Consider the following 72,089-nt stretch of genomic DNA (forward strand, 5'->3'; position numbering starts at 1 on the left):
GAGATTTACAGAGAGAGAGATAGAGAGAGAGAGAGAGACAGAGACAGAGAGAGAAAGAGAGAACAAAAGATATCTTCCATCTGCTGATTCATCTCCAAAATGGCCATAATAGCCAGGGCTGAAGCAGGCTGAAGCCAGGAGCCTGGAACTCTATCCAGGTCTCCCACAGGGTGGCAGGGCCCTATATTTGGCCTAGAAAGACTCACTTTAAATGGACATATGCTTCAATGGGGGGAGGTGGGGGGATCCTTCCCACTGAAGGGTACTTCAGTGCTTCTTTGGCTAAGCAGAAGTCCCAGTGCTTTCCCCCTTAAGAAGGAAAGTATGTGATGCTGGGTAGCTAATCCATGTTTGGAAGAAAAGGAGCAAAAACTGCACTCACCCTTGAAGCATCAAGTCTTTCAGACTAGGATAGTTCCTAACAGGTTGCTCAGCTGAAAAAGGAGAGGGAGCAGTAGACTTCCAACCTGAAGGACAAAGGGAGCGTGCAAAGATGGAATGGGGTCCATCCTCACCCCTAAGGGCAATGGTTTCTGAGGATCTGTGAACAGATGCCCTCTGAGCCCATCAGTCACCCTGGCCAAGAATCATCAGTTGACCCTGCACAGGCAAGCTACTCCCAAGGACCAGAAATAGAGGAGAAGGAAGAGCTAAGACTGATCAGGGGGCCCACAGCATGTGTGGATTTGCCTGGATGAGCTGCTGTTGCCTATTGTACTGCAAGTTGGAGGTCGGCTCTCTACGATCAAAGAAGAAGTCCCCATATGGAGCAGCAAACTGTCACTCCCATCCCATTCACTGGTTTACTCCCCAGATGCCCACGATGACCCTAGGCTAGGACCGGAACTTAATGTGGGTCTGCCATGTGTGGAGCAAACTCAACTACATGAGCCATCATCACAAGCCCCCTAGGATTTACCCTAGCCAGAAACTGGAGTCAGAACCCCGAGCCAGGTATGCAATCCAGACACCCACATATGGGATGAATCTTGACTGCTATGCCAAATACCTGGCCTCACTAATAGTTTTTTTTCTCTGAATTATCTGCTTATATATGTTACCTTTTTAAAAGTGTAGTCATTTTTTTTTAAAAAAATATTTATTTACTTGAGAAGTAGAGTTATAGACAGTGAGAGGGAGAAACAGAGAAAGGTCTTCCATCTGCTGGTTCACTCTCCAAACGGCCACAACAGCCGGAGCTGTGCTGATCAGAAGCCAGCAGCCTCCTCCAAGTCTCCCACATGGACACAGGGGCACAAGAACTTGGGCCATCTTTTATTGCTTTCCCAGGCCACAACAGAGAGCTGGATTGGAAGGCAGAGCAGCTGGGACTCGAACTGACACCCATATGGAATGCCGGTACCTGCTACGCCACAGCACCGGCCCAATGATTCTATATTAATATGGTTCAATAAGAAAGCCAACAGGATTTTCTTATTTCTCAGTCTTTAAAGACATGGCAAATGTTTGGGAGGTACAGAGAATTTTTACCTGCTACACCACAGGACTGGCCTTTAATTTTCAATTTTTAAATTTAAGTAACTGAATCAATTTATTTTCATGTAGTATATGAAATAAGTTTTCAGTTCTAGTTCCCCATTCAGTATCTGGTCATTATTTCAACACTATCTGTTGATAATCCATCTATGCCTCATGACTGAAATCACATGATTATTGTATATTGATTCTCTTATGTTTTTAGAGTATATATACATTGTTCCTAGTGTTTTTGGTATATTCACATGTTGTGCATCTACTAACAGAGACAGAGAAAGAGAGATATCACTTTCATCTGCTTGTTCACTTTGCAAATGATTACAACAGCCTTGGTTAGAACCTAGAGCTGGGAACTCAATCCAGGTTTCCCATGTGGATGGCAGGAACTCAATTGTTTGAATCATCATCTGCTACCTGCAAGAGCTTGGTATGGTACCCAGCTATTTCTTTCTTTTTTTTTAAAAAATATTTTGTTTATTTATTTGAGAGGTAGAGTTACAGACAGTGAGAAGGAGAGACAAAGAAAGGTCTTCCATGCGTTGGTTCACTCCCAAAATGGCTGCATTTATTTGAACTTTGCTGATCTGAGGCCAGGAGCCAGGTGCTTCTTCCCAGTCTCCCAAGTGGGTGCAGGGGCCCAAAAACTTGGGCCATCTTCTACTGTTTTCCCAGGCCATAGCAGAGAGCTGGATTGGAAGAGGAGCAACTGGGACTAGAACTAGTGCCCATATGGGGTGCCGGTGCCGCAAGTAGATTAACCTATTGCACCACAGTGAGGCCCCAGGACCCAGCTATTTCTTTTTCCTTTGTTTTTGGTTTTTTTTTTGGCAGGCAGAGTGGACAGTGAGAGAGAGAGAGACAGAGAGAAAGGTCTTCCTTTTGCCGTTGGTTCACCCTCCAGTGGCCGCCATGGCTGGCGCGCTGCAGCCGTCGCACCGCGCTGATCCAAAGGCAGGAGCCAGGTGCTTCTCCTAGTCTCCCATGGGGTGCAGGGCCCAAGCACTTGGGCCATCTCCACTGTACTCCTGGGTCACAGCAGAGAGCTGGCCTGGAAGAGGGGCAACCGGGACAAAATCCGGCGCCCTGACCGGGACTAGAACCCGGTGTGCTGCCGCTGCAAAGCGGAGGATTAGCCTATTGAGCCGCGGTGCCGGCCCCAGCTATTTCAATATGGGATGTGGCATCTACCTATCTATCTGTCACTCTGTCTCTTCCTCTTTTCCAATCTGTGGGTTCACTCTTCAAAAGCCCACAACCCATCTGGGGTTAAAACCAGAAGCTGGGAACTCAGTTCAAGTCTCCCACAAGGTTGGTGGGAATCTCTTTAACTTTAACAGAGCCATCACTATTCCTTCTAAGGTTCTTCTTAGCAGAATGTTGGAGTCAGGTGCCAGAGCTAGATATCAAATCTAGGTATGTGGGACCTAAGCATCTCATTGTCTTAACCAGTAGGCTAAATGCTCACCCTTGTAGCAGCTTTTGACTTGAAGTCTGTTTTATCTGGTAAGTATAGCCACTTGAGCTCTCTGTTGCTTTTGATTTGCATGTGATCTCTTTTTTACCATTTGGTTTCAGGTTTTCTGTGTCCTAAAAGTAGGCAGAATACAACTGGATCTTGCTTTTCACAGATTTAGCCACTTTATATCTTTTGGTTGGAGAAGTCAATCTTTTTGTATTTGAAGTAATGACTGACAGGTGAGGACTTATGTTGCTATTTTGTTAATTGTTTCCTGACTACTTTGTGGTTCCTTTTCCTCCATTCCTGTCTTCCTCTGGGATTTGGTGATTTTCTGATATGAAACACTTTGACTTATTTCTCTTTCTCTTGTGCATCTCTAGTGTAGGTTTTTGTTTTATCATTGCCATGACTCTTACATAAAACTTTCTAATAGTCTATTTAACCATTTTATATTTTTGTCTTCCACTTATATATTTTTGTTTTTATAATTTACTTGTTACATTGCACATCATTAAAAGTTTATTATAACTGTAGTTGTTTCAATATTTTGGTCTTTCATACTTGAGTTATTTATATACCATCATCATATTGTTAGAGTATTCTGAACTTGACTACATAATTAACTGTACCAATGAGTGTTATACTTTGATGTTTTTCATGCTACTGATTATCATCTTTTCATTTCTGCTTAAGGAATTTTCTTTAAAATTTCTTGTAAGACAAGTCTAGAGGTAATGAACTCTCTCAGCTTTGTTGATCTGAGAGAATCCTTGTTTTTCCTTCATTTCTGAAGGACAGATTTTAAAGTTAGAGAATTCTTCCCAGCAGGTTTTTTTCTTCTTCTTTCATTATGTTGGGTATCATTCCATTGTCCCTGATCTTTAAGGTTTCTGCTAAAATTCCACTGAGTTTTATGGGGTTCCCTCATAACTTATGGTTCTCTTTCATTTTGCTGATACTGAATTCTTCTTTACTTTGTTTTTTGATGGTTTGATTGTAGTATATTGAAGAATGTGTATTTAGACAGAATGTCTGGGAGGGAATTTTGAGCTTCAGGTACCAGAAGTCTAGTATTTCTCTCGGATAGAGGAAGTTTTTAGCCTTTATTTCTTTAAATAAGCTTTCTTCCTCTTTCTGTCTTATCCTTCTGAGACTTTCATAATCCACATATTAGTTCACTTTATGGTATCCATGAATGCTCAGGCTTTCGTCATTCAATTGTTTTTTCTGTTTTGATTGGATAATTTCAAATAGCTGGTATGGGTTCAGAGATTCCTTCTTTTATTTGCTTAAGTCTGTTTTTAAAATAATTGCATTTTTCATTTCATTTACTGTTTCCTACAGCTTCAGCATTTCATTTAAAGTCTGTACTGTGCACTTAATTTTTTAATCCATGTTTATTGAAGTTCTCAATAAATTTGAATCCATTATCTGAATATTTGCAAAGTGGCATACATTGTTCTTGTTGTGCTTTGACTTGCCAAATGCTAATTGTAACAAAAGAGCAATTCACACCAAACTTGCTAGTGATGATCAGTGTTGCTTGTGTTGTTTCTCTGCCATCAGTTGTTCCACTTTACCTTGTGCATTAACTATTCAGTAATTCTGTTTTCTTGGTATTTATTTTTATTATTTTTTAATTAACAAATAATAATTGTAAATATTTCTAGGACCATTGTGTGATTATGACACATGTATACATACTTATACTTTCTTTGTGATGAGAGCATTTAAAATCGATTCTTTTACAGGTTTGATATGTTATCCCATGTAGCAATAAAAAAAATAGTTAATATCTATAAAAAAAATATAGAGTTATTATTACTTACAGTCATCATGCCACATAACAGATCAACAGAACTTACTCTGTTTAGCCTAAAGTTTGTAGCCTTTGGCCAACTTTCTCTTCCTCTGCCAACCACCACTCCCAGTCTCTACTTTGTACCATCATTCTACTCTCTCATTCTATGAATTCAACTTTTTAAGATTCTACATATACACTAGACCATGCAGTATTTGCTCTCTTGCTCTCTCTATCTCTCTCTCTGTATGCCTGGCATATTTTACTTAGCATAATATTCTCTAAATTCATCTACGTTGGGGCTGGTATCATGGCTCAGCTGGTTAAACTGATGCCTATGACACTGGCATCCCTTATTGGAGAGCCAGTTTGAATCTTGGATGCTCTGATTATGATCCAACTCTCTGCTAATGTGCCTGGGAGAAAAGTAGACAATGAATGGTACTTGCCACCTACATGGGAGACTCATCCATCCAGGTCTTGGCTTAGCCTGGTTCAACCCTGGCCATTGTGGCCATTAGGGAAGTGAACCCCTAGATGGAAGATTGCTTTCTCCCCCCTCCCTGCCACTGTCTCTCTGCCTTTCAAGCAAAAAATTAAAAAATCCTACATGTTGTCATAAATAACAATTTCCTTTTTTTTAAAAAATTTTATGACAGAGTGGACAGTGAGAGAGAGAGAGAGAGACAAAGAGAAAGGTCTTCCTTTTGCCGTTGGTTCACCCTTCAATGGCCGCTGCGGCTGGCATGCTGCAGCCGGCACATCACGCTGATCCGAAGCCAGGAGCCAGGTGCTTCTCCTGGTCTCCCATGCGGGTGCAGGGCCTAAGGACTTGGGCCATCCTCCACTGCACTCCCGGGCCATAGCAGAGAGCTGGCCTGGAAGAGGGGCAACCGGGACAGAATCTGGCACTCCCACCGGGACTAGAACCTGGTGTGCTGGCACTGCAAAGCGGAGGATTAGCCTATTAAGCCGCGGCACCAGCCAATTTCCTTCTTTTTTTATAGTATTCCATTGTGTAAGTGCATAAAGACAATGTGATATATATTCACAATCACTCTTGCATCATCTTAGAGTATGCCTAAGAGGAAATTAAAGTTCTCTGTATTACAACTAAGACTAAAGTTATAGTCCCCTTCCATTGGCCATACTTGGACTTCTCAAGTAGTCTTTCAATGCTTTACTAAAGCCAATTAATTTCACTTCTCTTCCATGTGCTCACTACATCCAATTCCAAAATCACTTTGTTAGTTCATACCTTTGTCACTTCTGCTGAGGATTACAGGAGTTTAGTTTAATTGTCTTCCTTCTCACCAGTCTTACATTTCACGAATGAAATCTTTCTTCAATGTGGAGCTTGTGATGAATCTTTCCTGACTAAATTCCTTCCATGACTCACCACGTCTTTCAGGATCAGGTTCAAATTGCTTGACCCAACATGCAAGGCCTTTCACAATTTTGCCACTGCTGTCTGCTCTAAACTCACCAAAAAGTACCTCTGCTTCCTTGCAAACCTAGCCATTTTTTTCAATGTCTCTGAAATCCTTCGCCTCCTGATTTTTTTCCACATTTCCAGTGTTTGTGTTTCTGCTTAATTCATACTCATCCTTTGAGTCTGGGTTTCAGGAAATAGGCACCTTGTTCCTCTCTCACACATTGGGACTTAAATATTTCTCCAGTTCTTTCTCTAGCAAATAAATACAACTATTCTGGATCATGAGCTCCTTGGAGGCAAGCGAACTTACTTATTTTTGTGTGGGTGGTGTTGCATGATGTATGGAACCAGTAAAATTTAAATATTCATAGATCAAATGAGTGAATAAATATGAGTAAATATGACATGGTTTTTGATAGATAAGTCTACCCTTATATTTTTTGTTGAGAGGCCATCTCTTAGAGGAAAAACAAACCCAATTGAAGAAAAAGATGGCACAAAAATTTTCAAGCATGATGCACTTGGTTTGCTTTCATTTTCCAAAGGACTGAGGGTCATAGATCATGCATTGGATTGGAGATCCAGGCAAAGGCCTTATTATATAGGGACTTCAGAGTAATGGTGAGGAGTTTTAGATTTTATTCTAGGTGTGATAGGGAGTCACAGTAGGATAAATGAGGGTGGTGACATTGCACAGATCATTGCATTAGACAGATTATTCTTGCTACTGACTGGAGTATAGATGATAAGAGTAAAAAAGGAAGTCAAGAGACCATTTATGAGGCCCATGTACTCATCCAATTGAGAGATAACAGTGTCTTGGAATAGGTAGTAAAAGGGAAATGGAGAGACTGGTACTTAATTGCACTACTTTGAGAAGGTGAATTTATAGAAATTGCTTTTGGATTGAATTTAGGAGTGAGAGAAAAAGGATGATAAAGTTTGACTCTTAGATTCTTGTTCTGACCAATTGTGTCAATGGCAATGACATTTAACTGTGATGGAGAAGATGGAAGGAGCAAATAAAAATAAAGTGCAGATGAATCAGATAAGACGTTACTAAAAAAAAAAAGTAAAATCCCAAACAAACCTGCCACCAACAAATAACCTAATCCTTAGTATAAATGAAACATAAAGTGGATTGCTAAAGGTTTTTTCTTGAAACTGAAAATGGTGGAAAGCTGCTAACAGATGTGCAGAGAGGTCCAATGAGATGAGGACGGTGTTCTGTCAGATCCTTTAAAGAACTTCTCAATAGCTGAGTCGTGGAGCAAAGAATCCATGGAGAAGCCAATAGTTCTGGGAGCAGGTGATGATCCAGGCAGCCTGATGCAAAGGCAAACAGAAACAAAGCAACAAGAGACCCTCTTCTTGCTAGCCCTTAGCTGCTTAAACAAACAAAGGGACCTACTGGAGTTCATGAGGCTGAGGCTAGCTGATCTCTTCCTGACTTTTATTAGACATGAGCAGGTGCTCCACAATGAACCAACCAGCTTAAAAACAAACAAAAAACCAAAACAACAGAGTAGCTGGTCTCCAAATTCCTTCCTTTTTAGTGTAGTCTGTCTCTGAGGGAGCACAAAGAAGCCACATCGGCCCTTGTCACCTGAAATAAGTGTGTGTTTATTACCACACCATTTTATCATACAAAGAATGTGAACCTTTCCTGGATGCCTGGCTATGATTCATTTTAGTGACTCTGCTTTGGCCCTCAATTCCTAAAACATTTTAATGTGAGATCATTTAAAAAACTAGCAGTAGTTTCATGCACACTGAAATAGTTTCATGGACAGAGAAAGGTCAGATTTATAATGATGCACTTTTCCTGGATTTATCTATTGTCCAAAATGATTGATGCCTTATGCTTTCTGCATGGCCAAGAGATTTTGTTTCAAAAAGTGGAAGATGCTCAGTAATCAATCATTCAACAGATATTTATGGAGTTCCTGGTTTCATCCTGGCACTGTTATACTTTGTGAATTGGAAAAGTGAATAACTAGAGATAAGTTCTTGACTCTCAGGAAATTTGTGTTCTGATATGGAAGATATATATATATATGACTAAATTATTAATAAAACGTTGAGAGCATGTTGAAGAATAGCCTGAACTGTAGGCACAGACAGTCCCTCTGGCAATCAGACTTGTTAAAGCATCAGAGTAGATAAAAAATTTAGCCACATTCTTGTCTAATTTGGTAAGTGATAAAGTTTTGCCACCAGTGCTTGCTTATTCTATAAAAGCGCATTAATTCCTTACAGATTTTAATTTTCGCTGCCACTATTTTTGATACAGATATGGACCATCTTAGTTTTTGTTTTTATCGTTTACTCTGTGTTAGTATTATCTTCTCATAAATTGTCACCCCTTTGAGCCCAGAACATTGATTCTGTGTGCTTGCAGTGCATCTTAGCTGCAACACACCCTCTCCATAGTCATCTGTTGGAGTCCTGGAAGCTAAAGCATAAAAGTCCAAATGTTACTTCTTCAAATGTTACTGTATAGGACATTCCTGGTAGTTTTGTCCTGGCATACTTTAGCCAGCCCCGGGCCTTTACTAGGAGATGTGTTTGGCATCTTGTAGGGGGAGAACAATAGTCCTTCAAAAACAATAATTATTGAGCACCCACTCTGAGCCATGATGAGTTCTGGAAACATAACAGCGAAGAAATCCATCATACCTTGCTGCTCCAAAACCAGCCTAGTGTCTAAGATGCCCATGTCCCACGTTGGAACACCTGGCTTTGATTCCCATTCCTGGCTCCTGGCTCCAGCTTCTGGCTAATGTAGATCCCAAGAAGCAGTGGTGATGGCTCAAATAATTGGGTTCCTGCCACTCATGTTGGGAAACTTGGATTACATTCCTGGCTATCAGTTTCTGGCACAGCTCTGGCCATTGATGGCACTTGGGAAGTGAATTGGTAGATGAGAGTGCTTTCTCTTTATCTGTTTGTTTCAGATCCCTTCAGCTCTACCAAGTTTTACCTTAATAAAGCATGAATCAGAAGTCAAATTTTCTTGGTGTGAGTCAAGGTTTTGGATTTGTTCTAAAGGGAAGGGGACCCAGATCACTCTTGTGAAACTTCTTCCACTGAATGAGCAAACACTCCAAATTATAGGCTTTAAAAATTCCATCCACTCAGGTTGGAACTCCAGGAAGATTCGTCTTGAAGTTTCACAAAGCACAAATTAGAAGAGTGAGGAAGTTGTAGGTGGAGAGACCAGCTTATGGCTATTGTGAGAACCTACTTGCCTACTGAGCAGTGAGCTTCTGAATGACAGCTGGACACTGGGCAGCCATTATCAGGAACATCTGCAATGCTTTGGCCTGAGAAGACAGATTATTTGTTGTCTCTGGCATTATGTTTTGACATTTTGTGACTTTGATTGTTGCTCTTAATTGGAGGTTTTTGTGGGTCAGGCTGAAGTGGTCAAGCTCAGATCATCTGAGACCCAGTTTAAATTTGGTTTTGACTAGGATTTTTGACTTTTGCAAGTAAATCGCTCTCTTAGTACATTGAACAGGGCCTAAAATCTATAGAAAATAATCCCCACTACTCACATTCTAGGGTAGATTGATGGGGGTGAAGGGAGTCCTGGAAGAAGGGATGTATTGACAGGAAGAAGGAATTGTAGGACTTAGGGTAGTGGTGATTTACCAACCAACATTGTAGCATCTTAATATTTTAATAACTGATACAGATGAATTATTAAATAATCTACATGCAAGTAGGACTATCAACAAAATCTAGACATGTTCACTTTCTATGGTGTAGACTAGAACTTTCCATCCTGTGTGCTGGGACATCTTGATATGCCAATATTGATCCCCTTGTCCGCATATGGGGCCTGGGACAGCTACAGTTCCTAGGTTGATCACCGTGGGAGATGAGTGTCCTATTCCACCTAACCACATACTTCATATAAACTTTATAATTTTATGTTTGTGCCGTTTCAGAAATAATTTTTTGTGGTATGGAAATATATTTATCTGTGTTTTCAAAAATGATGACATGAAAGGGTGCTTCAAAAAGGTCATGTAAAATACAATCAAAACAAAGTTATTTTGCTGTAAGAAAGTGGGTGATATCTAGCAGATTATTAGAGAAAATGTTCCTACGGAATTTCCTTTTAATACCATAAAAGATGTTTAAATGCAAATCCTCAATTTTGCTCCATCTGCTTTTCCTCCTTGGTTAAAATCACCAGTATCCAAACTTTGTATAGTCTCTCAGTTTCTCCCAGTGTTTAATTACTGTATTATACAGATCCAATTTCTACAAAGTGTCTCTGCTTATTCTCTTACATTTCATACTTGTATGACCAGTCACATATAAGTTCTTAATATTTCTTTTTTTCTTTCAAAAACCCAAATAGGTTGATTTTAATAAGTTCCTCTAGATACACATTTATTAGCTACTGAAAATTGAAGCAACACATCAAAAATTTTGGTTATTATAATTTGAACATTTGAAAACCAGAAAATCTAATTATCTGCTGATTATTATGTGGTAGTCAAAATATCCAATGTTTTCTTTACATTCCTTTCCTACAACTTACTTTGCACTTCAGATCTTAGTGATGGATCTTATTTCATACTTGGAACTTACTGGGAATACTTGGAACTTACTGGTGCTTCTTTGGGTCAAAGAAAAAAATACTAAAGTATACTAGAAATCATTCAAATACATTTAAACTAATAAATTACTGGTATCAGGGCTGGCGCCATGATGCAGTAGGTTAATCCTCTGCTTGCAGTTCTGGCATCCCATATGGGCGCTGATTCTAGAGCCGGCTGCTCTTCTTCTAATCCAGCTCTTTGTTGTGGCCTGGGAAAGCAGTAAAAGATGGCCCAAGTCCTTGGGCTCCTGCACCCATATCGGAGACTGGGAAGAAGCACCTGGCTCCTGGCTTCGGATCTGTAGAGCTCCAGCTGTTGCGGCCATTTAGGGAGTGAACCAATGCATGGAAGACCTTTCTCTCTGTCTCTCCCTCTCACTGTCTGTAACTCTACCTCTCAAATAAATACATAAAATCTTTAAAAAAAATTATTGGTATCAAGGTAGGAAAAGAAAGACATCATAGAACTCATATGATAAGTTATCAGAATTATTGATATACAAGTCTACCTTAAAGTAGAATAGCTTTATATACTACATAAAATTACCAGCAGAACAGTGTAAGGCTTATGCCAAAATTGACTCTGTGTCACAATGAATTCCTATCCTAGCATTCTTGGAAGGATCTCATCCTGAAGCTACATTTAAATGGCTCACACCTTGATTCACCCTGAATTCCTTAAATATCAACGTCTCTGCATTCTCTTTAAAGTTGTGAATATCTTTTCATGAAGAAGTATCTCAGTTTCACAAGCCTTTCTCTCCACTCAGTTAATGATGGTCTCACTTCTCTCCTCCTGTTGGACAAGCTACCTCTGATCTGGAACATCTTATGTTTGTCAGGCTGTTCAGTTGGAAGGCTGTTGAGTTGGATCTTCTGGTACAGGGAAGGGACTTTGGTAGTAGGGTTGAGAGTGAAGTTGCTAAGGTCCTTTGTTAACATATATGGGCAGATGGAATGGGAGGCTGAATACTAAGAATTTATTTTAGTAGACTTCCAAAAAGACTCCACGTTCAAGGATGGGGCTTTTGTGGTGGCCCATAGCAGGCTAGTTACAGCTCTGAGGTGTTTGGATTTTGGAGAAAGGTGCGTGTTGGACTCTCTAGGTACTCCAAGGCAGCCTGAAAAGAGCAAAATTACCCATAAAGACCCTGAAAACTCGGTCTCCAATACAGAAGGGTGAAATGTGCAAACCAAGTTGTTATTATTTTTTCCCCAGGTTCTTTCAACAGTCACATGTCTGATCTCGCCACCTGCAACTTACTCTTTTAATATTTTCTTTCCGTTATGTACTTTCAACCCAGATCTTTCTGGGACCTGATTCCAGTTCTACAACTGCTCAGCTCAAAGGCTGTTGCATTTACCTCTGAAGATCCTGCCTGTGGGGAGCAACTCGGACTATACTGTTACTGGAATTAAGACTTATTCTATGCATCTGCTCTCCCACAATATGGCGCTGGGAGAGGAGAAAACAGCTTCTACACAGCTGCCTCCAGTTCAGCCAATAAACTGTAGGACTTGCTCCTGATTGGAGGAGAGCAGCGTACTCGGCGTGTGGGCAGCCGAGTTGGGATTGGCAGAGGAGGACTATAAAGGAGGAGAGAGACGGCATGCACCAGGAACATCTAAGGGGAACACCTGTGCAGCCCCCGAGAGAGCCGGCCGGCAGTGTGCCGCTCCCCTGCGGAAGTGGGGAATGTGGCAGGGGGAACCGTCCTTCCACGGAGGTGGAAGGGACGGTAGCCAACCCGGGAAGGACCAGCAGCCAACCCGGGAAGGACCAGCAGCAAACCCAGGAAGGGCCGAGCAGACAAAAGAACAGCGCAGGGTCCAGTGTCGTTCCTCCATGAAGAGGGGGAGCGACACCTGCCAATCAGTATCTCAAGACAGGTTCTTTCACACTCATCTCTGGAGACCCATGTGGTCTACTACACCTTGAGTGTATACTTTCCAGACTAACATTTTGGATGTTTTTTTTTTTCAATATGAAATACATTTAACTTTCCAGACTTATCTGCCATGGCTCTAACAAAATAATTAGTTATACATTAAGGCATTTATTAAATACCCACTTTCTGCATGCAGTGGACTGGGACTGGTGGTAAAATGACGAATAATAGCATCAGGGTCACTGTGCTCATGGAGGTTATGGTCCATTAAGTGATACAGGCAGAGACCAGCTGTGTCACAAGAATTTATATAGAGAGAATTAATCAGGTTAGATAAATCTGGGAATTCCCAGAGAAAACTATGTTTGTAGAAATAATGGAAAATTATTTGGATGCTCTTGAGAAGTCAAGGAAAACTACACGTATGAATAAATGAAGTTTAAATTATAGTGAGGAAACAACTTTGAATGCTGTTCCACAGCAGCTGTAGTCTTTGAACAGAAGGTGGTTCCTGCTCCAGGGCCTTTGTAATTAACTCTGATAGTCCTGTTTAGCAGGATCCTATGGCAGCCTCCTCAGCCTTCATCTCAGATTCACCTTTCCTAGACTCCCTAAACTAGTCTAGTCTCCTGCTTGTCATTCTCTTCACATCCCCTGGTTTATTTTGCTTACGGGTAATTTTCTTGGTTTTTCTTCCATTTACTTGTTTGTTGACTGCCTTCTCCACTAGAGGCAGGATTTCTGCCTCTCTTGATGGCTTCACCAGGCCCAATGCCTGACACCTGGTAGGTGTTCAATAAATGTTGCCAGATGAAAGGACATGATGAATATAAGTGAAACATACATGAATAAATAAAAAAGAATACAAAATTGATTCTGAGTTAATTGATTTGCAGAAAAAGTAACTGTATAATATTCTCTTATATATGAAGCTGGTGCACAATGTTCAGCCATTCTTCATTGAGGAGGAGAAACGTCTTGCTTTCTGCAGAACCTGAAATTTATTATTAAAAATTTCTGGACATTTACTTTGAAGTACACAAAAGAATAAGATAAGCCAATGGGTAGATCAAGTGAATAGATGGATAGATGTAGAAGGAAACAAATTTACTAAAATGTTAAGGTTGAAATCTAGTGATGGCTGCATAAGTATTCACTGTGATAGTCTCTCAATGCTGCTGGCTACAAAATCATATAAACAATTTTGGGAAAGAAAAAGCACCTGCGTATATTCCTGCCCTCAGTAGAGTTTAGCATCAATGCCTTATATTTTCCGCATCTCTAGGACTGTATCAAGAGGGTGGATGACTAACAAGGGAACAATTAAGAAACTCCTTCATAGACCTCAATTAAGCAACACATGGTATATTTAGCAAGATTTCCAACAATGAGAGTTGTGCACCGTGTTTAACTGGAAGTTTGGATCATTAAACTCAGGCTCTTTACTGCTGCACAAGCCCAGGATGTGGATGCTAGTTCTAGGAGATTTAATACAGTCGGAAGTGGAAGGTGACTCGGGGGTGTTACTCATTGCAACAGGAGAAATCACTGTCTCATTTATGACTCACAAGCCTTTCATCTGGGGAAAGCTGGCCCTGTCATTGTTAAAATGATTCGGTGTCCTTCCATTTGTTGGATCTGTGTGACTCTACGGCCTTTCTTGCTTTTGGTAGGCCTGTGATGAGAGAAACCCTCATTAGAGTAATAACAATAATCAGAATCTGAATGGGTGTTCCTGGTTATGAAACCATTCCATTTATCTTCCTCCATTTGACTATTACAACCATGCTTTGATGCATGCATTTGCCACATAATACGCACCACACCTGTTTTATGGAAGCAGAGCTTGTGGTATAATGTAAGCCACCCAGCCAAGTGCCTTATAAAGTACTACTAAATTATTGAGCTGAAATTAAAAACTAGGTTCTTGACTTTTAATCCAGTCACCCCTAATTAACTCCCAACTGGAAAAATAGGCAAATTTTCATTGCTTAATTTTGCCAAGAATTGTGAGGCCTAAGAGGAAATAGGATATCAGAAAAAGCCATGTGAAGATATCCACAGGGAAGATGAATTTTCCATGGACTAAATCCATGCAATGCCACTTCAAAATGTCAAATCAATCCCTCCACGCTGTTCTTTCATGTTTAATGCTGTGTCTGTCTCTTTTGAAATGTTAAACCTCACCTTCACTGTCTTCAACTGAAATTTCCCTTGACTGGTTACTCTTTAAAGATTATTGAGTAGGAGATGGTCAATGGAATTATTTCTAGGCTGCTTTTGTGACTCTTAGAGGCTCCTCTTGTGTTACCCTGCCCAGGTCCCTGTTCTGGTGGAATGTGCTAGGGTGGAGGGTTAGCTACTGTAATGATCATTCTATCAGCTCCTAGGAAGCTATTAGACATATTCCAAAAATGCCAATGCCCCATATTTTAGAGCTTATTAATTTCTCTTGATTTTGGATCTTTGACTTTGGAATTAATGGGCTCTGGATGTTGAGTCAGATATTCCTGGGCCTGAAACTACTCATTCAACTTCTATCTGTGAAATTAAGCAAATTGATTGGCTTCCCTAATTCCTGGGTTTTTCATTTAAGATAAAATGAGTTAATCATAACACCTTTACCTTGATATTATTATGAGGATTAAATGGAATAAAACCCACTAGGTGTATGGCTCAGTATTTATTGATTAATACTCACAATGCTCATAAGTATTGGTAAGAATTTTACCCAGCAATCCTGCTTCTGGTATTTAATAAAAAAAATTGAAAACAGGATCTTAAGGATATATAGTATCTTCATGTTCATTACAGTATTATTTACAATGTCCAAGATGTGGAAAGAATCTCCATCTCCATCAATGTATGAATGTGGTATAATTAAATAAATAAATAATTAAAAACATGTGGTATATATTTATGCATACATTGGAATATTATTCAGCCTCAAAAATGGAAATCTGGGTTGGATGTTGTGAACTAATTGTTTAAGCTATTGCTTGGAATACCTGCATCTTATATCCAAGTATGTGCCAGAGTCCTGGCTACTTTTGTTTGATACCCAAGTATTTGAGTCCCTGCCACCCACATGAGAGACCTAGATGAAGTTCTGGGTGCCTAGCTTGTACCTAGCCCAGTCCTGGCTATTGTGAGCATCTGTGAAGTGAACCAGTGGATGGAAGACCTCTCTCTGTCTCTCCTTTCTCTTCATCACCTTATCTTTTAATAAATAAATAAATATCTAAGAACTAGAAATCCTGCTGTATGTGGCAACATGAATTAACCCTAAAAGCATGACACAAAGTGAAATAAACCAATCACAGAATAACAAATACTGTATGATTTTAATAATATGAGATCTAAAAGTGTCTAACTCATAGAAGCAAAGAATAGTAAAGTGGTTGACAGGAGCTGGGAGTGATGGGCAATTGTTAGTTGATAAATAATGCCTGGAGATGTCAAAAGTCCAGAAAATTTAAAACTTTGGTTTTCAGAAAGTCTGTTAAAGGTGCCAAGAGTAATGGGTATAGCTTCATTTACATAAGGTGAATAATAATTTCCAGATATCTGCTTTACAACATTGCACATACAGACAACAATAGTGTATTGTACATGTAAAATATGTAAAAGGATAGGTTAAGTATGCTCTTATCACACTAATTTTTAAATTTAATAATTTGGAATTTGAATATAAATCAAATTCTCACACATTTTATAAAATTTATCTATTAGGATTAATTGCATTAACAAATTTTTGTTTATTATCAGGAAAATCTTACAATAAAAAAACTTTAAATGATTTTCCAGCCATGGAGTGTAAATTTCATCTATAGCCATAAAAAATCAAGGATACAAAGAAACTTCTGATGAGTTATTATACAAAAAGATGTATTTTCTTGAGAGAACAAGAAGGACTTTAAGTCACAACTCCTCAGAATTAGCATCTATCTATCGATTCATTCCTTCTTTTAACACATATTCATTGTGTACATAAAATAGCCAGCAATCCCTTTTTCTATGAACATAGCAAGCCAAAAGAGAAGTGGTTCAGACATCAGGAGCAAAGACCAGTGGTAGAAGAGTGTGTGAAACCTAGATAGTCACTGAGGCTATTGTAGAGGGGTCAGCAGCCAGAGTGCCACAAGTGGGGAAGGACACAGGGGACAGTCTTACAGCTTGGTCTTTATTCCTGGAGTCGTAAGAATCAATTGAACAGTTCAGGTAGAGATGAAACTGAACTCTTAGGAGTCATGTGGTTTAAAGAGGCAGGAATGTGACTGATTAAACCACTTTCATTCATTTACCCATGGAGGAGAGCCTTATAGCATGAAGGGCAGAAGTTAAATGACTTGCAGTATTGGTCATGTAGATTTTAACTCAGTGCTCTGTGGTCTGGAGAACTGAGCTCAATAGTTTTTTGTTTTTCTCAGGAAAGCATATTGAGTAAGCTATAGATACATAGTCAGTGCTTCACCAAATGCAAGCACCAATCACCTCAAGGTGAGAGAGAGAAATGAGATGAGATAGTGAACTCAGGAAACTGATAATTTTATTGACTAGCAACTCAATAAACAAGTTAAAATTTACTCCATGGATAAATTTTTATTCACATCTGGCTTCTTTTCCCACTATGACTCTCAATTTGTATTTACTATTCTCTTGGTTCTTTTTATAATGTTACTATATGTTTATGAATCCTTAAAGAAGATATTGTTTTATTTACATCTTTTTGTAAACCACAGAAATACAAAGGATCATAAGAGATCACTATGAACAATTATGCACCAACAAACTATGTGACCTGGAAGATACTGATAAATTCCTAGAGACATATGACTGACCAAGGTTGAATCATGAAGAAATAGAAAATATGGAGATCAATAATGATCGAGGAAACTAAAGTATGAATCAAAAGCTTCCACAAAGAAAAGAAAGATCAAGATAGCCTAGTACTTTTCTTTTTTTTAAAACTGGTTTCACATTTCCCCTATCCAAACCTACCAAATCTCCCAGGTGCCTTCAAAGTTACACAGTAACCAACACTTTGTGGAACTACAAAATGGACTAGTTTTAACAGAGTGGGGGAAAGCCTTTGAAGTAATTAGGTTTGCCCAGGGAGGGGTCAGGTTACTATTTCTAGTGACCAGAAAGACAAACAATTCTTGAGAATCTCTGGGAGTTGGATGAGGGTATGCAGAACACTAACCGCTATACCCACCCGCCCTCACTTTCCTGGCACCTTTGTGCAGGCTGAAGAAATCATCTATAGATCCATTAGCAGGAAAATCTGAGCTCTTGCCACATCCACCATGAGGAATCATGAAATCAACAGAGATTTTCACCCTTTTCATCATCTGTTCAACCTTTTCAGTTGGTGTTATTCCCATTTTAATTCTTCTTCCTCCTAGATAAGTAGTTCTTGTTTTCTTAACTTTGGCTTGCTTGGGTAGCTCCTTAGGGGCCCTGAGTGATTTACTCTCTTGTCTTTCACTCAGGATTTGATTGAGAAACAAATAAACCCAGACAGTGTATTACAGAGTTTGGTGTGAGGGAATGAGTGCTTACTGGTAGAATTTCAGACAATGGATAAACCAATAGTGCAGATCGATTGGAGCTAGAGAAGGCAATTCATGCTATTGTACTTCCCCTCCCTGCAGTTAAGATCAGCTTCAATCCGTTCACCATGCATAGCTGAGCAGAAGTAAACACGGTAGGGCTCTATATGGTCCCGAGACTGTCCACCCATCCTTTGAGTACTGAAATTCTCTTGTGTGAGAGAAAGCTCTCTTGTCCTAAGAGGTATTTAGTGCCAAACTTGAAAAATGTATTGCCATAGCTTAAGGTCTCCAGTGTAGAAAAAGAAACTCTCTCTTATCAGAGTGGTTATTTTGCACAAGTCAGTAGAGAATAGGCAACCAAATTTTACACTCAAGGAACAGTCTATTGTTTAGCTGAATGTAAGACAACTCTAAATATAAAACATAGAACACTAATCTGCTTGATTTATTGCTGTTGAGAGATTGTTAGAAGTTTCTTTAAGAAATTTTATAGATGTATTAATTTCTCCATTTGGAGACCAATTGTGTATATATATATATATATACACACACCCTAATGTATGTATATATCTACTTTGTAATATATGTTGGTACAATAATGAAAATCCAAAATCAATATTGAAATATTTGAAGAGATTTTAATGTTAATCATGTTTAATTTTAAAGAAAAAGTTCATATATTTGAAAAGAAATAAAAATTTGTGCTTCAATAGAAATTTGTTAAATACAACATTATTTTCCAAAAGCAAGTACATTGTTTTCCAAAGTACCCCATCAGATGTTTCTCCTTTGGCTTTCTCCACTTATCCTATCTCTACTTCTTCAGTAAAACTTTTACCTAGTTCCTGCACTTCTGCCCCTTGATTGAGATGACCCAACTAAGGTCTGTTAAGTTCAAGATCCTAATGAAAAAATAAAAACAATGAGCTCCCTTTTCCCTTTTGTAATCCTGGCCAAAGTAATCTTGTGTTTGTTCTGTTTCTCATTCGCAGAGATCTTGTTGGAGAGGGTTATCATATGTCTGTGGGATGATTATTCCTGGCACACTCAGACATGCCAATGTGCTAATTAATTCCCAGTTAAGCAGGGAGGAGCTCTTGCACATCCACCACCCCCCATCAGAGATGCAATTAAACACATGTTAAGGCAGATGTTCTGCTTCATGTTTCATAGTAGGCATCCATCCAAAGGGCTGCAGATTTCTTCAAGGCCCTGTAGGTGGAGCAAATAAAATCATCAGGCAGGTGCAATTCTATTGAAACAAGAATTCATCCATGGAATATTTGCTTGCTTGCCTGGTTCAGATCAATCTAGTAGTTTCCATTTTTATCAGACATTCTTGTTTGACCAATAGAAGCAGTTAAATATATTGTTCTTAACGGGTGAGTTTTTTTTCCTTTCATGGAGGAGATTGAACATTTCCCCCATTTTATTTTCTTCTGTAGCTATAGACTTATATGGCAATCCATCCTTTATCTGCCCACCTACCCCAGTTTTCTAATGCCAAAGATATGATTTTTCTAGGCTAGGATACAAAAATGGAGAGGCCAGATGAGGAGTCCTGTTCTCACAGAGTTCCTCATCTAGCTTGGCAGACATGGAAAAGATAATTTATTACAACACGTTATGTTACCACAGATGTGGTGTGGTAAAGATCACCAATGAAGGGATCCAGGTCCTTCAAGAATATGTGACAAAGGTAGTTTTGGGGACCAGTGAAGACTGAAATAAGGAAAATATATTTGAGATGAACCTTGGAGATTGAATGGGAAATGGACAAGGTGACATAAGGGAGGTTGTGGTTTGGAGGAATGTTCCAAGCAGAAGAAAAAGTGGCAAGCAAACAAAATGACCAGGAGAGGGGGGTTTTGTAGCAACTGAAAATGGGTCACAAATCTGGAGGACAGAGATGCAGGAAAAGAGCAGTGGAGCAGTGAGGCTGAGGCAGTAGGCAGAGATTAATCCCATCAGGCCTCGCCTTGTTGGTGGTATTCAAAATACATTTTGATTTCCCCATCCTAAAAGAAAGAGAAAGTTGTTAACCCCAGACTACTGACTGCTATTTTGACCAGCACAACATTCTGAAGGAAACTCAGTGTGAACGCCTCTGGATGAGCATGAACTTTCAATCTCAGTAAAGCTTCACTACCCTGGCCTGGCCAGCTCAGCCCAATTTGCACATTTGTGTCACCCTGGGTGCTGCAGACACCTTAGGTTGCAACACTGGACCAGGTGACTTGATAAACTTTTAAAGTATGTGTGAAGCCCTTTTGAGGGTGCAGAACCAAAAACGCAGCCTTTTGTTCCAACAAGCTTGAAATATCATCAAGTAGTAAGGCATATTTACTAAGAAGTTCCCAAAAGCAATAGAAAAATGGTTATGTATTTCCATTATCATTGATTTTGTTGCTGTTGATCCCTGCAGAGTGTTGTGTCCATTTTGGGTTCAAGGGTATCCCTTAATGGCTCTTGGGTGAATGAAAACAAGCCAGTGAATAGTCTGGGGGTGGCAGTGAAAAGAGATGAGAGCTATAAGCTGGAAGAAATTATGTTATTACCTGACGATATCTCCAAACGCTCGCAACATGGGCTTATTCACGTACTTCAATCCATGCTTGGCACACAGTGATCTCACTAGAGGTGCCACTTTGTGATAATTATGCCGCGGCATCGTGGGGAAGAGACTAGAGAAATGGACAAGAGATATGAAACAGATCTAAACAGAAATGCAAAAGAGTTCTCTTTCTTCCATTACCAGAAATGAAGACCCACCTTGACTTTGCACAATGTTTCTGTTCTAGGAAGTTCAAAAACCCTTGACAAAACACTCTCCTCTTATCTCTTAACATGTAAGCCGTGTGGGTGAGCCTTGTGGGTGTTAAATGTTTGGGAGATGCTAATAGAATAAATAGTAGCTCCACTGAATATGTTTATTTTTGGCCAAGGTTATCTACTGATCAGCCAGGTGACTGACTTGGGTTTTAATCTCTCCTTCTCTAAAATATAAATAATAATCCTTTAATGTTGTGCTGAGGTTTCAAAAGACTATTATAAAAGGAAGGATGAGAAAATCTCATGTGCAGGTATAAAATCTTTCTTTTTCCTGATTATTCCAGATAAAGAGAAAGTGGAAATTTCTTCCCTGAATATTGTGGAGAGATTGATGCTCCAGGATTATCCTTTTTCTTTTTCTTTATTATATGTCTACCTATTGCCAAAAAAGCCTTTTAGAAATTACATCAGGAACCGGTTTTCATTGTTGGTTATTTTATAATTTTGCTTGAAAAAGATATTTAAATTAAATTGTAGTTAAATTTCAACACAACTTGATTACCCAAAGAGTATTCTCTTCCTCAAGTTTCACTAGCAAAGTAAAAGCACAGAGAACAATGACCAATTTCCAAGTCTGTGTGTCTGCAACTGAGTCACGTTCAGATTCCACTTCACTTTATCACAATTGTTAAAGCCCCTTCTTCCCCCGCCCCCTCTTTTTTTATTTATTTGACAGATAGAGTTAGACAGTGAGGGAGAGACAGAGAGAAAGGTCTTCCTTCTGTTGGTTCACCCCCAAAATGACCACCACGGCTGGCGCTGTGCTGATCCGAAGCCAGGAGCCAGGTGCTTCCTCCTGGTCTCCCATGTGGTGCAGGGCCCAAGCACTTGGGCCATCCTCCACTGCCTTCCTGGGCCACAGCAGAGAGCTGGACTGGAAGAGGAACAACCAGGACTAGAACCCGGTGCCCAAATGGGATGCCGGCGTCGCAGGCGGAGGATTAACCAAGTGAGCCATGGTGCTGGCCCCTCCTTCCTTCTCTTAACATTGATGCTGATAAAGAGTAGCCTTTAGAGAAAAAGATTTATTTTTCTCTTTTTCTGAAATCCTGAGCTTGGAGCTCTGCTCTGAACTTTGGGGCTAAATGACTACCTCTATCCTACCATGAACTTTCTATCACTCACTGGTGCTCGATTTGGAAGTTCAGGTGCCCTGTAAACCAATCGTTGAAAAAGGACTGTTCAATATTACAAGTGGCCAAAACCTGCAAAGAAAAAAGGTCACATTAAATATAAATGAGCCAAAGTGTCAAACAAAGGACATGTTTATTTGTTCTTTTACTCAGTCTACCCTTCTTATAAGTGTGTATTGTATACCTATGTTGTATAAGAATCTGTAAGGATCCTGAATCTGTATATATGAAATGCATGAAATTTGTATAACTTAAATAAAAATTTTAAAAAAGAAACTATAAGGAATATTAAAGACATACAATCTTAAGTCTCAGGAATTTACAATTTAAAAAGGCAGTAAGATTTTTCTATAAAGTACATAAAAGGCAACAGATATGCAAAACAATGCAGGATTTGAGGAAGAAAGTCATTATTGACCTTGGTGTCATGAATGAAGACTTTGGAGGTGGGATTATAGACTCTGGTTGAGATTGTCGGGGTTGTAGACCATTTCCACAGAGTGGACTTGAAGGACTTCTGAATGAGAAGTGAGGCATTCAAGGGTCTAGCCAAAGGTTCTATGCACAGAAATGTGTTCCAACATAAATAGTTTCCTTTGTATTCTTATGTATTTTATTTGAGGCATTTAAATAACATTATCTTGAGAAGGAGTTCATGGGCTTCTCCAGACTGGCAAGATTAACATCCAAATGAATGCCATCTTATTCAATGCCTTTTGAGGTTTAATTCTAGCTGAGATTTTTGCCATTTTGAATGTTGTATGTGATAATTCTATGTTAGAGTTAGCCAAAGTGTAATTTAGAGAATCTTAAGGTCTCCAGGTCACCTTCATGAGATCTGCAAGGCCAAAAACTATCTCACTTCTTGTTCTATGGTGGAATTTTCCTGATGTTATTAAACTTGATATGGCATTATCACTCTGATGATATCATGTTTGGGATTTATTCTTGTTATTTTAACATTAATGAATAAACAGATATTTATTAAATTTTTAATTATCCATTTTCACTTCAAATACAGTAAACACCAATGGATAAAATCCCACATAAACAAAAGCTCTTTGAGGTTATCAGTATCAATAACTTTTTTTTTTTGACAGGCAGAGTGGACAGTGAGAGAGAGAGAGACAGAGAAAAAGGTCTTCCTTTGCTGTTGGTTCATCCTCCAATGGCCGCTGCGGCCAGTGCGCTGCGGCCGGTGCACTGCGCTGATCCGATGGCAGGAGCCAGGTACTTATCCTGGTTTCCCATGGGGTGTGGGGCCCAAGGACTTGGGCCATCCTCCACTGCACTCCCTGGCCACAGCAGAGAGCTGGCCTGGAAGAGGGGCAACCGGGACAGAATCCGGCACCCCGACCGGGACTAGAACCCGGTGTTCTGGCGCAGCAAGGCGGAGGATTAGCCTAGTGAGCCGCGGCGCAGGCTAGTATCAATAACTTTTAAGAGTGTGAAGCAGTTGTATTATTTTCGTTATTATAAGAGAGAGGACATTGAAAACACCAGGAATCTGGCAGGCTAGTGAAGGAGTCTTCCTAACTTTAGATAGTAGCTATAGACATGAAGTGATAATGTACTATTTTAAGTAAATCTCTTAAAGTGACTTTGGGAATAACCATTACAGAGTAGGCCAAATCTGTCCTCTGGACTTCAGTTGACTGATCCTTTGTTTAGAGCAAAAAGGCTCTATAATTAAGTTGCGTAGGTTCAAACTTCCTAATTTTGACCTGACACAAGTGACTGAATCTTTTCATGGCTCAATTTTATCATCTGTAAAGTCACAGTAATCATAGTGCCTACCTTAGTAGCTACATAGTTCCTGGCAAGCATTCAATGAGGATGAGTTGTTAGTATTCCAGGTGATTAAAATTTAAAGAGGTATGGTTTGAAGGATTCTCCCTTAGTGATTCCAGCATTTACCTGAGTGCTGAGCCAATCCCGGTTCTCCTCTTTGCTCATTTTCATTGGAATGTGGCTCATCTGGGTAACATAGGCAATCCAGGGACTTTCAAGAAACCTTTTGGGGAGTGAAAAGGAGGAAGTGATGACTCTTTGAGGTATTTCAGTTGCAATCACTGGGCTTGCATAACCACTTGTAGAGCCAGCTGAACATGGGAGGAAATGAAAGAAGTTCAAAGGTTCCAGTAAATGGAAGTCATTCATTTTCCTTTTTGAACTTTTCTATCTACAGGTGCCACACTAGGACATTCAGTCTATCCTGAGGGCGAACGTATGGAAGCAACACTTTCAATGGTTTCTGTAGTTTCTGTGAAATAATAAAAAATACCAGGGTCTCCAAGGACATATGCAAATTAGTTAACAGCCTGGATTTTGTCATCAAATAGAGCTGGGTTCAAGTTCTTTGGCCTTTCCCTAACCTGCTTTATGACATTGGGCAAGTGGTTTAATCTCTGTGAGCTTCACTTCCCTTAACAGAAAAATAAAAATGATTCTATCAACATTGTAGGATTGTACAAGGATTACATCAAATAAGATAATGCAAAGAAAGCCTTAACAAAGTGTCGGATGCATAGTAGCTACCATTATCCTTATAATTACATAGGATTTAGAGTAAGAGTGCAACGGAATGAGGGAGGAATAAAGTAGAAAGTTGAAGGGTGTAATTTGCTAAAAATAAAGTCAAAAGCCATTTGGTTTTGGGAAAATCTATTCTTGGAAAAGAACTTATAAAATTCCTGTGCTGTCAGGGGTTATGATGTCCAATCTAAAGTACTTGGTGGAGGGCAACAGAAATGCTGCAATTAGGATCACAGCAAATGGAAGAAACATGGGCCAGAAAAATTCTTGCAAGGAGCTTGTGTTGTTCACTGATTTCACTGTTTTTATTTTTCATATTTGCTTGGAAATACCTCTGCTTCAGGACATGGGTCATGGTATCCTAGTCTTCTGCTTATCCCACATACCCTAGTGAGAAAGGTAAGAGGACCATCTAGGTTATGAGAACAAAAGAATACTCTTACTTGACCAAATATATGAGCAGAAAGCTTCCAAAAATTCCATAGAAAGGGCTGAATGTGATGAAATATCGGATATAAAAGCTGCTGACGCAGGCAATGTCCTGAAAAGAAAACACTTGAAAGTTAGACGCTACAAATATAATTGCATTTCCTCTTCAATGGGCGGGGGTCCATTCATTTGCTGTCTGCATCTTATGCTTTGTTACTCAAGGAAGCTATATCTGGAGGTCACCAAGTAGGTTCACTTTCAGAGGCTCAGCCAAGTTACTCACCACCCAGTACTTCTTAAGGTACATCATTTGCATGGATTGCAGATTGAAATACACAGGCATGAGGAGAGGGAGCCCAACTGCAAAAGGACAACAACAGCAACAAAAGACAATGTCAGTAGATGAGCAGAATCCGACCCCAATGCAAGTCATCAGGAGTCTGTCTGTTAACATGTCACCCCTGGATGTTGGCTCCGGACAGGAGGCAGAGTGCAGATCCAAAGCCACATCCTGAACTTGGGCTTTCCAAGTCTAAGTTCTAGATTCAAGCTCCTTTAAAAAGGATTGAGAAGTTTTGAAGACTTGAATCACTTTTTTTTTTTTTTTGACAGGCAGAGTGGACAGTGAGAGACAGAGAGAAAGATCTTCCTTTTTCCGTTGGTTCACCCCCAATCGCAGCTGCTGCCAGCGCACCACACTGATCCGAAGCCAGGAGCCTGGTGCCTCTCCTGGTCACCCATGCAGGTGCAGGGCCCTGGCACTTGGGTCATCCTCCACTGCACTCCCGGGCCACAGCAGAGAGCTGGCCTGGAAGAGGAGCAACCGGGACAGAATCCAGCACCCCGACCGGGACTAGAACCCGGTGTGCCAGCGCTGCAGGTGGAGGATTAGCCTAGTGAGCTGCGGCGCCAGCCTTGAATCACTTTTGACGGAGGCATCCTTGAAGAGCTTTTGCTGTGAGCTTTTAAATATTGTAAGGCCAGGCCATTGGAACCCTTCAGTTTTCCCATATGCTCAGGGTTGGGCTCTATCACAATATGTTGGGGTGGCAGAATTAACAACAGTGTGCTCAGTTCCTGGCCGGAGAGTGATTTGTTTGCTTCTACCTCAGAATCATCAAAGCCTTTGAAAGCACAAAGGAATCTTGTGGTCCTTTGCTTGTGGCAAAGACTCTCCCTTGACCAACCTGTAGTCATATCCTCCGAGCCCTCTTCTCGACAAGGTCTCCATCCTTGGCTATGAAGACCGTAAACTCTTGGCACAAATGATTTCATTCGCTTCCCATCCCACCACACACCCACCAAGAAACTTGAGCAAGCACTAGCATAGTCTGTAAGCATCCAAGACCCCATCACTGGGATGACCCCAGTCCTCTTAAAATTCCTGTCTGAAGAACTCAGTTGCCAAAAGAATTTTCTGTTTGTTCCAGGCAAAACATGACTGTAGGCACCTGCTCTTCCTCTTTTTAGAGCATTTACTTTAGAAACTGACACTGGTAAGGCCTTTTCTCTCCTTTTGAGATATATTTTCCACAATCCAGATATATCTTTCTCAAGGACCTAAAAGCTGTCCTTTGGAAATGTAATCATCAAGTATAGAGCCTCTGTCTCTGTGGGAAGGCAGGGACTTAACTTCAACAGTGCCAGTTAGCAAACTCAGATGGTCTGACCTTAGCACATAGACCAACTCCCCTACTTGCACCCTACTCCCTAGTGTTTTCTGTTAAGATATTTTGGCCTTTAAAATTACCTTCTCCACTTTTGTTTCTGCAGAGTTAAGCTCAGCTTATACTGATGTTTCCTCTATTGAAGTAGCCTGAATCAAATTTATCTTGTTCCTTTCAACAAGCGTCCAGCTCATTTTCTCTATGACAGTTTGAGTATGACTTGTTAGTATCCAAGATACTAAGCTGGCATTGAAGAGAAAGATGAAAGAGCTCTTGGTAGTGGTGGTGGCAGAGTAGGGTAGTCTGCTTTGTAAGGGGATCATGCTACAGTGAATAAGCATGGTTAATGCATTCCTTATAAACTAAGGGCATATTGCACTATCACACAGGGGAGGCAAATTAATGAAGCACTATATATTTTTTAAAATTGAGAAAATTCATCACTACCAGACCAGACTTATAAGAAATTACAGTAGAAGCAGCATCATGGAAATTCAAGACACTACTAAATTCACTAACAAAGCAAATACTATCAATAACTAATTAACAAAATGACAAGTATTAGGTCTTATCTATGATCATTAACCTTGAATGTAAATGGATTAAAATTCTCAGTCAAAAGATGACAAGGTTGGATAAGGAAATAAGGCCCAACTATATGCTGCCTACAAGAAACTCACTTCATAAGTAGACACACATAGGCTGAAAATGAAGGATTATAAAAAAGGTATTCCAGGCAAATGGAAACCAAGAACAAGCAGGAGTAGTTATATCCATATGAGATAAAAGAGCCTTTATATCAAAAACTGAAAGAGACAAAGAGGGACATTACATATTGATAGAAGGATTGATTCAGCAAGAAGTAACAATGATAAATATATGTACACACAACACAAGAACCCCTGGACATATACAGAAAAAGCTATTAAAGACAGAGAAAAGTTCAGAAAAGAAACTTCCTTGTGCAAACACATACCCTGTTAGACAGGGTTCACTCTCTCAAAATGGGGTACCAATGTCCTTATTTGTCTTGTCAGTTGTGTGGGGATGGGGCAGATGATGAGTGTGTGATGAGGGAGGCTGAGTCCCTACTGAGGAAGAGGCAGCAGTGATGGTTGACCCCAGATTCCTAACATTTTACTCAGCAGCTGTCCTTCTCAGGCAGGTTTCAGTGTTACAGTGGTCTAGATGTGGGCAGATCACTCCATCTGCAACAGGGTTTTTCAGCCTCAGCAGTGTGGGTGTTTGGAGCCACACAATTATTTGTTAGGAGAGGCTGTCATTTGCATTAGAGAACCTTTAGCCGTCTCCCTGGCTTCTCCTCACTGCCTGTCACTACCATCTCTCCCCATCCTTTGTGATAACCAATAATGTCACTAGACATTGTAAAATGTCCTGGGTGGCAAAGGGGAGGGTGGCTTTCCCTTGGTTGAAAACCTTTTGTCTCTAGGAAACATTTGGTTTCTTTTCCTGATTTTGGTTTATTTCCCAAATGCGTAAATAGGTTTTTGATAAGCAGATGTGGGAGTTCTTTAAAATTTTTCTTTGTGAGTTGTAATGAGGTTGATTTTGGTTAAGGACAAAAGCTCTTACTTATAATGTTCTTTTATGCATGTCAGAATTATTTAGCTACCCTTATATATTTTTTTTTTGACAGGCAGAGTGGAAAGTGAGAGAGAGAGAGAGAAAGGTCTTCCTTTTGCCATTGGTTCACCCTCCAATGGCCGCCACGGCCGGCAGGCTGCGGCCGGCGTACCGCACCGATGGCAGGAGCCAGGTACTTCTCCTGGTCTCCCATGGGGTGCAGGGCCCAAGCACTTGGGCCATCCTCCACTGCACTCCCTGGCCACAGCAGAGAGCTGGCCTGGAAGAGGGGCAACCGGGACAGAATCCGGCGCCCCGACCAGGACTAGAACCTGGTGTACCAGCGCTGCAAGGCAGAGGATTAGCCTAGTGAGCCGCGGTGCCGGCCTAGCTACCCTTATATTTTAAGCCTATCCCACAATCTCTCTCTCTCTCCCTCTCTTTCACACACATATACAAGCACACACACATGTATATATGTTTATACACACATATACATATATGTATATACACGCATACATACATATATACATGTATACACGTATACATATACATGTATACACTTATATGTACATGTGTATACATGTATATGTATGTGTATCGTTATTAGTCAGATTTTCATTACTACATGCAAATACCTAAGACAAGTTACCTATGAAGGAAGGAAGTTTATTTTGGTTCACAGTTTTGGAGATTCACAGTCCAAGAGGAGGTGTGCACCACTGGTGAGGCCATGTGGTGAGGTCGGAGGATGGCAATGTTAGAACAAGTGTGGCAGAATGATAACACAGAAAGCCAGGAAACAGAGACAGTGGCTACGCCCAACTTGGCTTTCGTAACCATCCCTCTCATGAGCACTGTCTTTGGAGGGCATGCCCCCAGTGACTGAAGGAACTCCCACTAGGCTCTCCTCCTAAACACCATAACTGAATTCCACTTTCCTAATACCACCAACCCACAACTCTGTATTTGAATATTTGCACACATTTGGGAGTTGAATCCTATTCAGACCATAGTGGCCTCATATATCCTACAGCTATATGTAAGCCATGGAGGAATAGCCAGTTCTCTTCCACGTGGAAGCTTGATAACTGCCTTTTATTTATGGACTTTATCTCTTCCTGATATCATACTATAAATGCTTTAGCATTATTTTCCAGTCTCTTTCCTCTCTGTGTGAATACCACTGTTTCTTTCTCTTGAGAGGTGTTTAGTCTTTCCAGGATAAGAGTGCCAGATGGAACACCCCTCGACTGGCATTCTGCCTTCCCTCCCACTTGGAGCATCCCTTTCCTTTCCTGCCAAAACCCCAGAGCGGTGCAATACCTGCTAGAAATGCTTATTTGCTTTTCCATTTTCCTTCTCAGCCCTGGGAGTCTGAAGTTAGACATGCTACTTTTCTCAGTAACAATAAGCCATCGCCTGACCTCTGTGAGGAATTCTGGTCACTTATTTGGGCTCAATAAGGGCTGGCTTTAAGAAAATGGGATTATTAGGAATGTGGCTCTGGGAGACTCACCCATGTAGAAGTACAGGTGCTGCTTTTCATAGTCAATGTATTTGATTTTCTTCTTGCCATACTGAAGAGAGAATAAAACCATAATAAGAGGCAATACTCCTGGCTTCACACTCAAGATGTGTGTGTGTGTGTGTGTGTGTGTGTGTGTATGTGAAAGAGAGAGAGAGAGAGAGAGAGAGAGAGAGAGGAGAGAAATCTTCACAGAAGAAGTCATCTGATCAGTACTCACTGACTGTCAAACCTGATGCATTAGAAGAAACAGAGTGGGATAGGAAGGAGTCTTTTGGCTTCTTTTTGCTATAATTAAAAGTGGACAATTCTTGCATGGATGGATTTTTTCATTTGACTATGGGAATTGTGGTCATTTTTTTTATTCTCATAGAATACATTTTGAAATTTTTCCCCTTGTGTGATGCAGAATGGTGGTTGAAAAGGGGATAGTTCAATTGAGTTTTTCTGGCTCTTCTTCAGCCCTACCACTATATTTAAGATTCTCCTTGAAGCTGTGCTCCATCTCCTTTCATTTATCTGACAGCCATTGGTTGTGTAACAGAAGATATAGGCATGTCCCCCTCCTATCTGTCTCATTTTTCCTCTTTGTGTTCTCCTCATGGATCTCATGCTATGATTTACTAAGACACGATGGCATGATATATATTCATTATATATTAAGTAATAAATTATTATTTGTAATAATTGTTATATTCCATTCACTACTGAGAATTTATGATTCATTTCCTAGGAGTCCCATTCACTAATTTGACTTGTTCTCAGTTCCCAAAGACAGAATATGCTTTGTGAGGAGACAGGGATAATGGCTGTATAATAATGTAATGTCTGCTAGGTTAGGAGTACCGAGGAAACTATTTATTGAAGGAATTGGTGAGTGAATGATAATTTGTACCTGCGATATATTTTCTCCTATATTCACTCACTTATAACTCTATGGGCTGATTAAATTCCTGTTTTTTCCATTCCTTTGCTATATTCCTTCTTATGCATAGATTTTTCTTTTCTATTTGAAAAGTTTATAGTTGGTACATTCTTCTCTTATTGTTACAAACAAAAATATGGTGATGAAATAATACAATTATTAGCAGTTACTTCTTAGCCTTCAAATATTTAAATAGTGGGGAACATGGGAAAGGGACTAATAAAATGCCAGGACTTGATAAACCTAAATGGACTGGTTGAGAATTGTCTCCCTCCTAAAATCTTTGGTAATTTAAATAGTCCTTTACATGTTGGTTTTTAGGGTGAAGTATTTTTAAGAAATCAATAACTAAGAAACTTTAGAGATAAATTTTCTGCTCCTTTTTCTATTGTTTAAGAAGTTCAAATTGGAGATGGAGTCTCTGGGTGTTTTACCTATTTAGGCTGTGGTTCAAATACAAATGAACCAAAATGAACATGAGATAAAAGTAAGCAGCATAATTTTTTTCTAATTGGGCTAAAGTTAGTTGAAATAAATAGCTATTTAGATGTTTGTGATCCTGTGCTTAGTGAATGTATGGATTTGTCTTCTCTTGGTGAACAGTTGTCCACATCCCTTGCTAAACTTCAGAGAGCCACGCCATCCCTAGTTCCACTATCTATTAGCTTGTGTTGCCTCAGAGTAGTGACAAGCACTGGGCAAGGACCTGTCATTGAGATTGCTCAAGCAGAATGATATGGGTTATCAAACTCCTGTTGTGGGAGGTTTGACTTGATGACCTTTACAGTCATTGAGTCATAACTTCAAATGTCCTTCTATTTTTACAACCCCAGAATCCGTTATTTTGTATATGCATCCTGGACCTAAAAGGATCAATGTACTCAGATCATTCTCGAAGACAGAAGTCCATCTGTATTTTTTTTTTTTTCTGAGTCAAGGCTGTAAATCTTTCTAGAAACCTCTTCCAGGAACACTTCTCTGATGTCACAAGATTTGAAACATACCTTGACAGGTTGCGTATCTCCAAGCAGAAAAAGTGGGCCCATGTCAATATCTGGGTCTTTGGGGTAGATGTTTGGTTTTACATGATGTTGAAAGTGTCGGTTATTCCACCAGTTTACAGACAAGCCCTGAGAAGAAGAAAGGGCTCATTAGGTGAAAGATTTATTTTCTGAAATGCCCACAACTGTCAGACTTTTGTGCATGTATTCCTGTAGTCAAAATGAAATATTTGAGTTATTGAGTTGCCTCTGTTGCTGGGCCACAAGATGCCTCATTGGACAAAGTATATCACAGATTACAAAGAAAGAATTCTCTGATCCAGGGGTGTAACTTCAGGCTAAAACAACTTTTGATAATGAAAACCATTAAAACCTGTTGAGACAAAATGTTTTCCCATTCTTCTCATATTTGATGTTTTTTAAAAATTCCAAAGGTAGGTGGAGCAGAGAGTATTATTCCTATTGCACACATTAAAAAGCCTTAGATTCAAGACTTTAATTAGTTCTGGGGAAAAAAAGCAGCCCCAAGTATCTTTCGTCAATGAATATTTCAAAGAATCATAGCACTGAGTGATCTCCTTGGGGGGCTTGGCTCAGATCATTGTATGGCTCTGCTTCAGTACTTTCATATAAAAATAAATGAGAATAAAAACATTTTAGCTGATGCCAAGCTTGAATCCCTCTGATTAGGTTGTTTGTGATTTCTCTCTCACTGAAAGTCTGTAGGTTGCTGGTGGTTTTCCCTATCACTGAAAGTCTAAAAGTTTAAATAGAGAATAGGGTTTGGAAGTCAATCAACTTAGTTTCATCCAAATGGATGACTACTACTGTGTGATTGGGGCAAATCACCCATATTCTTTGAGGCTCAATTCCATCTCCAGTAAATACAGCCCAATGACATTTGTCTATCTGGGTTGTTTGAGGAAGATACAGAATACTGATTTTAAAATGTTGGCAGATTGCATTATTATAAGTTACAGAAGAATAAACAGGAGCAATAATTTTTTGCATATTTGACATCTCTTAAAAAAAAACAAGATCAAGAATTCTACAACTACAATGTCTAATACAGTAGCCACTAGCCTCATGTGGCTATTGAGTATTTAATATCTGACCAGATTAAGATGGGCTATAAAGTATAAAATAAATACTGTGTTTTGAAGGTTATATGAGAAAAGGAATGTAAGATATGTTATTAGTAATTTTTATATTGTTTACATATATAAGTGATAATCTGTTGAATAGATACGGAGTGATAAAGTTGTCATTCAAATGTGACAATTAGAAAATTGAAAATGACATATGTCATTTTAATGTGGCTTGTGTGATATTTCTGTTGTGGCATGCTGGTCTATATATTATACATCTTTGGTAGGAGGGGATGAATTTGTTTGAAAACCCTTAAGGTTAGCATTGTCTTCCATGGTCTTTGCAGAGTCCTCTCTTAGCAACTCCCCACCCACCTCCTACCAGCAGGAGCAGTATTCTCATCTCCAACACGCCCTAATATTCTTGTGGTGGAATCTCTCCTCCAGGCCAGATCTTCCTTCTCAAGCTCATGGAATTTCTGAATATTTTCTTTTGTTTATCTCATGAATCGCAATCTCAGAGCATCCCAAAATGAACTCATCATTTCTATTCTCCCTTTTGGAGCCTCTTACACTCTCAACTTTTCCCAGCCAATTGCGTATGACCTACTCACTCCTCTAATCATGCATTCACTCATTTATCCATCTGCTCTTTATTTTGAATCAAGTCCCATGTGTCAGATTATTGAGCTATGTATTTGGTGTGTCAAGACAAACATAATAAAAATGAGGTTTCCACACTTATAAACATGTAATCTTTTGGGAGCTATAGATAATTAAACAAGGATATTGTGATAAGGAATGATTCTTTTTTTCAATTAAGCTAACATTTGATTTTCTCCACCAGTTGACTATATTCTTTTAGCCAATGACTGTAATAATTGGTAACTGGGAGACAGGTTTTAAGTCACAATAGGCTAAGGACTAGATCTTAATAGCACCAAGCCTTTGAGATTAGAACAGTAGCTACAGTAATTATAGGTGTGATCCAAGTAACTGACTCCACCCAGGCCCTCCTACCTTGAAGCCAGTATTACTGAAGACAAAAAAAAAAAAAAAAAAGTGTGTGAGAGAGGATGACGGCTCCTTATATCAGGCCTATCTATGCAGGAACCACCCTGAATCATTCCTCACTGCCAAGTTGGGTTCTTCCTTGGTACAGGTGGAAGGGACAGGCTTTGAGCCAAAACCAACTGAATTTGAATCCCTCTTTGGCAATCTGCTAGGTGTGTGACTTTGGGCAAATAATATGCTTGACACTCCTTTCCTTACCAGTGTTTTAGGATGCAGTCACAGAAACTTAATAGGCCAGCTATTCTAGGAAGGTCCTATTTTCAAAGATGCGGGGGTCTTCAAATATTCATGGAAAATTCACTTTATCAAAAACCTATGGATGAATTTCAAAATTTTTTATGCCAAAATAAATATCTTTAATTTCATTTTCCAACAAAGGTTCTGAAGAACCCCTCTAATTCTGCCTACAGTATCCCTATAATAGTGATGAGGGTAAGGCAAGGAGTCAGGAATGGATAAGGAGCTAAAGATTGCTAACATTCAAGCATTGCACCACCCAAATTGTCATATCTTCCATGCTAACATGGCGTGAGTGAGGACTCAGCACAGCCACTCCTCATCATGAAGCTAAGCCTCAACTTACATCAGGTACCAGGTGCCATGACATCTTCTAGAGACCATCATGTATACTGAAGCCCTACCCAAAATCCTGTCTCTTTTGGATTTTCAGTCAGGTACTGCCCTGACCCCTACCTATGTCTCTAGTCTGAGTAAGGACAATTCTCTCTCTTGAGGTTGCCAGCACTCACATTTGAGCATGTACTATTTTTCTGCTTTTTTGATAAATCCTAATCTTCTGTTTATCTCTACCTACATCTCCCCATTGCATTTTTACACACAGGAAGATAAGAGCCTGGATGAAGTACAGCTGTGACTACAGAGTACACATTGAATATCATTTATCCGAAATGTTTTGGACCAGAAGTGTTTCAGATTTCAGAAATCTTTCAAAGTTTGGAATATTTTCATATACAAAATAAGATATCTTGGGGATAGAACCCAAGCCCAAACATGAAATTCACTTGTGCTTCATATATATTTTATACACATAGATTGAAGGTAACTTTATACAACATTTTAAATAATTTTGGGCATGAAACCATGTTTCATAGCATGGAATTTTCCACTTCTGGCATCTGTCAGATTGTTACTCCAAAAGTTTTGGATATGGGGGCATTTCGGACTTCAGATGTTTGGATCACAGATGCTCCACCTGTACTGCAGGAAGGAACAAAACGTATGCAGATAGTTCATGGCTTATTTTCAGAGGGCTCTTTTATTGTGTAAACGCTGTAAAGAACAGAACATAGATATTTTCCCACAGTTAGCAAAGGAAAATCCCCAAAGTCTCAGTATTTGTGCCTCTGGGGGAGGGGGGTAGTGGTAACTGATTTGAAGTTAAGATTTGGAACTTAAGTTGTGATGCATGTGAAAGGCAGGATATTGCTTTGTATCATTTTCTTCATCATCTTGTTCCTGTCTATCCTTTTTCTCCATGAGTAATTTTCTCTTCTGCACATAGGTGATGCCTACATTCATACTACACATGAATCTCTGGCTTTGCCTGAAAAAAGGCAAGGCATTTTTGATTTTCTTTTAGAGTCATTTCCCATTTTCTCATTCTATTCACAAGTCATCAAGATTATGTTTGTTTCAACTAATGAAAAATTGTTTTTGGAGACATAATTTACTTAGAAAGAACTAGGTACAGAGTTAGATCGATGGGAAAGCAGTGACTTTTAAAAGTGCAAGCCAGGGTGGGGCTGATCCAATATTCTACATATTGGCACCAGATCAACCACCAATTTTCTCCAGGGCAGATGAGTCCTGCCCTTCCTCTGACTCTTTGAACAATGGAAGGAAATAAGGAGGGGTTTGTTGCCTGACTCTTCACAACGACATAAAGGTTTACCCAGTGATAGGTATTTCCGAGTCAGTCCAAAAATGTCTCATCTATTGAGTGCTGGTGAATAGAGAGTAAAATGGTGTCCTACAGGAATTTTTTGGTTAAATGGAACCAGCTGATTTCAAGCACCTTGCAATGATGCTGAGATTTTTTGGTCTACTTCCCTATCTTCATAATACCATCATGATTAAACATATTTTTAATGATCTTGTATCCTTATTTTGGCTATGGAAAGACTGTTAGTTAATATGGTAATAGCCACCTATCTGCAGCTTCATTTTTTATAATCTCAGTCACCCAAGGCCAACTGTAGTCCAAAAATTTCATGTAGAAAATTCCAGAAATAAAACATTTGTAAGTTTTAAATTATCACTGTTCTGTGTTGAAATCATCCATATTTCTGCACCATCCTGCCTAGGACATGAATCATCACTCTGTGCTGTGTATCTGTGTTATGTAAACTATTTGCTCATTAGTTGCCTACAATATTCAGGGTTCCACATTATCTGTGATTTCAAACATCCACTGGGGGTCTTAGAACATATCCCTAGTGGATAAGGGAGGACTACACTTTAATAACTAATAATTATCAAACATATCCCATATTACAGGTATTGTGTTCAGCATGGCATATGAGTATCACATATAATCCTAACAGTATCCCTCTCAGATGAGGCCATCATCGCCCCTGATTTTATGGTTGAAGAAACTGAAGGTAAAAGACATTAAATAATGTGCTCAAAGTGACTAGCTCACTGGTGGTCAAGTTCTCACAGAAGGCAGGTCTGTTATTAGAGTAGCAGTTCTCAGTGCTGGCCAAGAGTTAAAACCATGTTGAGAGCTTTGAAAAATATGCTCATGGGGCCAGCTGATTTGGTACCGTGTTAAGGCTTGGGTTGCCTACAGCCCATACTGGAACCTGGCTGGAGTCTGAGCTACTTAACTTCCCATCCATCTTTCTTTTAATGTGTACTCTGAGGAGCAGCAGATGATGCTTAAGTACCTGGGTCTCTGCTACATACATGAGAGAATATGATTGAGTTCTAGACTCCTGAATTTGGCCTGGCCCAGCCATGGTGCTGTGGGCATTTAGGGAGTGAACCAGTATATTGTAGATCTCTACCTCTTTTTCTGTCTCTCTCTCTCTGTTCCCTTTAAATAAAATGAAAATAAATAAATAGAAATTGAGAATGAGACATACCAGTATGCAGATCCAGCTCACTGCAGATGATACTGCATGGGCATCAGTGTTTCTGAAAGGTTTTTCAGGTGACTTCAGATGTAATAGCCGGAATTGAGAGACCCTGTTCTGGAATCTACATGCTAAGAATTCTTCCACTTAAAAGCTTGTGGCCATTGGCTTTAAGGTAGCCCCTTTGAACATTCATCTCAGCTGGAAAATAAAGGTGCTGCAGTCTCTCTCTCATGGGAATTACATTAACAACAACCCCAGGACGCCAGTTCCGAATGCGAAACTTGGCAGACGCTCATCAGATTTGAGTTTCCATCTGCTCTCCCTTATCACTTGCTGTCAGCAGACACTGATGCTTTCTGTGGGCCTGCATCCAGCATTCTCTCATGCTCAATCCACTAGAGGCAGGGGAACCAGATAACCAGGTCTTTTTTGTTTTAAATATATGAATATACTTCAAACACTTCATGGGAAATGTGATTAAAAATACATATTTTGTGGAAAAATTTTTTGAAGTTCATGCATGCAGTCTTCAAAAAAATACATGGAAAATGTGTATTATGAAAAAAACTATGCATATATTTTAAATAATTTTTTCATCAAAATTAGCTCTGAGTCCATGAATGGTTTTGAAGTACCTTCACACACACACACACACACACACACACACACATATATATTTGAAAAACCTTTGTGTCCCTAAATCTGTATAATGAAATACATGAAATTCGTTCACCTGAAATAAATAAACATTTGTAAATAAAAACATATATTAAAAAAAACTCCGTGTTAAGGAAGAACAAGTAGACTGAGTCAGTGCCTATGGATTTTCCTGAGAGGCTTGGCTTGAAGCCAAGGATTTGGTTTACTGGGAGCACTGGTCTCTCTTCTGGGACACAGTACATAGTCACCAAATACTACAGAAGTTATAAAAGGCATAGACACAATTTAACTCTTCATATTACAGATGAAGAATACAGAGGGCCAGAGATAGAATACAATTTGCTCAAGATCACACAGTGAGTGCAGTCAGAACCAGGGCTAGAAGTTTCTCTCAGAGTACTTGTTCTATTAATGGGTTCCTTCCTTCATTCAATAGTTGGTTATTGGAGGTCTAGCATGTGCAAGGCAGTTTGCCAGGGGTGGCATTGTGGTAGTGTATAGGACAGTGTTCCTGCTTACAGAAGCTTATGCTGGGGGATAACACCAGCTGCCGACATCGACATCACCCCTGTTGTTTAAATCAGCCTGTTTTTTTTTTTTTTTCAAACTTCAACTCTTGAACAGAATCATCTGGCTTGCCCTGCCTATTTCTCTTACTTTTCACTTAAAAAAAAAAAAACATTAACCTTCATTTTTTCCTTCATTGTTTCATAACCCCCCTTGTAAAATTAATCAGGACTTCTGGATTTCCCTAGCTTCCCATCAATGACTGTTCAAATCCCTCCAGAGAATATTTTAATTCAAGATTTTACAGAGACCATTTTCATTTTGAAAGGCACAAACTTTCTTCTGTGATGTTCCTTAGGGTAATGGGGTTCCTGGGATTGAACCAAATAGTTTATCAGGGTAATTAAATATGAGTTTCTTAAATAAATGTTTTCCTTATAAAAATTAAAATGATTATTTTAGCACATTTAAAATATTATATTGTATATTAGTATATATATTATTCACACAATATACTTATATTTATGTATATATTATTATAAACAGTTTTTACACATATGAATAGCCATCTAAAAGTTCATGGGGGCCAGGCACTTGGTATAACAGCTAAGAAGCCACTTGTGATGTCTGCATCCCATATTGGACTGCCAGAGTCTCAATCCTCAATCCACTTCTAATTTCAGATTTTTGCTAATGCATATCCCTGGAAGGCAGGGCTCCAAGGTGATGGCTCAAGTACTTGGATCCTTGTCATACACAGAGGTGATCTGGGGAGTTATAGACTCCTGGTTTTGGCTTGGTTCAGCCTTGGCTAAAGCAGAAATTGGGGAGTGAACCAGTAGATGGAAGATTTCTCTTTGCCTCTGTATTCTGCTTTTTTAAAAATAAATAAGTATTTTAAACTATTTATGGAAATCTGTATTAGGGAGAAACTGTATGGATTTCAAAAAATTTTTGCACCAAAATGAACTTATATTTTAAATAATTATTTGAGAGAGAGAGAAAGAGAGAGAATGCTCCCATGTACTGGCTCACTCCCCAGTTTCTCTCATCAGCTGGGGCTGGGCCATGCTAAAGCCAGGCGCTGGGAACTCAGTCCAGATCTTCCACTAGTGGCAGACCACTTGAGCTATCACCTGTTGTGTCCTAGAGTACATATTGGAAGGAAACCGGAATCAGGAGCAGAGGGAAGACTTGACCCTAGAGACTCCAATTTGGGATTCAGTCATCTCAGCAGCTAAGCCAATCACCTGCCTGTAAACTTATCTTTTATTTCCATTTTCCATGAATTTTTTGAAATTTCCTCTCATGAATTCAGCTAAGCAAATGTGGAAGCCAGTGCCTTAGGGAATGAAGCTGAAAAGTCGCCAGCACACTCCATGGTATTCTGTACCTTGAGATGACACATCACAAATTTGTGCATCAGGTGGTTCCATTTGGACTTCTTAAATATGGAAAGGTGTCCTATGTCATGCTGTAAAAATGAACTCTGAGCCTGGAAGAGATGAAAATGTTGTTAGAGAAGTTAGGAACTCAAGAGTAAATCAATAAACCAGTCGAGTAGTAGATTTCTGAAACCATTTGAGAACAGTGAGAGATGATCACAAGCCAAGTTTAGGTTCTATTTCCCCCTTATTTATGCAAGTTGTTCTCAGACTAGAATGTTCTTACTATTACCCAAATCTTCCAGTGTGGCATGAAATGAGCATGGACTTAGAATCAGGCAGGCCTGTGTTCTAAACCATTTTTCACCACCTATGAGTTTCAGGACTGTGGTGGTTTACTTGCTAGCTCTGACCCTCAATTCTTTACAGTGTAAATGAGGGTAATAACATCTGACCCATGGAGCAGCTGTGCAACTTACATCTGAGTGCACTTTGCAACATTTATAGAAAACTGGAATTAAAGACAAGTTTTTAAAAAAAATTTTGTTTTATTTTATTGTATTTATTTGACAGATAGAGTTAGACAGTGAGAGAGAGAGACAGAAAGGTCTTCCTTCTGTTGGTTCACCCCACAAATGGCTGCTACGGCTGGAGCTTTGCCGATCTGAAGCCCGGAGCCAGATGCTTCCTCCTGGTCTCCCATGCAGGTGCAGGGCCCCAAGCACTTGGGCCATCCTCCACTGCCCTCCTGGGCCACAGCAGAGAGCTGGACTGGAAGAGGAGCAACCGGGACTAGAACCTGGCTCCCATATGGGATGCCGGTGCCACAGGCAGAGGATTAACCAAGTGAGCCACAGCGCCGGCCCCAACAAGTTTGTTCTATAAGATTTTTGAAATCCATGAGTAGATTTTTCATACTATGCATGTTACGAACTTTTTGAACATCGTATATACAAAGTGCCTAGCTTATGCTGAGCACCAAATAAATGTTAATTGCCTTTATTGTTCCTGAAAGTTGCTTTTCAAGGAATAAAGCAAATTGGGTTTTCAAGAAAGTACTTAATATGATAACGTCTGGAATCCATTGCTGTTAATTCTCTACAAATCCTTTCTCAACTGTTCTGCTAAGAATTGAATGTCCCTTTCTCCTTTAAAAGCACATGTTTGTTCTTTTCATTGGCATTAATACCATTTTGCCATGTTTAGCTAAACTAGGCTTGACATTGACTCCCACTTAACCTTTTCTTAGGGGCAAGTAGAATGTGAATTCCCCTTTATATCCACAAATACTGTTGGGTGCTTAGAAGCCATATTCAGAGATTCAGGCTTTGTTCAATCAAGATTTACTAATGTCCTGCCAAATGCCAGTAGTTGTTTGTCACATATGAGAAAACCTACATGCCCTCCTAGTTCTATAATGGAATACCGTCTCTGCTATTGGGGAATTCATGGTCTGATACATTGATAAATGTAGCTTGGTTATTGAATGAGAAGGAAGGTGAGTGTTACATGGTTGAGGACAGGACTTCAGTTACAGAAATTGTAACTGAAGGGAAAAAACAACAAATGGCACAACTCAGCCTTTATCAGGTGTCAGATACCATGTTAGCTAGGTATTCAGTGTCATTCTCACACTACAGGTGATAGAACCAGAACCCAAGGACATTTTTTAACTTGCTGGTACACGTCTAACACTGACCAGCAGCTTCGCAAGAAGTGTCAGGCAGTGGCTGACATCAATATCAAATGGGAAGAAAAAAAGACGCCTTTCCTCAAGGCCACTGCCTGGGTTTACGGTATCTGCTTACCTGAGAAACTGTGAGAAGAAAGGCAACGAATATTGTAACAGTCCAGCCATTGCCAAAGTGATATGGGATTAGCCAGGCCAGGACTTCTAAAATCAAGATCTGGGCGAGGTGAAGGAAGAAGAACCCAAAGTTAGCATCGAACATGTTCATAGCCTCTAATGTCCTCCGCAGTTCTTGGAAATCTTCCACCAACTGTGACTGTGAAATAAATAAGCAAACAAGGAATTAGTTCCTACAGAGTGGAAAGGGAACACTCTGAACATCATTAATAATTTATTATATCAATTAATATAATTACTATATTTATTTTATTAATAGTATTTTATTAGCATCAATAAATTTAATTGCTCAGAATTAAAAGCAAAAGAATAAAATGAACAACAAAACCTTTGAAGAAAGGTTATGATTAGTTTCTTTTTATAGTTTTGTAGAGAAGAGAAAGATGAGTAGTGACTTTCCACTGTTCAAACTGTTGTGGAGCCCAGTGATACTAGTTTTGGCAAGAGAGGAAGGGGAGGAATGGTCAGCAGAGAGAAATGCTAGCTCATTAGCGGGTGCAGAGGCCCAAGGACTTGGGCTATCTTCTACTGCTTTCCCAGGCCATAACAGAGAGCAGCCAGGACTCAAACCAGCACCCATATAGAATGCCAGTACTGCAGATGGCGGCTTTACCAGCTATGTCATAGTGCCAGCCACCATTAGTTGCCTTTAAAACCATATTATTTCAGGAATTGCTTGATCTCTGGTCATACTTTGGAGGACTTGATTGTCTATACAGTTCTGTGTTACCATGGTTATTGGTACAGCTTACAAAGTGCTTTCCAAGTCTTAAAGTGTTCAATACGTACAAAGGACTCTTTCATAGTAGATGATCAACAAAGAACATAGTTCACCTTGAATAGCTCTGAGGATCAATTTTTTCTTTTTTGAGAGATTTCCAGTAAATCACCAGAAACAAGATGTCTCTAGTGGCCTTGGGGTGTGTCTGCTGGTTACACTGGTTCTCATAAATGTATTGTGTATATATTCTTGTAAAATGCGAGCATTGGTTTACAAGCTTACACACCTTATCAGGGAGTAAGCATGGGTGGGAAGAAACATGTCTTGGCTTAACGACTATAATGGATATAAAACAGGACTCTTGACAAAATAACTAGGTTATGAGAAAGGTAACAAGCATGTACAAATGTGAGAAAGGAGAGAAATCGTAATAAAGAAAAAAAATGCCATGGAAATAATTTTCAAAGCCAAAAATCTCATTGCAAACTTCATTAATGTAACTTTTAAAGGATCCACTCCATACAAAAGTCTAGATAATCTCTCCTCCAAGTCTCCAATAACCTTGGAATATTGGTGGTCATAGATAAATTTTTAACTTTTATTTAATAAATATAAATTTCCAAAGTACAGCTTTTGGATTATAGTGGCTCCCCCCCCAATAACTTCCCTCCCACCTGCAACTCTCCCATCCCCCGCTCCCTCTTCCATTTCATTCACATCAAGATTCATTTTCAATTATCTTTATATACAGAAGGTCAATTTAGTATATATTAAGTAAAGATTTCAACAGACTACACCCCCACAGAAACACAAAGTGTAAAGTACTGTTTGAGTACTAGTTATAGCATTAATTCACATTGTACAACACATTAAGGACAGAGATCCTACATGAGGAGTAAGTGCACAGTGAGTTCTGTTGTTGATTTAACAATTGACACTCTTGTTTATGGTGTCAGTAATCACCCTAGGCTCTTGTCATGAGTTGCCAAGGCTATGGAAGCCTTTTGAGTTCACCAACTCCGATCTTATTTAGACAAGGCCAAAGTCAAAGTGGAAGTTCTCTCTTCCCTTCAGAGAAAGGTATCTCCTTCTTTGATGGCCCGTTCTTTCCACTGGGATCTCACAGAGATCTTTCATTTAGTTTTTTTTTTTTTTTTTTTCGCCAGAGTGTCTTGGCTTTCCATGGCTAAAATACTCTCAGGGGCTCTTCAGCCAGAACCGAATGCCTTAAGGGCTGATTCTGAGGCCAGAGAGCTGTTTAGGACATCTGCCATTCTAAGTGGTCATAGATAATTTTAATCATTCTCTATTATTACTGGCCACTCCTTGGGTGTCTCCCAGCCTGGTCATTTGTCCTAATTCATTCGTTGTACAGAGCAGGGTGGCACCAAAGCCCAGAATAGATTATCGGTGAGTGACAGATACTGGACTTCAAACCTCCTGATACCCAGTTTTGTGCTCAACACTAGTATTTTTTATATAGAGCAACTTGAATATCTGCATAGATGTCCTAAAGAAAATGTATGGTAGACCTTTCTGAGAGACAAATATTCTTTTAGAATTAATTGATTATCTTTAGCTCTCATTCATTAGAGTTTTTTTTTTACAGAATTTTTTAAGAAATAATTAAATTTTTTATTACTTTCCTTTTTTAAGCTAACATCACCTGCTCCAAACAGTAAGAATATAACTGGAAGTTTGTAGATTACTGATAAAACCATGGATCCATGGTAATAGTACGTAAACTGTATTAAGCATTCATATGTTGCAAACACTGTCCTAAGTGACTTCACTTCAGTCATCTTCCCAACTTCTTATGAAATTGGTCTATTGCTGTTGCCGTTTTGTAAGAAGAAAAGCAGCAATGAAGAGGTCTGGAAGTGAACTAAACTCATAACTTGAGAAAAGCTTGCTGAGGGTGTGAGTTCAGGCTGCGTCCCCTGTGTGGAATGTCATGGGCCTGAGGAGATAGCCTAAGTGTTAATCTTAGATCTGCACATATCTGGGTCCATATCCTCAGATTCATCCTGATACCCTCTGTGAGTCTATCTCCTCCTTTCCTAAAGAGGGAATAAAACCTTCTCTATCTGCTTTATGATGGTATGTGGATCAGTAGTTTGTAAAAGGAATTTCAAAGGAATTCAGAATCAGGCCATATAAGTTGTTATAAAAACTAAATGGCCAAAAACATAATTGTTTGATATTTAGTAAAACATTTTTAAGTTGTAGGTAAAATCATCACAGTGAATTATTAGTCTTATAGAGACCCTGTTCTTTAGAAGACAGAATTGCATGGAGTCACAATGTTACAGGAAGAATGACATGCATTCTTGGGAATACCTGAAGAGAGGGGGTCAGAGAAAAGTGATTTACAATCCCTGTCTGTGATACACCAGAACCAGCCGTGGGAATTTCAGAAGGCAGCATATTCTCTCTGAATGATATTTCCAAAAGTAGTAAGAGTAGTAGTTAAGATATATCCACATCTTTCATTCAATAGCTATTCATGGAGTTCTTGCTACATATCTGATCCTGTGTAGGTAGGTTCTAAGGACACATGGTTAAGCAAGATAGTTATATTTTCAAGTCTCATGGAACCTAGTTTAGCAGGGAACACTGACGTAGACATTAAGTGCATAATTACAAGCAGTCACTGAAAAAAAAAATTATATGTGTGTGTTGCCTGGCATGAAATAGGTGCTTAAGAACATGAAATTACTGTTTGGTGCAGGGCCAAAAATTCCATTAGTTTGTATCACAGAGGACTAAGACTTCTGAGGTTCTAAAGAGGCTGGCATTGTTTTCAAAATATGTGGAATACACTCACTTACAGTAGCAACACTTATTCGTGGTTGTGCTTCCAAGGTTTCAGTTATCTGAGGTCAGCACAGTCTGAAAATGTTAAATGAGTAATTCCAGAAGTAAATAGTTCAGAAATTTTAAATTTCATTCAGTCCTGAGTAGCATGATGAACTCTCACACTGTTCCATTCCATCCTTCCAGGGGTTTGAATCATCTCTTTGTCCACAATGCATGTTGTCTGTAGTACCCACCATTGATCACTTAACAGCCAATTTGGTTATCTGATTGATTATCATGGTGTTTTCAATGCTTGTGTATAGGATTCAATTACTATTCAAAATTTCAGGAATCTACCGGGATCTTGGAAAATATCTTCTATGGCTAAAGAACAATGATTGTACTGTACTGTGGGCTCATCCAGGCAGAATGCCTAGTTTCTAGTAGAAAATAGTACAATATTCTCAAACAATGCCTTGTCCCCATCCCTCCACACACTTGGAGTCTGTGACCACACTCACATTTTTGTTTCTCTCCTGGCTGGGTTCTTCTGGGGCAAGCTCACCAATGAGCAGTGGCTTAAGGTACAACTGTACAACATCATGTTCCAGGTGCATGGCTCTGAAAACATCCTGTAAACCATGGAGATGGTTAGAGGCTTAGGAGACATGTTTATCCACATACAGGTTCCTGTCTTTATACCTCATCCTGTGCTTAGCCTGGGCGCTGGCACAGACTCCCATTACAGAGGATTTACTTCCAACTCAGGTTGATGTTATAAGTGGATGGATCAAAATTATACTGGGAACCCCGCTATGAAAGCCTCATTCTGGAGGCCCACCTACTGAATGCGTTACTTCTTTAGGAATGACCATGATAGCCAGATTCTCCTGGAGTATTGATGACATCACTGTTTTGTTTTGTTTGAGCACCAGAAGAAACAGTTACTTGACTTATGGGCCATGATGAAGCTTTAAAATCCAACATCAGTCTTGGTGTGGAGGTCGATCATACTACCTGAAGCACGTTGGCTGCATCTTGGTTCTTGGTCAAGGACCAAGTTCTCTTCTCTTTTCTAGAGAAGAACAGGTTAGACTGACAATTGTGGCTTAAGGTAAAGACATGAGAGATCAAGGGAGAGCAGCCCTTAAGCCCTTGGTTAAATTTGTCACTTAGAGAATCTTATCACTGTAAAATTGCTGTAACGATCTGTTCCAGGCCTTGGTGCACCAGGTACAGAATAGAGGTGACTGGCTGTATTTTTTAAGAAAGATTTTAAAAATTTATTTGAAAGGCAGAGTGACACAGAGAAAGGGAGAGGCAGAGAGAGAAAGAGATATTCCATCTGCTGGTTCACTCCCTAAATGACCACAATTGCCAGGGTAAGGCCAGGCTGAAGCCAGGAACCTGGAACTTCACTGGGTTCTACTAGATGGGTGGCCAAAACCCAAGTACGTCAGCCATCTTCTATTACTTTCCCAGGCGCATAAGCAGGGAGCTGGATCAGAAGTCGAGAAGCTGGGACTTGAACTGGCATTCTGATATGGGAAGCTGTCATCATAGGCAGTGCCTTAACCTTCTGCACCACAACGTCAGTCCCACCAGCTGTATTTTTATCTAAGATGCAGGTTGAGTAGCAATTCCATGTAGTAATGATAAGCAACTGTGGTTCCTATATCCATATCCCACCTAAGTTTGGAGGAGACTCTTCCCTCCCAAGAATTTTAATAATTCTAGGGGAAAAAGGATTCTCCAAGAGGGAGATTCTGGACTTCTTGTGATTATGGTTTTGGGGAGAGGGAGTGATTACAAATGAAGAAATATACGTAAAGTTGTAACTTGAGTGTATGAAACTCACACAATTCACTGTGGAGAGGTGGTGTTGCATAGTACTGGTTAAGAAAATAGGTTGTAGGCCGGCGCCGCGGCTCACTAGGCTAATCCTCCGCCTAGCGGCGCCGGCACACCGGGTTCTAGTCCCGGTCGGGGCGCCGGATTCTGTCCCGGTTGCCCCTCTTCCAGGCCAGCCCTCTGCTGTGGCCAGGGAGTGCAGTGGAGGATGGCCCAGGTGCTTGGGCCCTGCACCCCATGGGAGACCAGGAAAAGCACCTGGCTCCTGGCTGCTGCCATCGGATCAGCGCGGTGCGCCGGCCGCAGCGCGCCAGCCGCGGCGGCCATTGGAGGGTGAACCAACGGCAAAGGAAGACCTTTCTCTCTGTCTCTCTCTCTCACTGTCCACTCTGCCTGTCAAAAAACAAAAAACAAAAAAAACAAAACAAAAAAAAAAAAAAAAAAAGAAAATAGGTTGTAACCATCTTCCTACATGTAAATTCTGGCTTTGCAGTTACTAGCAGTGTAATAATAGACAAGACTTGTCAACAATGCTTCTGCATTCTCTTCCCCAGATGAGAGTGATGATAATAGGCACTCAATTCACTAATTCAATAATTAAATGAATTAATTATAATGCCGATTGGCACATACCAATTTTGCAATACATATTGGCTATTTTTCTGCTATGTATACCTGTAGTGATAAGAACTTACCACATACCTTATCTTCAATTCAGAAATTCAGTTATTTTCTTTTTCTTTTTTTTATTTGACAGGTAGGGTTACAGACAGTGAGAGGGAGAGACACAGAGAAAGGTCTTCCATCCACTGGTTCACTCCCCAGTCAGCCACAATGGCAGGAGCTGTGCCGATCCGAAGCCAGGAGCCAGGAGCCTCCTCCAGGTCTCCCATGTGGGTGCAGGGGCCCAATGACTTGGGCCATCCTCCACTGCTTTCCCAGGCCATAAGCAGAGAGTTGGATCAGAAGAGGAGCAGCCAGGACTAGAACCAGCGCCCATATGGGATGCTGGAGGTGCAGGTGGAGGATTAACCTCCTGCGCCACAGCATTGGCTCCCATTTCAGTTATTTTCTTCCTGTATCCTAATGCCTAATATAGAGTGAGCTCTGAGTTATTTTAGTGAATATCATGAATTCTACATTTTCAAAGCCTGAAGTGACTTCAAATTTACCAGGAACTACCTATAAGCCTACTTGAAAGAAGATGCTCATATAATTAATAAATTTCAGTAGAACTCTGCAACATCAACTCCTTAGATTCACTTCACCTAAGGGTGTCTGGATGCAGTGATGCAAAGAGGCTGTTATCTGTTAGAAAAGGTCCAAGCTCCGGGGTTCATCCTGCTTCTGTATACTTTCTCTGACCATATGGTTTCAAAGGTGGCTTTTAATATTTCACATCTCTGATACTAAAACTTCATTTCCTTAACCAGGTAGAGTGTGATTTAATGATTAAAAAAGTGATTAAAATATTTCAATATGATCCAAATGGAAAAAAAAAACATGTTCTGCTTATCGTTTTGGAGCAGATTGGATGAGACATATCCTGCTGGGTTGTGATCAAGGTGCAGAAGAATGTAAAAGATTGCAATTTCATCTTATTCCGAGCAGCCATCTAGAGTCTTTTTTTTTTTAACTTTTATTTAATGAATATAGATTTCAAAGTACAGCTTATGGATTACATTGGATCCCCCCCCCCCCAATGACTTCCCTCCCACCTGCAACCCTCCCCTTTCCTGCTCTCTCTCCCCTTCCATTCATATCAAGATTCATTTTCAATTTTCTATATATACAGAAGATCAGTTTAATATACATTAAGTAAAGATTTCAACAGTTTGCACCCCCATAGAAACACAAAGTGAAAAATGCTGTTTGAGTACTCGTTATAACATTAAATCTCAATGTACAGCACATTAAGGACAGAGATCCTACATGAGGAGTAAGTGCACAGTGACTCCTGTTGTTGCCATCTAGAGTCTTGAAACAGTTTTTTGAGAGTAACATTGTCCTGGTTTCACTGTTTCTTCAGATCCCTAGGAAGGTTCATAGGTTCATACTATGACAATAGATATTAATAAGCTACAGAAGTTTTTAGAATAGTGGGTATGCTAAGTGAATTATTTCCATGCATTAGAACAAAGGACTTTAAATAGCTTTAAAACCTTCTACTTAAAAGAATTTCCTGACAGAATCTGGATTCCAAGTAAGTTGTGAAGCCTCCTTCTTGAAAGGCCTACAAAAACCAGATGCTATCATCAACATTCTGGGACAAGACCATCCTGCTGAAGAAAGGAGAAGGGATGAAATGATATGGAGAAGAGGATAGTGCCAGTGTTTATAGCATGAGTCTTATGCACATGACAGTCTGTGGGTGGGCTCATAGCCATCACCTTCCTTCTGTGAGGACCATCACTTCTGTTGTACAGACAAGGACAACAAGTCTCAATGGGGAGAGATGTCTTGCCTTGAAATGTTAAAGGCAAAAGCAGAGCCAGGATTTGAACTCAATGCATAAAGCCATAAAGGCCCATTGCAGCCTTAACATGGACAATTATTTTTCTGAAAGGCTTCTCAAGAAAAGAACAATGATAGATTGCTTTGGAATGATGCTAAGATCAGTGTGGACCTACTGGACAGAAGGTAATGATGTTTCTTCAACTTAGGCTTTAGTCACATGAAGCTCTTTGCCTACAGCTCCATCCTACCTCCCTAGACTTACCCTTTGCTTGTTATCTTCTCTACTGGAGCCTCCCGTTCAATAATCATCCCCTGTCCCTCTACACATTCTCTTCCCTTTCCTTCACCACCTTGTCCATTTCCTCCTCATACAAGGTCCTCCTCACCCTTCAAGATCCAGGTTAAGTATTGCCTCCACTAATTTACTTAGGAAAGTTACTCATCATCATCCTTGGGCTCTTCTGATGTTTTTTTCCTAGAGGTTTTCACATTATATTACAATGAATCTGTATCCTTGTCCCTTCTTTAGTGGCTTAAAAAGTTTTTGAGCACTGGGTCTATGTATATAATTAATCACTATAGTTTATGCCAATGGCTGTGCCTGGAATATAGCATGTGACCAACACATGCCTAATGAAAAAGGGAAGGTGGGTTGATAGAGCAATTTTATAATGAGTTGGGATAATCGATGTGTAAGGCTCAGAGGATACAGTTATTAAGCACTACCATCTTCCTACCTTCAGAGTCTCTATTTTTTGACTTTTTTCTGTTTTTGCTATTTTGGCATTTCCCATTTTCATTATTTAGACTCTCCCCTTTTTTCAGATTTATCCATTTATTTTAAAGGCAGAGCCACAGAGAGAAAGGGAGAGAGAAAGAAAGATGAGAGAGAGAGAATCTGCTGGTTCACTCCCCACATGGTCTCCACAGCTAGAGCTGGGTCAGTCTGAAGCCAAGAGCCAGAAGATTTGTCTGGGCCTCCCAAATGGGTGCAGGGGCCCAAGTGCTTGGGTCACCCTCCACTGCCTTCCCAGGCACATTAGCAGGTAGCTGGATGGGAAATGAAGCTGGGAGGTGAACTGGCACCCATATGAGATGCTGGCATCACAGGTCAAGGCTTTGCCAACTACGCCACACTGCCAGCCCTCTAGTTAGCCTTTTGACTCCCTTTTCATTCAAAAACCCCATTCCTTAGCTTACTCATAAACTCATCTTAAAACCGATTATTTACAAGATAGCATCAACACAAGAAAGATGCAGTTATCAGTTTGCCTTGACAAATATATTGGGAATCATGCTATTTTTTTTTTTTTTGCTGTTATTTTTGGGGGATGGAGAGATGTAATTTACTATAAAGGTAGTATGACTCCTATCAGAAGAGAAAAGTAGGTAAAGTCAGAAGGCTGAGATAATATTCTGCTATTGCAACTTAAATGCTGCATATATGTTTTGCTCTGCATGAAGACACTTGACCTGCAATCCACTGGGCATTCCCCTTGCCAAACTGTGAGACTGGGGGCTATAATCATCCAAAAACCGTGCCTTTCTTTATCCACAGTAAGGCACATTGTAGGATAGCAGAAGAGTAGGCTGTTTCATATTGAACAAGTTAATTTCTCTGTATTCTAAATGTAGACAATACTATCCAGACTGCCTCATGGACTCATTAATTCTTGCATTCATTTATTCAGTCATTCTAAAACCTACTGAGGACCAACTTAGTGAATAAGAGTTTAGGCTTTTGAATAAAACATGAATAATTGCTCACAACTCTCTATCCTTATCACTTCATTCAATTGAAGCAGTTGAAATTTCCCATGAGAACTTCACTAGGGGACAAACATAAATTTAGAAAATACTCATGGAAAATGTATGTAGTAATGAAACCAGATAATTAGGTTGTAGACCTTGATTCAGTCACCTCACAAAAGCTCACGAGAAAATTCTCTACCCAACCACAGATCAAGACCCCCATTTACAGACTATTGGGTAATTTTTCTTCTGCTTCCAATAGTCTGGATTTCTCTTTACCCAGAGGAACAAGAAGAGGGTCATTTTCCCACTGCAACTCATTCAATTATTTGGAAAATTTCATTATTGGAAGTTCTTCTTTACATTGAATTTTTTCCAACCCAACTTCTGTCCCCCTTCTCTCTTTGCTATACTCACTTTCTTGTCCCTCTCTGTCTCTCCACCTTCTCTTCTAACCCTACACATCCTCCTGGCTCCCCTATCTTGTAATGGACATCATTACTCTGTTGCCCAAGTCAGATATCCTTACGGCAATTTAGACTCCTTCATCCTGCTTACTTATCCACACTCAGTCTCGACAACTATTATCAACTGTCTACCATCAAAATCCTTCTCCCTGATGGCTTCTCCATTCTTGCTGTCCTTGCCTTGTTTGGGTCTTCAGCGAATTCTCCGAGCTCTATTCTGATCTTCATGTCGACCAATTCTTACCATTTTCATCTTTTAGTTAACTGGGAGGCTTCCTTTTCAGAAAGTCATCATCTCCTCATGGCCCATTTTCATTTGTTAGCCCTTAGACTTCCTTATCTTTCTCCTCCATCTATTTTACAACTAGAAGCACCATTCAAGTGAGAACCAGACCATTTACAAAATGTTAACAACACAGGAAAATGCAAGTATTACCCATTATTTCTTCCCTTTCAATAGCATCTGAGAAACATTGGCTTGTTTTTGTGATGTTGGGGTGGGGAGCAGTGCTGTGCTAGGTGAGTATCATCACGTGTATGTAGTAGAAGGAGAGGCAGCCACACAGCAAAGGTAAAATGCAATCCTCTTGGCTCAAGCACTCAAGATAATTTCCCCTCCTCCTTTTTTCTCTTTCCTGCCCCTCTTCTCCCTTCATCTTCTCTCCATCTTTTTCTTGCCTCATTGTAATGCCACGATAGTTGTATTAATTGAGCACGTACTTTGGCCAGCATTGTGCTAAACAAAGAAAGTGACTAGTTGGCTGGGTGCTTTCTGGAGATATGGATCATATGTGTACTCCACCTTTGTACACGCCCTCTTACCCGCTGCCCCAGCCTTGCCTGTGTTGGCCCTACTTATCCCAAGCCACATGGGAGACTCTTTGCCTGAAGTGGTTCATACTGTTTTCTTAGACAAACTTGTGGCCAACTATTTATTCACATGTATTTCCCATCATCAAATGCTTTGCAATACTCATTTTAATGGTTGCAAAATAGCTCATCATACCTGTACTTCTAATATAATCTATATAATCAAATTTTTTTTTGAGTTTCAGGTTGGCTCTGCCCTTTTCAAAGTGACAGACTTACACCATAGCTGTTAGTGCAGTGACAATAATTTTAAATTATATAGCATGAAAACAACCAGATAACTCCAATCTGTGCATGCAATAAGAGCATGCAGGTTTATTTTTCTTAGTAAAATTTCTTGGATAACATTAAATTCCATCTCAGAGGAGTGAGGAAATCTGTTCACCTTATATAATAAACAAATTAAAATAATTTTTAAAATTATAACAGCTCTTATTTTTTGAGAATGTAATCTGTGCCAAGAACTGTAAGGAGTACTTCATTTTCTCTCTACTGACTTTTGTGACAATGCCAAGAAGAAGCTATGATTATTCCCATCTTTTAGATAAGATGAGACTCCAATAACTTACACAATCTTCTCAGAGGTTCCCTTTTTGCCCAGAGATAAACTAGACTTAATTCCTTCCCAAACTTGTACTTTCAGCCATTAGCCTGGAACCCTAATAAGGGTTTCAGAAGAACTGACCGCATGAATGAATGAATTAGTGACCCCATGGGACAGACTACTCAGGTATCAGTATCTACCTTTTATGAGTCCCGGGAAAAGAATCTCTTTGTAAATAAGAAAAGGATGCTCCCTCTGGGCAGGTGCAGCTGTGGGGCTGGGGCTGACACACAGAGACTGCACTTTGGTCCATATTTGCCATTTAGAGGACCACCTGCAAACACCTCAGAAGCTGGGGAAAGAGTACTTGAATTCCGGCCCTCTGCCACTATGTTCTGTTCTTCACTACAGAGAGTGATGTTTCCTTATCACATGCTCCTCTGGTAGCAGTCAGATGACACCAAACATCATCAGGTTTTCTAAGCCAATGGTGAACAAACAGCAAGCACCAGTCACACTTCTGAGACTGTATATGCCTGTGATGTCAATAATGATAGCTACAATTTAATGAAGTTTTACTGTGTCTGTCATGATGCCAAACACTTTACATACAGGAACCATAAACCAGTCAGATGGGTAATGTCTTTCTCATTTTGCAGATGATAAGTTGAAGCTCTGAGAGCTTGGATAACTTTCTCATACTCACTAACCAATTCTGAAGCTCAGGATCTTTTGTGCCCTGCGTGGCCATGGAGTTCCAAGATTGCCAGAATTTTCCTGGAACCCCCACTCCTCATTCTTCTTGAAACATCTTTCCTTGGAAAATCTTTTCTCTGAAGTCTTTCAGATTTACTTTCCTGGAGTCTAAGACAAAACGAATCCTTGATGGCCTGGGTGTTGATCTTTAAGGTTGCTATTATATTGATCAATTCCTTTTCCTGACTTCCGGGAGATGAACAACCATCAGCAAATTACAGCAGTCTCCCCTGGCTGCCTCACACTGAGTGAGACTATCAGTTCATTTCAGGATGCTTAAAGGTCCATGTCCTCGACAATACATCATTTGAGTTAATTCTGTGACTGATCAATATTTTCTCTTAGTTGTGAAAAGACTGATCCATATATTCCCCGAGTTGTGAAAAGTTGAGTCTGTAGTTTTTTTTTCCCATTTCATATTTGCTAATTTTTTCCTTGTTCTCATGTAATGGCCCTTCCAAATACATGCAACATCTCTTGCTAAAAGCCATTGTTCATTTTCTCAAAGAAAGGTTGAACTTTTTTTTTTTTTTTTGAAAAATAGCATCTGACAGTGTTGAGGGTATAGAATATAGAATGAAACAGAAAGATGGGGGAAGAACAGAGGCTAGACAGAGAAGGGGATGAGGAATTTCTATGCTGTTATGTGTTAATTTTTATGACCTGGATTTAGTAGTTTAGTTCCTCTACCTCTGTTTCCTCATGTGCGCAATATGGAAAATAAAATTCCCAGTTGAGAGAAATCAAATGTTATGTGGAATATTCATATTTTAACAGGATTTTTAAATGCACTTAAGAGTCTGGGAGAACTCCTTATCAAATATGACGTGGAATTTTTGTGTTTTTTATATATATATATATATATATATATATCCTTACATATATCCCATAGTCAAACTACAGTCAAATATCACTACACTTATCAAATATTAAGTGGAATTTTTATGTTTTTAATATCTATTCATATATATATATATATATATATGCCATAGTACAAATCTACAGTCATGCTAATTTTATTTCAGAATCTGGCACTGTCACTTGCTGATGGAATGACCTATTATTTACCATTTGACTATCAGCCACTTCATCTGTAACACATGAGTAACATGTAGCTTCTTCATGGAGAGGTTTAAGTGAAGCAGAGCATTTGAATTTGCCCGTGAAAGTGGTTGTATCATCTGTATCCCACTGAAGGAGCTACAGGAAGCAAAGGAGGTCTTCAAACTCTGAAAATGCAGGTATTTGTTGGCTATCATCCTCATAACAGCATTTTGATGACACTGGGTGAACTGCTTATTTTCTTCAGACACTGTAATTGTAAGAGTCTTAGAATTTCTATTTGTGTGCAGATACTCTTTCCCCCAAGTAATACTCACCAACTTGCAACTGTCTTTTTGCCAGACAGGGGCTCACTTCAAAGCAAAGCAAAGCCAAACACCAAGAACAAAACCAAACCCAGAACAGACAAACATGGTATTCACCGTCAATGCCTGAGATAATCTCAAAGCCCATATAACAATAGCTGAACCGTGAAACTGAACCTGCTTCCTGATTCTTGCTAGATAGGAATCCTGAAAAATTGGTTTGGGAGGAGATGAGTGACTGTGGAGCCTGAACATGTACTTGAGTGCTTTTGGGAAGACAGCCAGGATCTCAGGCACTCTGTAGCTCAGAGAGAGAGAGAGAGAGAGAGAGAGAGAGAGAGAGACTTGGACTTCCTTACCGTGGCATCTTCCCCGGCATAGTGGTTGAGGATCCGGCGCCCACCTGGATGCCTGTCAGCCCAGGCTGTGACATTGTAAACCTTACGACTGATCACCAGCCACTGGTCCGAGTCCTGATTGTGTCTCTGGATCTCCTGCCAGGTGTACAGGTTGAGACTTTTCCTGGGCTCCTTGCACTTCCCATTTGCCTCTTGCTTAACATAGACCTCAGCTTTCCCATTTGCCTTTGGTTTCCCATTTGCCTGGTGATTTTCACCCAGGTATGGCTGACTCCTTCCTACCACACTCCCATTGCACTCGAGTTTTTCTTCAAGCTTCATTGCCCTTGAATCCCTGAGATGTCTGGCTGACTCCTGAAATAGCTAATTCTCTGATTGGTTCCTAAAATGACCACTTTTCTTCCCTTTCATTCTAACGCAGCATGACCCCTAGAAAGAAGACTTTGTAGTCTACTTGCCTCCTAATAAGCCCCACAGTGAGCCCCTCCCCAGCCTCTGGCTTCTCTTAGTGTCCTGAATCTTTTCTGCCCTGATGGAGGCTCCACCACCTTTCTCTCTTCACTGCTTTCCCGGCTGGCTGGCCTCAGCAGCATCCTCCTGCATCATTAAATGTGCCTTGGGAAAGAGCTGGGGCCAATGACAGTCTGGCCCAAAGTTGGGACCTGCCTCCAGCAGGGAGGGGCTGAGCTCTGGCTGTGGCTCCTGCCCTGCATCTGGGTGGGTTGGGTTCCCGTGCTCCCTGGTGCCTGTGAACAGACTTCAGGATTTGCTAATTCAGCTTGTGAGCACAATCCCTCAAAATCTCCAAGATGATATGAAAGTTTGCTGGACTAGGGACATATTCTTTTGACAACTGTCATTTCCACCAAAGGTTTTTAAAATATTTCGCACATTTTTTTAAAAAAAGAAATATTTAGGTTTTCTTTAACAAGAACAAAGCTAAACAAAAAAAATCGTAAGCCAGTTTTTTCTCATTTGCTTTGAAAGCTGTAAATCTGTCAGCATGCCTAAAGGTAACAACAACTGACATTTGCGAGAACACATGATGGCTTACAAAGTCCTTGTCACATGTTTTATCTGATTTAATCCTTGCATCAATCTTTTGAGGGAGGTGCTGTTAGTGCACCACATTCCAGGTGAGAAAACAAGGGCCAGAATCACGCTGCAAGTGAAAAGGAAACTGGTTCAGGAGTCCTCCTGTTCTGGTTCCAGATGCCAAGCCCTCTCCATTCTATTCCCTTTTCTTACGGTCCAGGTATTTCCTTTTCTTCTTCTTTTCCTCCTTCTCTTCCTTTTCTTCCTTCATCATCTTTTAAAAAAGATTATTTTCATTTTATTTGAAAGACAGTGAGAGGGAGGAAGGGAGCAGGAGATACACACATGTGTATACACACATAGACATATATGTTCACACATACATATATGTACACACACATATATATGAAAGAGAGAGACAGAGACAGAGACAGAGATAGGATTTTCCATCCCCTGGTTCATTCCCTAAAATTTTAGCAACAATTGGGGCTGAGCCAGGTGGGAGCCAGGATCCTAGAACTCCTTCTGGGTTTCCTACATGGGTGGCAGGGACCCAAGGACTTGAGCCATCACCTACTGCCTCTCTGGGTGCAGGTTAGCAGGGAGCTAGATCCAAAAGAGAGGAGCCAGAACTCAAACCCAGGCACCAGGGTCTGGGATGCTGTCACCCCCAGTGGTGTCTTAACCTCCGTGTAGCAACTTGACATGGTAGTGTAGAAACAAAACAGAGGAAGATTCTGGGGTGGTCGTGACAGTGGTGGTGAAAAAGGGTCTTAATTTGAAGAAAAGAAGCTACGTTAAAAACAGAAAAAAGCACAGGTCTGGTGCTGTGGCATAGTGGATGAAGCCGCCGCTTGCAGTGCCAGGATCCCATAGGGTATTTGGTTTGAGTCTCGGCTGCTCCACTTCTGATCCAGCTCTCTGCTGTGGCCTGGGAAAGCAGTAGAAGATGGCCCAAGTCCTTGGGCTCTTGCACCCATGTGGGAGACCTGGAGGAAGCTCCTGGCTCCTGGCTTCGGACCAGCTCAGCTCTGGCCACTGTGGCCAACTGGGGAGTGAACAAGTGGATGGAAGACTTCTCTCTGTGCCTCTCCTTCTCTCTCTGTGTAACTCTGACTTTCAAATGAATGAATAAATCTTAAAAAAAAAAAAAAGCTACATTAAAAACAGAAAAAAAATTTAGGATTCATCCTAACTAAACACCAATAATTCAGTCCAAGAGTTATTCTAGCGTTATTTATAATTATTAAAATTCAGAAGTGGGAGCTGGTGTAGTAGCATAGTGGGTAAGGCCTGACCACCTGGGATGCCTGCATTCCATAGGGGTGCCAGTCAGAGTCCTGGATGCTCCAATTCTGGTTCAGTTCCCAGCTGTTGTGCCTGTGGAAGCAACAGAAGGTGGCCTGAGGCCCTGGGCCCCTGTGACCATGCGGAAAACACAGAGGAAGCTCCTGGCTCCTGGCTTCAGTATGGCCCAGTCCTGTCCATTGTAGACATTTGGGAAGTGAACAAGCAGATGGAAGATTTCTCTCTCTGTCCCTGTCTCTTTCTCTCTGTGACTCTGCCTTTCAAATGGATGGAATAAATCTTAAAAAAAAAAAAAATCTTCAATGTTAATGAGAAAACCTGCATTAATTATGCATATATTGAATATTATGTGATTAAGAAGTCTTTTATTAAAAGTTATGGCATGAACTCAAAGAATAGCAAAGAATTAGTCAATGAATTGCATTAACTGCATGACATGTGATTAGAAGCAAATATGCCCACATGTTGGATCTCCTTCGATTGTAGTGTTATTCAGTATTATTTTCTTTTTTAGTTTTTAGTAGAAGCTCCCAAGTTCCTACCAAAAAAATGAGGGTCTTTTTTTTTTTTCGACAGGCAGAATGGACAGTGAAAGAGAGAGAGAGAGACAGAGAGAAAGGTCTTCCTTTTGCCATTGGTTCACCCTCCAATGGCCGCCGCGGCCAGCGCGCTGCGGCCGGCACACCGTGCTGATCCAAAGGCAGGAGTCAGGTGCTTATCCTGGTCTCCCATGGGGTGCAGGGCCCAAGCACTTGGGCCATCCTCCACTGCACTCCCTGGCCACAGCAGAGAGCTGGCCTGCAAGAGGGGCAACCAGGACAGAATCCGGCTCCCCGACCGGGACTAGAACCCAGTGTGCTGGCGCCGCAGGGTGGAGGATTAGCCTAGTGAGCCGCGGCACCAGCTGGGCCTTTTGTTTTTAAAATTGGAAACCAAAGAAAGAGAAAGCTTGGATTTTTGAAGCTAGGTGTACCTGGGATCATATTTCAGCTCTATCATTTATCAGCTGTAGCATATCAGCCAATTTATTTTGCTTCTTTGGGCTTTAGTAGTTTTCTATCTGTAAAATTAAATGATTCTTGGGATTGCATGAAATTAATGTAAGTGCCATGGTATTTACAGAAACCTTCAGTTGTTTCCATGAGCCCAACATAACACGTTCAATATTTGTAGGTCATATGTGTAAATTCAGGGTAGTTCCAGACTTCAGGAAAAGTAGCTTTGAGAGAAACAATCTGCTTGGAAGTTTGGTCGGGGCAAGTCAGTGGTTTTCCCAGGGGGAGTTACCTGGCACTTCATGTGAGCTCGAGATATTGTCATGTTACATTATTGTATCACACAGATGTCTTGATGGGAGGGGTGTGTATCTCTGTGTTAGAGTAGTTAAAGACCTTCATATCCCTCATAGCCAAGCATGGGTAGCATAGCTTTGTGTCCCCAGTTATGGAGAGGACTTAGAAAGTATTCATAACAAGGGTTCTCCTAGCAAAAGTCCTTGGTACACTTGGCCCCGACCAGTGTTCCTTTTTGGAATGGATGCAAGTCACAAGAATATGGGTATATGAGGCTATATTCCAGTCTTCCCAATTCTTGGAGGGGTATGTCCCACTGTATTAGAGATTAAGTAAATATGTTATGATTGCAAAAAGATGTGTTGAACTTAAAGATTCTTTTAAGGATAAGATTCTGAGATGGAAGTCCCACAAAGAGCCTTCGAAAAGCTTTTTTTTTTTTTTTTTTTTACCAGTGGAGGGTGAATCATTCTGCCACCTATTGACAAATCCATCCACTGAGCCCATATGGAGTGGGCTGGCCTTGTGACTTCAAGACTTTTCACCACCTTTAAAAACAATGGAGGCTTTGGACATCATTACAGAGCAGGATATCAGAGTAGGAGTTACTGTAACTGGACTACGTGTCCCTGGGCCAGGCCACTTTGATCTTCAAAATGCCAGTGCCCGCCACTTCTCAGCCGGAAACTAGCCAGAGGCATCATTTTTCTCCCAGCCATCAGGGACTTTCTTTCCATTACATTATTGACTCATCAGGAATTCATTATTTTATGGTCGCCGTGCTAGATAACTTGGAACAGAGAGATGAACAAAATTTTCTTTTTTGCTATTTGGAGGGCTGCTGAAAACAAACAAAACACATCCTCAACCTTTTCCTGCCCCAGGTCCTGAGTATTTATTTTTTTTTGTAGACAACTTGGATGGCCGGTGTTCAAAATTCAGAACTTCCATGTCTAGTGCTGTGAACTAGCACCTTAGCCTCTCTGTACTCCAGTTTCCTAGTCTCTGAAATAGGGAGGAAGTTAGTAACACTAGTATCTGATGGATTTCCTATTGTGAAAACTGAGTGTAAGAAAATTCATATGAAATGCTGATGAGAACACCTAGAAATTGTCCATAAATGCTAATCACTAGCATTCCTCTTTTCAAATTTTATATTCAAAACTTTTAAATGACTGTTTTCTATAATGGCTGTGCTAATTTACACTGCCTCTCAGCAGCATGTGAGAGCTCCCCTTTCTCTCAATCCTTGCCAGCATTTGTGAGCTATGAGTCAGAACAGTGTCCAGTGACAGCAAACATTATTGCCAGGTACTGAGTCTTTACAACATTTCTGTCTTCCCAAAGGAAGTGTGAAGGCAAATTGACAAATGGACAAGAACAGTGGGCAGACACGTACCAGATCAGTAAATAAAGTGGGAAAAAAGTGTCAGGTGTAGAGCACAGACTGTGGAAATGGCCTGATCTGTCCTTCCCCCGCGGACAAGGGCTGGGTTCCATGCACCTCAGCTGTTATCACTTTGGCTTTCTCTTCTCCAGGCTCGTTGTCTCCTTCTAATTCAATAAGTGAGCATTCTCTGGCCTCGCAGTCTCATAAGCTGACCAAAAATGATAAGACGTATGTACAATCCCATGGACATGCCCTGAAAAGCAGAGCATTTTTTTTTTTTAGGTAAAAACCGAAGTCACTGAAAAAGATATTCTGCAGCATGCTTAGACGCCGGGGTCCTGAAGATTCAAGCTCTATACATAATGGAGGAAGAAGGTCTTTGAAGCCAGAGCCCAAAGTGTGCAAAAGCTCTGATCTAAGCACCAGCGGAACGGGTCATGCCTCTTTTATGCTATTTCCTACTTAAAAGCTGTGCATCTTTATATGCAGCCTGTTCTCTCTGGACCTCTGAATTGCGTATGCTACCAGGTCTGCTTGTCTTTAAAAGGCTGTTGTGAGACTCAAAGGAAATGTGGAAGCCGGAAGTATGGCTTTAAAGAAGAAACGTGTTTTTATTGGACATTGTGCAAGATTTTCCAAGTTCTCCATGGGAACTGTTTCACCTATATCCTCTGTGTCACAGAGAGAACAATGTAATTACTCTTTTTAGTCATAGAGCCATGTAGAATATTGCATTGTGTATTAGGGGATTTGATTTGATTCTTCCTTTGATTCGTGATCTACTTATCTGTTTATGCAGTAACTTGGGCTCTCGGGGAGCTGACATTATATAAGTGTGTTTGCATATGTAGCTATCAGTATAACTGGCCAATCTGCTCTGCGTTAGATTTCTTTAAGGCACGCCCTGGCCCTGTGTGTGTGAGTGACTGTGTAAACTGCACACCCATTTTTCTCCAGGGCATTTGTTCTGAAGCACTACTTTATCATTTCAACAAAGTTTCAAAAACACCCCAATTACCCGGTGGCTAGGGCCTTGGCTTAGAAGAGTCTCATTGTCTGGAGGCAGAAATTCAGGAAGAACTGCTTCAGCTGGTCGCCTGTCAGCCTGTGATTGGCTGGCCGTGGTCCTGCCACGGGCAGGATTCAAGTGGGGCAGCACAGCCTCCTTTTCTCACAGTCGGGACACAGTCATTCACCGGTGTGGTCTCAGTGGCTGCCTTATCTCGGAGGCAGGAAGAAGAGAGGAGAAAGAAGAGGAGATTCAATTCTGACATCCAAGAGTGCAGGGATGTGTGGCTGTTTTGTTCATTGATGTGTTTGTAGAGTCTATCATAGGATAAAGTTCTCTCCAAATATTCGTTACATAAGTGAAAAAGGGCATGAATGAATGATGAAGGGTATAGGGTCTAGTTTCAGGGTTAGCAGTGACCTTGGCCAAGGGTGTGAGAAAGCAAAGGGAAGGGATATTTGTAAGGCATTTGTCATGCACCCTTCATGTTTACTGATCTCATTTTACTTAATTCTCACAACAGTGGTGGGTGATGGGTGTGATGAATGTTACTTCTTTTAGAAGGAAAATGAAACTCAGATAGATTAAATATCACGCCAGGGATCACACAGCCTGAGATTGCTGGAGATGGAGGTAATTGCATAAACTTTTCTTTCTGAAGACTTTTTAGTGTTCATGGGAAAGAAGTGCAATCTGTTTGTGGCATGCTTCATATGGCTGCAAGTGACTGGTTAGTGCGGTTTTACTTGAAAACTTCATGGCAATTTTGTGCCCTTATTAATATCCAGCCTCACTTTCATTCTGGGAGCTGCTGTAGGTTTACCCTGGGATTCCATGAAGTCTTGGCCCAGGTGTCTGGGTTTGATAAACCTTGAGTGATTTGATTTGACATCCAAGAAACAGGGGCCAATTTAGCGGCATTTAGATACCGTGCCTACATACCAGCATGAATGCATGCAGTCAGGGTGGTGGGCACAAGTGATTGTAACTGGATTCATTGAAACAACCCTTTTCCCTAAAATGCTGTCCAGTGCCTTCTCTCCTCTTCCTTGTTGTGTTTTCTTCATCTCTCCTTATCCTTTTATTTCCCCTATACTCTCTTTTTTCCCCCAATTTTGTAGACTTTTCAGAGAACCATAAAGTATCCCTCTTTCTCATGTCTCTTCAGATGAAAGAAAAAAAAAAACACAATATTGTTTGTTTCTTGAGCTCTTCCATCAGAGCCCCTATGTATGAATGTGCATGAAACTAGTTAGAGTAGGCTGCTCTGCAGGAAAAATCTAAGCAAGTATTTTTTTTTCTAAGATTTTATTTATTTATTTGAGAGGTAAAGTTACAGACAGTGAGAGGAAGAGACAAAGAGAAAGGTCTTCCTTCTGTTGGTTCACTCCCCAACTGGCTGCAATGGCCAGAGCTGCGCCTATCCAAAGCCAGGAGACAGGAGCTTCTTCCCAGTCTCCCACACAGGTACAGGGGCCCTAGCACTTGGGTCATCTTCTACTGCTTTCCTAGGCCATAGCAGAGAGCTGTATCAGAAGTGGAGCAGCCAGAATTAGAACTGGTGTCCATATGGGATGCTGGCACTGCAAGTGGAGGATTAACCCACTGCGCCATGGCACTGGCCCCAGTGTGTGTTTCTGTGTGAAGAAAGAAATCCACTGTGGTGATTCATATGGTATGAAAGTAGGGGAGGTGGTAGAGTCTTTTTGGAACTACATATTAAAAGATAATTCTCTTTTTAAATAAAGGTTTATTTATTCATTGGGAAGGCAGAGTTTAGAGAGAGACAGAGGCAGAGACAGCGTAAGAGAGACATCTTCCACCTGCTGGCTCATACCTCAAGTGGCCACAATGGTTGGAGCTGGGCGAGTCTGAAGCCAGAAGCTTCCTCAGGGTCTCCCACATGGGTGCAAGGACCCAAGGACCTGAGCCATCTTCCGCTGTTTTCCTAGGCACATTAGCAGAAAGCTGGATCTGAAGTGCAGCAGCCAACATTGCAGCATAGTAGTGAAAGCTGCCACCTGTATCAGTTGCATAGTTTGCAAATATTTTCTCCCATTCTGTCAGATGCCTCTTTATTTTGCTGAGTGTTTCTTTGAGGTGCAGAAACTTCTCTTCTCAGCTGGATGCAGTCCATTTTGTTTTGGCTTTGGTTGCTTGTGCTTCTGGGGTCTTTTCCAAGAAGTCTTTGCTTATCCCACTGTCTTGCAGTTTCCCCAATGGTCTCTAATAATTTGATGGTATCTGGTCATAGATTTAGGTCTTTGATCCATTTTGAGTGGATTTTTGTGTAAGGTGTAAGGCAGGGATCTTGTTTCATACTCTGCACCTAGGGATCCAGTTTTCCCAGAAGAGAGTATCCTAAAAAGACAGAATCACATGTTCTCCCTGATCTGTGGCAACTAATAGAGTACTTAAAAGGTAATCGATAAAAGTGAAATTGACACTTTGAAATGCAATGATCCTTAATAGTCTTTGTCTCAACTGTTGAGGAACAGTGTTTTCTCTTTTTAGTTTTTGTTGAACTCTTAGTATAGGGTTAATCTTACGTATATAAAGTTAACAAAATAGGCCGGCGCCGCAGCTCACTAGGCTAATCCTCTGCCTTGCAGCGCTGGTACACCAGGTTCTAGTCCCGGTCGGGGCGCTGGATTCTGTCCTGGTTGCCCCTCTTCCAGGCCAGCTCTCTGCTGTGGCCAGGGAGTGCAGTGGAGAATGGCCCAAGTACTTGGGCCCTGCACCCCATGGGAGACCAGGATAAGTACCTGGCTCCTGCCTTCGGATCAGCGCGGTGTGCTGGCCGCAGCACGCTGGCCGCGGCGGCCATTGGAGGGTGAACCAACGGCAAAAGGAAAATCTTTCTCTCTGTCTCTCTCTCTCTCACTGTCCACTCTGCCTGTCATAAAATAAAATAAATAAATAAAGTTAACAAAATAAGTCTTTATGAAAAATAAGAATGAGAATAGGAAAGAGGAGGAAGGGTGGGAGGGAGGGTAGGGTGGAAAAAGTATCACTATGTTCCTGAATCATATGAAATTTGCATAACTTAAATAAACAGGTGATATCTGCAATGCCATCATATCCTGTGGGCACGGATTTGAGTCCCAGCTACTCCAGCTCCCTGCTAATAGCCTGCAAAAGCAGTGGAAGATGGCCCAAGTGCTTGGGCCCCTGCATCCATGTGGGAGACCTGGAAGAAGCTCCTGGCTTTGGTCAGGCCCAGCTCTTGTCATTGTGGCTATTTGGGGGGGCATGAAGCAGCAGATGGGGGATTCTTTCTCTCTCTTTCTGTAACTCTGCCTTTCAAATAAAATAAATAAATAAATAAAAAAAACCTGGTGGGTGATCAAAGTTGCCTTGTGTCCTCCTGTAATCACCTGCTTGTCCCTCGTCTTCAGCCCTCCTGTCTTCTTGTAACCATCTTCATCCTGTTCCCATCATCAGGGATGACTAATCTGCATTCTGTCAGTTTTATATAATTTTATATAGATGGAACTATGCATTATATATCTGTTTGCATCTAGTTTCTTTTACTCAGTAATTATTCTGAGATTCATCTATGCTGCGGAGTGTCCATTAAGAAACATAATGGCTTTTGAAAGTGTCACAAATGGACATGTTTTTCAAAGATCGGTCTAAGAAAAAATTGTTGAGGATAAATCAAAATAGAAGATGGAAGGCCAGCATATTAGCAAGTGAATTTTCCTGAGAGGTGACTGAGGAAGAAAACAAGGGTGAAGGGGAAACCATCATTTTTCACATACATTAGAGATGATTCTCTCACTAAATTGTTTTCGTGGAAGGATGATTTTCAGCAGATCACAGCCTTATTAAAAATCTTTAATTGGTCCTTTATTGCATGCAATTCCTAAGCCCATTAGCCTGACAACTAAGATTTTGGTCCCACCTTATACATTCCTGCTTCCCGACACACTAACTCTCTACTTCAAGTAAAAGCATCTCACCAAATTCTTTACATTTATACCTCTGTAAACCCCAGCCTACTTCTGGCTTTATGTTCAACCTCTCTGTTGTTTCTCCAAGACCCAGCTCTGAACTTGGTTTTCTGAGAAGCTTTTCCCAGTCATGCAGGCTGAAAGTGACTTCTTTCTTTCTTGATTCAATAACTTGCACAGTGCCCTGGGGAGATATTGTATGTATCAGTAATGACTCTGTAAATTGAAAGAGAAAACACAGCTCCAATTGACTTAAGGAGAATGGAATTTATTGCCATGTGAATTTAAGGCAAAAGATGACTTATTACCTCATAAAGTAGAAAAGTGCAAGACTACATATGTCTTTCAAGCATGGCTAAATCTAGGGTCACAAACCATTTTTTCAAGATTTAGTCCTTGCCTCTTTCAATGGTCAATTTGGTTATTTTTTCTGCATGTTGACTTTGTTCTCAGGAATATTATTTCCTTGGCAAATGCTCAAATCTATACAAAGAGACTCTCTTTCTTGAAAGTATCTAAAGAGGAAATAGATTGGCTCACACTCCGTGGCCCAAGGAAGAGAGCTGTCCAGTTAGCTGGCCTGGATTGAACACGCCACTCATGATTGAACCCAATATGTTGCAAGTCCATCTGATGAGTTCGGCTTCAAGGAATGACACTCATGTTGATCAGAAAGAGGTGGTTCCCTGAGTGGCAGCGTGAGACAGCCAGTGTCTAGTGCTCACGTTGTGTTTTATATTTTTGTCATGTGTAAAGTGTATCGCTGCTCGGCCTTACCTCTTTTTGAGGTAGAAACCTATCAGCTATCATTATAAATCCCTCTAACTCTGCAGAAAACGCAAAGGTTACTTTAAAATGACCTTTAATTCCACCATATATTGGTGACCCTATCCCTTTTGGGAAGTTCACACACACACACACACACACACACACTTGTGCACATACCTTTTTTGTACATATATATAACCAATGTGCATGCATGTCCACCTAGTCACATCTTTTTATTTTTAGTTTGTGGGAAAACATTTATTTGTTTATTTTCAAATGGCTTCATGCTAATTATTTTCATTTAAAAGGTTGAGAGATGGAGAGAGTGATCGCTCATCTGCTGGTTCATTCTCAAATACCCACACTGAAACACTGGATGGGCCAGAGCTCAGTTTAGGTCTCCTACAGTGGTAGCACAGCCCAAGTACTTGAGCCATCATTTCAGACTCCTAGGGCACACAACAGCAGGAAGCTGGAAGCAGAAGTGGAGCTGGGACTCAAACCCAGGCACTCCGACGTGAGTTGGACACCAAGTGGTGTCTTCACTGCTGTATCAAATATTTTCCTGAAAAAATGTCTTCTAAATTGCACAAATTAATACTAATTATTATACAAATTAAATGTATTATTTTAATTATGCTTTTATCTACTTAACATCTTTTTATTAGTGTTTTCTGTATATAAAATATTTCCTGAAAATATGTAAGTTTAAGTTACTAAATAGTTTTCCATGTTATGGATATACCATCCTTTATTTGTAAACACTGATTATTATGTAGATGATCCTCAAGTTATTTTAGGGGCTGGCGCTGTGGTGCAGTGGGTTAACGCCCTGGCCTGAAGCGCTGGCATCCCATATGGGTGCTGGTTTGAGACCTGGCTGTTCCACTTCCAATCCAGCTCTCTGCTATGGCCTAGGAAAGCAGTGGAAGATGGCCCAAGTTCCTGGGCCCCTGCACCTGCATGGAAGACCAAGAAGAAGCACCTGGCTCCTGGCTTTGGATCAGCAGAGCTCTGGCCATTGCAGCCGACTGGGGAGTGAACCATCGAATGGAAGACTCTCTCTCTCTCTCTGCCTCTCCTCTCTCTGTGTAACTCTGACTTTCAAATAAATAAATACATTTTTAAAAATTATTTTAATTATTAATAATGTAGTAATGGAATTCTTGGGTAAGTTTTTATTTCCATTATTCTCTAGAGGAAATGCCTCCAAGGGAAAACTCTGGTTCAAAGGGTTTTTCAGTTTAGAGTTATTGACGTCTTTTATTGTTTCCTTTGAGGATTTACACTGTTAGCCCATTCAAAGTTTAATAATTACAAAGTCAAGCCTTTCTGAGATCCTTGCTTCTAAATTGCCGTACATCTGCTATGCATTACTTTCCAGACTTTACCACCTCACTAACAGATTCATTGCTTGATGATGTACCCCTCTTCAGGATTTGAGTTGGCACTGAGTTTCTAGGAGGTCCAGACTCATGATGCCTGAGGGTTTACTTCCATTGCTACTGCATAGAATGAACCAGAGCAGAGCTCAAAGAAACCAACAAACAGAGCTCAAGAGTTTGTTCTGTAGGAAATGTCTCCTGAGCAACATTTTCAACAGTACATTAATAAAGATGATTCAAGAAACATAGAATACTTTTGAAAGAATATGCAAGAAACTGAGTGGATCTTGAGTGTTTACGGGGAACATATTTTCCTTTCTACTTTCTGCCTTATTTTAACTTTTGAGAATTTTACTAGTAGCATGTGTTACTTTTATCAGAACAATTCTTTAAAAAGCAATCACAACAACAACAAAAACATAGCAGACATGATGATCGGGTGATCTGAAATATTCATGATTTTCAAGGGGATAAAGATTTCAAAATAATCAGGTAAATTTTAAATTGGTTGCCTGTCATCATTCTCTTTTGCTTCTGCATCATGGATACCTTACAGACAAAACATTGATGGTGATAAGCACACCAGATAATGCTTATGGAGTTTCTGCTATTGGCTATGTGCTCCCCATTACACAAGGTGCTTTCAGAAAGAGAAAATTAGCCGGCGCCGCGGCTCACTAGGCTAATCCTCCGCCTTGCGGCGCCGGCACACCGGGTTCTAGTCCCGGTTGGGGCACCAGATTCTGTCCTGGTTGCCCCTCTTCCAGGCCAGCTCTCTGCTGTGGCCAGGGAGTGCAGTGGAGGATGGCCCAGGTGCTTGGGCCCTGCACCCCATGGGAGACCAGGATAAGCACCTGGCTCCTGCCATCGGATCAGCGCGATGCGCTGGCCGCAGCGCGCCGTCTGCGGCGGCCATTGGAGGGTGAACCAATGGCAAAAGGAAGACCTTTCTCTCTGTCTCTCCTGTCTCTCTCTCTCTCTCACTGTCCACTCTGCCTGTAAAAAAAAAAAAAAAAGAGAGAGAGAGAGAAAATTAAAGTATTCACTATGTCTCAGGCATTGCGTTAAATGCTTTATACACTTTATCGAATTTCATTAAAAGAATGAAGTAAGACTGGCACCGCAGCTCACTAGGCTAATCCTGCGCCTGCTGCGCTGGCACACTGGGTTCTAGTCCTGGTTGCTCCTCTTCCAGTCCAGCTCTCTGCTGTGGCCTGGGAGTGCAGTGGAAGATGGCCCAGGTACTTGGGCCCTGCACCCACATGGAAGACCAGGAGGAAGCACCTGGCTCCTGGCTTGGGATTGGCACAGCGTGCTGATTGTAGTGGCCATTTGGGAGGTGAACCAACGGAAGGAAGACCTGTATGTCTGTCTCTCTCTCTCACTGTCTAACTCTATCTGTCAAATAAAAAAAAAAAGAATGAGGTAAGAATTATTTGAAAATCATGAAGGTTTCAGATCACCTAATCATCATATCATTCCTTGACAGATCTAGGCACTTCTATGTTTGTTAAAACTACTGATTTTTCATATAAGGTCAACTAGACTCACTGTGATGTCACATTCTTTGCACCTGGCTGGAATTAGTTCATCTCAGGATAATGTCATGAATCATCACACGTGGATCAGAACCTACGTCCTTTGAAATAAAAACTGGGGCAAATGTTTGGCCTAGCAATGAAGACACTGGTTAAGATGTCTGTATCCCGTACTGGAGTTCTTGGATTCAGTACCTGGTTCCTGACTCCCAGCTTCTTGCTAAAGCAGACCCTGGGAGGCAGTAGTGATGGCTCAAGGAGTTGGGCCCCTGCCAGCATGTGGGAGACCTGGATTGAGTTTACACTTCCTGGTTTCAGCTTGGCCAGGAGCAGTCAGGCCTTTAGGCAGTGACCCAGTGGATGGGAACTCTTTCTGGGTTTCTGTCTTTTTGCTTCTCAAATACACAAGTAAATAATTTAAAAGGAGAAATAAAAACTGGAAGCAGAAATCTGCCTTACAAAGAGAGTATATATAGTATATAAGAGATATACTATTTTTGATTGAGGATTTTCTACTTGTTGAGGAACAATGACAACTGGTTTTATTTTCTTTAGTAACTGCTACTGTCAGTGATCTTTAAAATCTCTTTCCTGGTTGGCAGTGGGTTCCATTGATATGATTGCAGTTATTTGTCTTAGTTGTTCCATCAGTTTAGTTATTAAAACAGATCCCATCTGGGTTATTTAGACATAGTACTTTCCATTTTAAAGCATCCATCTCATAAATGGATCTCTTGTGCATTGTTGATGGGATTGTAAAATGGTACTGACCCGCTGGAAAACAGTGTGGCAGTTTCTTATAAAGGCAAATATACTCCGACCACATGAATAATAAAGCAATTGCACTCCTGGGTACTTGTCCTAGAGAAATGAAAACTTATGTCCAAGAAAAAAATCTGTATACCAAAGTTCATGGCAGCTTTGTTTATGAAAGCCACAAATGGGAAAAAACCCAGATGTCCTTCAAGAAGAAATGGGTAAATACAGCAGTTGGTGCATCCGCACAATGCAACAATGCTCATTAGTAGGAGGGAATGAAGTACTAATACACACGTTCCACAAATTTTTTGTACCAAAATAAGCTTGTATTTTAATTCCATTTCCCATAAACTTTTTGAAGTATCTTCTTTCATTTTCTAAGATTTATCTTATGTATTTTCAATTCAGATTTACAGAGAGAGAAATATTTCATCCGCTGGTTCACTCCCCAAGTGGTCGCAACAGTAGGTGCTGCGCTGGGCTGAAGCCAGGAGCCAGGAGCCAGGAGCTTCATTTGGGTCTCCCAAGTGGGTGCAGAGGCCCGAGCGCTTGGGCCATCTTCCACTGTTTCCCAGGTGCATTAGCAGGGAGCTGGATTGGAAGTGGAGCAGGTAGGGCTGGAACTGGCAGCCATTTGGGATGCAGGCATCACAGGGAGTGATTTACCCACTATGCCACAATACTGGCCCCTGAACGACCTTCTTGTGCTTGCTGTTGCCCTTGGTGAGTCGGGTCCTTTTTCCTTTGTTGTTATGGCTGTCCCCTTGTATTAGGGGACATTTCAGCATTACTGACTTTTTTTTTTTTTTTTTTTTGACAGGCAGAGTGGACAGTGAGAGAGAGAGACAGAGAGAAAGGTCTTCTTTGCCGTTGGTTCACCCTCCAATGGCCGCCGCGGCCGGTGTGCTGCGGCCGGTGCACCGCGCTGATCCGGTGGCAGGAGCCAGGAGCCAGGTGCTTTTCCTGGTCTCCCATGGGGTGCAGGGCCCAAGCACCTGGGCCATCCTCCACTGCACTCCCTGGCCACAGCAGAGAGCTGGCCTGGAAGAGGGGCAACTGGGACAGAATCCGGCGCCCCAACCGGGACTAGAACCCGGTGTGCCGGCACCGCTAGGCGGAGGATTAGCCTAGTGAGCCGCGGCTCCGGCAGCATTACTGACTTTTGAACCACTTAAATCTTTCTTGCTGGGGCAGGGCAGCCTGGGACTGACCTGAGTGTGGTAGGCTGTTTAACAGCATTCCTGGACTCTACCCACTAGATGTCAGTAACAAGCTTCCCCTCCTCTCTTCCTGGCCAAGTTCTGACATGTAGCCTGGGTCCAAATAGTTTCAATTATCACTGGAGACAAATTTACCCCCCCTCTCTCCCCCACCTCCCCAACATTGCAAATTGCCTTGGATGAGCTGAATAAACTGTTTATGAGGCTGTTGGTTTGGGCTGGGCACATGTACTAGGCCTAACCAACCAAATCAAAACAAAGTTATGATGCTAAAGTTCCACCTTACCAAGCAAAACAAAGTTGCCTATCTGACCTTCTGAAAATCAGGAAGGTAAGAGATAATAGCCGAATCCCCAGACAGACCAGTTATAGCTGAAATAACAAAGAAGTTCACTTCCACCTAAGCCTCCCTTTCCCCAGTATTTCTAGTCTGCCTCTATTCATTTGGTATATGGCCAAGGTGACTTGGATTCTTGATTTACCTGATGAATGGTGTCTACCATATACCATCAAGAACCAAGACCATAGGCTGTTAGATAAACCCAAAGAGAATGAACGTGAGAGAACTTACAGTTCAACATTCTTGTTTAACAGGTGAGGGTCAGAGAGATTGGGACTTAGCCAGTTTCCTACCTAGAGTACATTATAGTCTCAGGCTGTACTGAGGATCAGTAACCCAGGGTCAGTGACCTCTTAATAAAAGTACTTTTGAAGCAAAGGCTGTGAGGCCACACAATGCAGTCATGAATATTAACTCTGAAGCCAGATAGATATTGGTTCAAATTTCAGTTCTACTCTTATATGGACTCTGTTGTGTGATGTTCGGCAAAATTTGTCACCTTTCGGAATCTTATGATGGAATCTAATTTGTGAAATTATTGGTGATGATGATCTGAAATAGTGTATTTAAAAT

The 72,089-nt window shown here is 40.7% G+C and overlaps 1 protein-coding gene across 1 annotated transcript; it reads right to left on the reverse strand.

Moving 5' to 3' along the window:
- Positions 1-18,875: 18,875 nt before the first annotated feature.
- On the reverse strand, positions 18,876-56,099 carry LOC100356345 (fatty acid desaturase 2-like protein FADS2B). Its single transcript, XM_002708962.6, has 12 exons — positions 55,517-56,099; positions 45,615-45,725; positions 41,515-41,712; positions 39,715-39,816; positions 31,895-32,020; positions 29,957-30,017; positions 25,470-25,546; positions 25,201-25,298; positions 24,140-24,236; positions 22,215-22,294; positions 20,816-20,941; positions 18,876-19,469 (listed from the first exon to the last, which is right to left on the reverse strand). Exons 1-12 carry the CDS (start codon positions 55,835-55,837, stop codon positions 19,418-19,420), a joined length of 1,449 nt encoding a protein of 482 aa, XP_002709008.1. The 5' UTR covers positions 55,838-56,099; the 3' UTR covers positions 18,876-19,417.
- Positions 56,100-72,089: the final 15,990 nt, after the last annotated feature.

This window comes from Oryctolagus cuniculus, chromosome 1 (genome assembly GCF_051225735.1).
Source record: "Oryctolagus cuniculus isolate XC-2025 breed Fujian yellow rabbit chromosome 1, ASM5122573v1, whole genome shotgun sequence".
NCBI lineage: Eukaryota > Metazoa > Chordata > Mammalia > Lagomorpha > Leporidae > Oryctolagus > Oryctolagus cuniculus.

Coding starts and splice junctions, on each gene's coding strand:
- LOC100356345 (XM_002708962.6), bottom strand. CDS start 55,837: ATGAAGCTTGAAGAAAAACTCGAGTGCAATGGGAGTGTGGTAGGAAGG. Junction 45,726..55,516: donor ATGCCGGGGAAGATGCCACG/GTAAGGAAGTCC, acceptor CATGGTTTACAG/GATGTTTTCAGAGCCATGCA. Junction 25,299..25,469: donor ACCTTAAGAAGTACTGGGTG/GTGAGTAACTTG, acceptor TTTTCTTTTCAG/GACATTGCCTGCGTCAGCAG.